The 60,948-nt window shown below is 36.1% G+C and overlaps 2 protein-coding genes across 3 annotated transcripts in view; one reads left to right on the plus strand and one right to left on the minus strand.

Annotated features, from left to right (window-relative positions):
- ANO9 (anoctamin 9) overlaps positions 1-3,662 on the minus strand; it is a 69,333-nt gene extending 65,671 nt beyond the window's left edge. The window contains exon 1 of one of the 2 annotated variants that reach the window (XM_087920896.1): positions 3,374-3,662. In XM_087920896.1, coding sequence (XP_087777022.1) covers positions 3,374-3,379 — 6 coding nt within the window. In that variant the 5' untranslated portion in view covers positions 3,380-3,662. The remainder of the gene's footprint in view (positions 1-3,373) is intronic. The other variant, XM_087920897.1, reaches the window with a different exon arrangement.
- Positions 3,663-18,551: 14,889 nt separating this feature from the next.
- Positions 18,552-55,726, plus strand: PTDSS2 (phosphatidylserine synthase 2). Its single transcript, XM_026706690.2, has 12 exons — positions 18,552-19,023; positions 25,532-25,633; positions 33,456-33,538; positions 35,392-35,459; positions 39,520-39,654; positions 41,424-41,474; positions 44,994-45,107; positions 46,381-46,499; positions 46,958-47,072; positions 48,786-48,931; positions 52,632-52,817; positions 53,733-55,726. Exons 1-12 carry the CDS (start codon positions 18,803-18,805, stop codon positions 53,875-53,877), a joined length of 1,485 nt encoding a protein of 494 aa, XP_026562475.1. The 5' UTR covers positions 18,552-18,802; the 3' UTR covers positions 53,878-55,726.
- The last annotated feature ends 5,222 nt before the right edge of the window (positions 55,727-60,948 follow it).

Raw genomic sequence — 60,948 nt, forward strand, 5'->3', positions numbered from 1 at the left:
ATACAGAGAAACTGAAAATGGAAAGGGCACACTACTTTTTTATTATGCTGTTCTATAAATCACCTGTAATTTGATCAGGCATAATCTGATTTACAATCCATCCTATAGATAAACTGTAAAATAGCTGAGTCAATATTTATCCTTTGCATTTTAGCATTTTTACCCTGGGTGTTAGCATATTACAGGAAGCGATCTGTTATCATTTATAATCCATGGAGGAGAGCAGTTCAACATCCACATAAGCCTCTTTTGGGCTCCTGCATAAATTTAAAAAATGAGAAAGAGTCCTCAAAGAAGTTTAAGAAATACAGTTCTAGAAGATAATCTAAACAAGCAAAATGTGATGACCCGTAGTCTCTCAAAAATAACCCCAAACCTTTCAAAACAAAAGTAGATAATGAGGCAAACAGAAAACCAGAACAAACTGCATTGATGAGAGTTCTGAAGAAAGCCGACATAACTAATCATCAACTCCAGGAAAATAACCGAGAAAAGTCCATGGGAAGAACACCAGCAAAGATAAACCTCTTTCAAGGTAAACACTAATTGACTCCAGCAATTCTAACTGCGCAGTTGCAAACTTATATACATATAAGTAGCTCCTACCTGCAAGCCACGAGGAGAATCATGATAATCTCTTGAGTAGACCTCGCTTTTCCCTGATCCTCTTCTCCCTGCGTGACCTAGGATGGATAGGGGATGGGCCTGGATCCTCCTCTGACTGCTCAGCCGGCCTCTGCCCTTCCCCAATCTTCTCCACCACCTCTGGAGCCACACTCCCACTCCCTGTTGGCTGTTCCTCCTCTTCCTCAGTGTCAGACTCTACCAGGGGCATGACACAAAACCAAACCAAAAGAAAATCATAAATCATGGTCACATGACCATGGAATGCCTTGATGGGTCATAAAGCTGACATGCCCAACATGTGGTTATGGGACTGCAGGGCAGCACAACCATTTATGATGGCCAGAGATGGTTTATGGGTTCTAAAGCACCTGTTCTCTGGCAATAGTAACTTCAAATTATTGTGCCATTAAAGCAAGGAGTACCTGCTGCTGTTTAACTTTGTTGCCATTTATTGAGCACCTGGACTTTTGCAGTGCAGATATGGTACACAGTGCTATTGAGAAGGGCAAACAAGACCTGTCTGATTTATGATCTTGTGAACCCAGTCATTTTGTTCTATTCCATAATTTGGAACTATGTTCCAAATTATGCTGTCAGCGTTCCAGCAAACCTCCATTCCAATCAATAACTCCGAGATGGACATATCTCAAAGGAACTTTTATTTGGATGTGTAAACAGATGTGTAAACAGACTCTAATTTGGGGGGCTTACCTGATACACTGACCTAAAAACTGATCATACTGACCGATTATCATGACTCTCTGCTGAAACATAATTAGGTTTGTGTATGATGCAAATACATCCAGCATCTCTTCCAACAATTACTACTGGAAAACCCTTTTGGCCACTTAAGGTAGTATATCAGTTCTGTGGCTGTATTGGAGTTTAGGCTTGCAAAAGAGCTATAAAATATTGATCAAAGCAGGTCAAGTTAGATTCAATCAAGTTGCTTATTGGTTCTCTTCCTAGAGACTTGAGAACCCTAAGTGGTCTTATTTCCCCTGCAAATTGACTTTGTTGCTTAAAGGGGACATTGCCTTCCACATCTGTTTACAGATGTGTAAACTGGCACATCTGTGGAATCCCGAATCTGAAAGTTTTCGGGCTTCTTTCAATATTCAAACTACAAATCCATCCCCTACTTGGCCGTCATCACATCACATGGCCCAATCACAATCTGTCCTAAAGTCAGATTATTATTTCATTCTGCGCAATACTCAATGACCTTGAACTAACAAAAGAAATTTTTTTTGTCTACTTACAGCTACTCAATTAAAAATCCCCTTCTCCCACTTTCTCAGGCTTGTGGGAGCATCAACTCTCAAAATGACTTCCAAAGCTGATATATGCCTTAGTATGTTGCATAAATACAACGTATAATAATGCTATTTGGTTTCCAATGCTTCTAACAGAAAGATGATTCAGAGAAAATGCACTACTACTCAGACTGGGTTTTGTACACTGATTTCTAGTTATATAAACTTCGGGTTTATTTTCAACCTGCTCCTGCAGCTCTGTATCAAATAAGGATTAGATAACCCAGAATAGAGAGACAGCTTTAGCCTCAGGAACCTGCCTCTGATGTAAACCATCAACTGAGCCTAAAGCGGTATGAAACTCTTGGGAAACTTTAATTGCATGAGTGTATAGGATAACCATCTTTAAGTTCCCAGGTATCAACAGTCACCTTCCCTGAAATCAGGATGTTAGCTAATCAAATAGAGAAACTAATAAACTTTTGTAACACTCACCAAACTCTGAGGAAACATGTGCAAGACTGGGCTGCACAGCTCTTCAATTCAAGTGAAATCTAGCCTCTGTAAACGATGATTGCATTTGTCTTTATAAACATAACTAATAGTTTTTCTCCAAGGAATGATCAATCAATTTTAAATTATAAACCAACTGTATCTTTCTATAAAATCCTATCAAATTTTCTATAAAAATTTCCAGTTGTAATATGAAACCTAAGCAAAAAAATTTCTAAGTAAAAGTGAAATATTTATCATATTTTCAGCCATAACCAGAATATGAATGTTGGGGGGGGGGGGTGTCCAACAGTGCAAACGTTTCACTCTATTTATTTTTTCTTCTTTCTCAGAGATTGCCCATAAACGAGCCCTTGCAGTTTTCTTGGCAAGATTTTTAATTTCATGATCACATTTTCTGTCTTCTTCTTCTATCTTAAGGCTGAAATAAAGTGCCCCCGGCGTGATGCCTTAACCCCGACTCCAAAGTCTGCTTACATATTACTCAGAAGAAAAAAAAGTCTTGAAAAATGTGTAACGGATTCGATCCGACGCAAAGGAAGACCGAAAAAGCCTCGACAAACGCGCCTGCTCTCCGATGTAATTCGGTTCAGTGGGATTTATTAGAGAGGGCGTCGCTTAATTCCCGGTCTCGCAGGTGCCCCCTGGCACGCAACAATCGAAAGATATCTGGAGGTGCACCTGAAAGGGCGGGATGCAGTTCACTTTAGCTGCGGGAGTTCAATATTGATCTCATTCACCACTTCCCTCGGCTCCAAAACGTTCCACAAAAATCACAACTCGGTTGTGGTTCGGCCCCGCGCGCCGCCCCGCTTTGAACCTGTGCGGTCCCCTGCTGGGCCCCGATCTACAGAGGGAGCGAAGGGACCACAACTCGCCCGGTGTAGCGGGAGTCTCCGAAGTGGGCTCGGCTACTTAGGGCTGCCCCTCCGGCTACCTTTGCGCGCCCACTCGACCTGCAAGTTCTGCCCTCTTACCGGCATGGTGGCGGGAGATCTCCGACGCTGCTCTCGCGCAACAGGCCCTGGAGGCGAGCGAGCGCTCCTGGCTTCGGATCTATGACTCCCTCGGTCGCTGACCGAACTTTAGGAGCTGTGGCGGAGGGCCTTTGGGGGCGTCCTTTCAGGCTCCCGGGTCCCTACTTCCAATTCCTACTTCCAGCCTGAGTGCTCCAGGCGGCCGGACTTCCGCGTGTGACTGTTTGGCTGCGATGCGCCTCCCGACAACAGAACCACCACCTGCCGCTGTTGCCTCAGGCAGAGAGAGAGAGAGAGAGAGAGATAAAGAGACTTGCCCTAAACTTCCCGCCCTGCCAGATATAACCGGGATACGAAAAAGCAGCCGGGCAGGGGCGGGGAGAGCCAAGCTCAGAGTCTTGCTCAGAGATGAGTAGGCGCCCCGGGCTTCCCTTTGTTACTATAGCGCGAGCGTTTTCTTCCCGAAAGTGTAATAGAATACTTTATTGGCCAAGTGTGACTGGACACACAAGGAATTTGTCTTGGTGTAAATACTCTCAGTATACATAAAGAAAAGGTACATTCGTTAAGAATCAAGAATCATAAGGTACAACACTTAATGATAGTGTTGAAAGGTGTCAAAACACTTAATGATAGTGTTGAAAGGTGTCAAAATGCCTTTCTTTCGAGGAATCGATTTTCCCGCTGGGAGAGCTCCGGCGCAAGGATAGGACAACTGCTTGAAAGCTGGATCTTTTTATTTTTCAGAAAGGCAGAGAATAGCAAGAAGTCTGCGTTCCTGACTGATAGACACCCTTAGGTAAAGACAACTCCCATGCCTGAGCGTTTGTATCTGTTGTTCTTGCCTAAGAAATAAACAATTGCTTCATTGCCTAATGCTTGATTACAATTACCCAGCAATCAAACATCAATCAAATTATGCCAGAAGAATTACATGTCCTAAGCTATAATTTTCTTAACCATAACTGAATTTTAAAATCACAAGGCTGAGTTACACAATAGCCATAAATCCTGGTTTATAAGTTACAAAGGCTATATTAACAAAACATGCCAAACTAGAATCAAACACACTGCATTATTCAGATAAAGTGATCCAAGTATATAAGATTCAGGCTACATAACCTGTTCGTAAGACATGATTTTATTAATCTAGGTTCACAGAACCTTAGTATATATGAAATGGAAGGAATTTTACAAATCACCTTGTCCAACTCCCCATTTAGTGAAGGACTTCACTAAACCACACATGGCCATCTGAACATTTCCAGTGAGGAGGAAGTCATCTGTTTTTTCAACAGATAGTTTTACAGTTTAACAAGTCTTCTTATTCTTATGATTCTCATAATCAGCCTTAAATCTTTTTTTAAAAATTAACTTAATCAAATAGATGAGTGGCCATTTCTAACAATCCTTCACATATTTGAAGACTTTTATAATAATTTCCTTTAGCCGTTTGCAAGTTAAACTTATATGACTTGGTTTCCAATCTTACTAGTTTTCATCTGAACTTGCTCCAGCATCTCTATATTACTTAAAAGTGCACTGTAAGGTTGCAATGGCCTTTTTGCTATTGTATTACACTGCTTATGTGTAGCTGCTGATGAGTGATATCTCTGTATAATTCTTATATAGTGAAGTCAGATGTCCTGTGCATTTGATTTTTCCTACCAAAATGCAGGTTCCCATACTTTCTACATATATCATAATCTTATAATACTAGATTTTATTCCATTTCTGTACTGTAAAGGTCATTTTAAATTGAGATTCTGTCCTACTAATCACTTATAAAATTGTTGAATAGCACACAGGAAAGGACAGACTGCTGAACCCCAACTGACATTTCCCTTCCCTTGATATAGAACTATTTATGAGCATAATTTGGGTGTTGTTATTCAAGCGATTGCAAATTCTTGGGGTTGTAATATATTTTATATCAATCTTACCTAAAAAGATACTCTATAATGAAAGACTGTCAAATGCTTTTCCTAACCACAGACAACTACAATGATCTAATTCATATCGATTTTACAGAAGACAATGTTGAAAAAGCACTACGCAATCTAAACCATCTCTATCTATTGGACCGGATGGAATATGTGCCTACTTCTTTAAAAAGCTATCCACTGCCATAGCCAAATCTCTAAGCATAATCTTTGAAAACTCTTTCATCACCAGCTCCTTGCCTAACCTATGGTCACAAGACACGGTCATCCCCATCTTCAAAAAGGGAGACCCCAGCCTAGTTGAAAATTACAGACCAATCTCATTATGCTGCATCACCTGTAAAGTCATGGAATCAATTATTAACCAATCCATTATCCTCCACTTAGAGACAAACAACTTACTCTCCAATAAACAATTTGGCTTCAGGAAAAAACTATCCTGTAATCTGCAACTCTTGCACTGCAAAAACATATGGACTACACAACTCGATCAGGGCAAAGCAATAGACGCAATCTACATAGACTTCTGTAAAGCATTTGATTCGGTGGTACACGACAAACTACTACTAAAACTAAAATCTTATGGTATCTCTGGATACCTGCATAACTGGATAGAAGCATTCCTGTCAAACAGACAACAAATGGTCAAAATTGGGAGTGTCCCATCAAATTCTCTACCTGTCAATAGTGGTGTCCCCCAAGGCAGTGTTCTAGGACCAACTCTCTTCATACTCTACATAAATGACCTCTGTGATCATATTAAGAGCAACTGCGTTCTTTTTGCTGATGATGTAAAGCTGTTCAATACCACAGACAATACTATTACTCTTCAAAAAGACCTTGACTATGTATCAGAATGGTCAAACAAATGGCAACTTCAAATCTCAACAAATAAATGCTCTGTCTTACATGTTGGCAAAAAAAAATCCGAAAATAAAATACAAGCTGAATAGTCAAGATCTTGTTGATGATCCAAGCTCTGTAAAGGACCTTGGAATACTCATCTCTAATGATCTAAGTGCTAGAGCCCACTGTAACTACATAGCCAAAAAGGCATTAAGAGTTGTTAACCTAATCCTACGTAGCTTTTTCTCTGGTAATATTACACTACTAACTAGAGCATACAAAACATTTGCTAGACCAATACTCGAATACAGCTCATCAGTCTGGAACCCTCATTACGTATCTGATATTAGCACAGTTGAGAAAGTCCAGAAATATTTCACAAGAAGAGTTCTCCACTCCTCTACTCATTGTAGAATACCTTATGCCACCAGACTTGAAATTCTAGACCTAGAAAACCTTGAATTATGCCATCTTCGGTCTGATCTAAGTATGGTATATAAAATCATACATTGCAATGCCCTACCTGTCAATGAATACTTCGGCTTCAACCATAACAACACAAGAGCACACAATAGATACAAACTCAAGGTTAACCGCACCAAACTTGATTGCAGGAAATACAACTTCAGCAACAGAGTAGTCAATGTCTGGAATACTCTACCTGACTCTGTGGTTTCTTCCCAAAAAACTTTAACCTTAGACTGTCTGCTATTGACCTCACCCCTTTCCTAAGAGGTCTCTAGGGGGCGTGCATAAGCGCACCAACATGCCTCCCGTCCCTGTCCTATTGTTTCTTTTATTTTTCTTATATGTACCCATTTCATGTATTCATAACTATGTATATACTTATACCTATTATCTTGTAAGCGATTGACAAATCAAAATAAATAAATAAATAAACAAATTCCCAATACATTACATTCACAGCAGCAGCCCCTTGGTCTATTAAATTGGTTATTATTATGTACAGGGGTGGGATTCTACCAGTTTGCACCTATTCACTAGAACTGGTTGTTAACATTCTAAGCAGTTTGGAGAACCGGTTAGAAGAAATTACTGGCCTAATCCTGTAAGGAAGGCAGGAAGGAAACATTCTGGTGTTGCTTACAGAAACTGCCTCTCCATTAACCCTTATTACATTCTTGGCAGGACTAAACTTCCTGTCTCTGGAACTTCTCTGGAGGCTTTTTTTCCTCCTTTGCTGGTGCTTTGCTTGTGTGGCATGACCATTCAAAGTTACAATGGCACTGAAAAAAGTGACTTATGACCATTTTTCACACTTACAACTGTTGCAGCATCCCCACAGTCATGAGAGGCCAGGCGAGGAGATGCGTGACTCGATGTGAGTGATATTGAGTTGGCCATGCCCAGCCAATAACATGACCACCAAGCCATGACCACCAACTAAGTCATGGCCACAGAACCAGTTGTTAAAAAATTTGAATCCCACCCCTGGTTATGTATATGTAAATAACAGTTGGGTTGACAATATATAAACTACAAATGTATATGTTTGTTGCTTTAAGGAAAAATACTGTAATATATTATCCTGTATTCTGGGTGGTTAATTATGCTACAAGTTGCCATAAGAGGGAGCTATAAATCATGGTTTAACTCTCTTTTTCTCTTTTTCACTGATGATCTCTCTTTATACTGATATGAACTGACTACGGACCGATACTGACTAACTCTGTTTATTTTGATATTCTGTTGATATCGAAGGTTATCTGTTGTATTATGGTTTGGTATTTGTCTGCTGTAAAAGACGTGAAACCGGTAAGATGACTTTATAACTGGATATTTCTGGACTGTTAAAAATGTGTATGACATAGACTGTTTATTGGACTGTGCTATTTCTTCAAGTAAACATTAATACAACTTGTTTAACTCTATGTGGCTGTATATTTATTCATAACTGTTCTCATAAACCGTTTCTGTGTGCATATCCTTTTTATATAAGGGTTACTCTGCACATATCCTAACAGTTATACTACATGAAATTTTGGGAGAATAAAAGTGAAGAGTCCTTCAGACTGAGCTTAAGTATTGGTAATTTGATGGGCGTATCTATGTAGGGTTCATGAGAATAATATGAACATGATTTGCTTTTGCCTTCCAAGATTTTTTTTTTTCAATTCCCCAGTCCAACCTGTCTATTAATCCAATTTATATAGCCACCCATCTCAGTACTTGACTCAGAAGCAGCTAAAACAACAAAGGAAAACAGCAATTTAAGAAACAGCTAAAAATCATGAGAGTTAGTTTGGTATAGTCAGTGGCGGATTAAGACTCACTGGTGCCCTAAGCACTGACAAATCTTGGTGCCCCCCTCCTTTCTATATACTGTACAAATGAAGCCAAGCTTAGGCCACAAAATAGTTTTTGTGGTGCCCTCTTTGGGTCTGGTGCCCTAAGCACGTGCTTAATGGTTAATACACTACTGGGTGTAGTAGTTAAAGCATCGGGCTAGAATCAGGAGGCTATGACCTCTAGTCTTGCCATTGGCACAAAGCAGCTGGGTGACCTTGGGTGGCCAGTCACTTTCTCTCAGGAAGTCTTAGGAAGGAAGTAATGGCAAATCACTTATGAAAAAAAAATCTAAAAAATCTGCAGGGACTTGTCCAGAGAGTCTTTGAGAAAAAGTCATGATTATAAAACTATATAAAATCTGTTAAGAAAAATACATATCCAGTATAAACATATCCATCCATAATAGTAACACAACCTGTGCACAAGCTCTCCCCTCTCCTGGGTTTCTATGTCCATTGGCGAAACCATATTTTCAGGACCTTGCAAAAAACCAGAAGGGTCAGGGCCAATATAGCTTGTAATGAAATAAAAAAACACGTAAAGAAAGTATTCAGCAGTGTTGCTTTTTTTCTAATTTCCTAAAACTGGAGGTTTTGACACTTTTACATATGAACTCACCATTAAGTAAATCTGAATATATAACTTTTTAAATTAAGACTAGTCCACCATCTGTTGGGGAGGCTTTCATTAGGTTCTTGCACTGATCAGGAGGTTGGTCTCAACCTGCATGGCTGCTTCTCACCGAATCCTATTCTATGAATCTACAACTTCTTGTCATTACTGCAAGGAACATCTAATAGATTGATGTGAGTTTTATGAAATACTCAAAAAACAACAACAACTGTGGTCTTGATTCATTTTGTCACTGGAAACTTCTGGAAGCTATGCTCATGTTTTCTGAAATTCTAAGGCATTTTGCTACTACTTTTGTGAGTTGAATGCCCTGTAGACATAGCATCAGGACCATGAGTGAAGCAATGTGCTTGTTGTTAGAAGGTTTGTCGTCTGATACAGATTAACCATATCTGCAGTGGTTAATGTATACATGTATACTATATATCAATATTTATTGAATACAATACTGCAATATTGTACAATATTTCTTAAATCCATATTCTTTTCTGTCATCTATTTTAAATGATACCGAATCTAAAAAGGCGGCAATATAACCAGCTCAAGCCATACTTAAAAAAAAAAAAGTACAAATGTTCCAGACTCAATCTGTCCTGAAAGAAGAACTTTGTAGAGAATGCCTAATGGTACTATAGGGCTCTTTAGTTTAATATTAAAAATCATTGAGAAAGGAATATTACATATATACATAAATGAACAGAGTGCAGAAAAGTGATAAGAAATAAATTTCATTCCAGTTTTATTGGGATTCAGTATTCCCCATTTAAACTTACTTATATAATTAATTTATATATACTTTCTTAGCAACTTTCAGTCTACAAATTCAGATATCCAATGAATTTTAATTATCTCAAGTACAAATGATTTCTCATACATGTTCTCCAGGTGGGGTGTATAGGCTACATAAGACACAGCAAACTGCAGTACATGTGGATTGCATGACTCAATAGTTTCTTGCTAAACTTTTTAATTCAGATACCTTTTAAAAATAGAAATGCCCATAATAATTCTACAGTTGTCCAAAAGCTGAGACTGAAGTTTGTAGGTTGATACTGTGCATGTTTTTGGACTGAATTATCTTATAGCACCATCTACTGTGATTTTGGCCAAGCTGCAAGCTACAAGAGAATAAATAGTCATCTTCCTTCACATTCAGCATCTTTGAAAGACATTTTCTTTGCTAATCATTTTCTTTTTTTCTTTTCTGTGCTATTTTTCTTTTCTTTTTTAAAATCTGAATTAATTTTTTTATCTTAATTGTATCTTTTAATAAAATTACTATTAAAATAACACAATACTTTGTCAAATGCTTTGCTGAAGCCAAAGTACCCTATGTTCGGCATTCTTTGGATTTACTTTGCAAGTAATTCTGTTTTTTAAAAAAAGTTAATTGGCATGACTTATTTGTGACAAACCAATGCCGACTCTTGTAAATTGTTGTGTTCTTAGCCAAGTGTTCAAAATACACTATTTAAAAAGGAGCTTTTTCCCTTGTTTGAAAATAGGACAATATTTGTACTACATTTGTACTCCTGGAACATTACCAGATTTCCAGAAATTTCCAATGATTAAAATTGGCAGTTTTGAAATCACCTCTATTAGTTTCTTCAGTGCCCTAGGATATACTTCTGTTCTGTAGCCTTCTTGGGACAATCCTTATTTCTGGCAACGGCCTTGTATCATTTTTGGCTATACAGATGAGTCCTTGTCAATATAATCATAATGGGCTTTTGGACAGAATATTCTAGAAAAAAAAAATCAAAATTTCCTGGTTTTAAGTTAGTGACGTCCATAACCAGAGGAAAAAAATAAGTATATTTTAGTATTCTAAGTATTTAATTTATGTTTCCTAAAATGTTAACATTCATTTTTAGAAAAAGCCATTTGCCTCCAGGCAGCTATCACTCTGCAATTCAAAGCATTCTATAGCTTGAACAACCATGATCCCAATATTCACTATTTTCTTTTTGATAAAATTATAGTTGTGTTATTCTGAATTACAAGGAATCTGAAAACCCTGCAATATAAGTATCAAGAGGAGTATATATTCATATTGTGAAAACTCCTAGAGCATCTATGAACTTCCATTTGGCAATGGATCAACTTTTCAATGTACTTAGTATAATGATTAATTCAGTATAGTATTTGACTGTGCACAATTGTGAACCATATCTAGATGCTAAAGCTTTTAAAAAACCAATTCCAAAACCAAAATTTGTGGAGAGACTCTCAATTCAACATGACTTAGATAAGACTGCTAAATGAGAGATGGGTGCCAAGAGACTTCCTGGTGAGGACCAATGTTTATCTTAACTTTGTTATATAGTACTGTATTGTATCCATGGGTGGGATTCAAATTTTTAAACAACTGGTTCTGTGGCGTGGCTTTGTTGGTGGGCGTGGCTAGGTGGTCATGTTATTGGCTGGGCGTTGCCAACTCAATATCACTCACATCAAGGCATGCATCTCCTCACCTGACCGCTCATTGACTGTGGGGATTGCTGCAAGAGTTGTAAGTGTGAAAAATGGTCATAAGTCACTTTTTTCAATGCTATTGTAACTTTGAATGGTCACTCCACACAGGAAAAGTACCAGCAAAGGAGGGGAAAAAAACTCCATAGACGTTCCTGAGACAGGAAGTCTAGTTCTGCCAAGAATGTAACAAGGGTTAACTGAGAGGCAGTTTCTGTAAGCAACACTAGAATGTTTCCTTCCTGCCTTCCTTACAGGATTAGGCCAGTAATTTCTTCTAACTGGTTCTCCAAACTGCTTAGAATGTTAACAACCAGTTCTAGCGAATAGGTGCGAACCGGTAGAATCCCACCCCTGACTGTATCTTTGGAACTGTGATCCATAGCTGAATTCTGTAATTTCAGAATGGATGAACAAAGTAAATATAACAACAATGCATTCTTAGTGAATCTGCAATACATTCTCAAGATAGATTTTTGGAACACAAGAATGATAATAATGATTGCCTTTGGTACATTGGGCAAGTCTTTCAGTTCTGGCAAACAAGCTTTGCATTTAGGTATGTAAGTTGATAAGAATGTGAAATAAAATAGTGCATGTAACCTTAAATATTTACAGGCTAATGTAGAAAGCCAATTCTTAGAAAATGTTCCAGTCTGTTTTTTTTTTTAAGGTGACTATCCTATGAATTAGGAATAGAAAAAATTATTTCTTCCAGCTTATATAATTGTCTGCATTGGTCAAATTGAAGAAGCCATCTTTTTCTTTAGCATTATTTTAAAAAAGTGTTAGTAATGCTTCACACTATACTTCTTGATTCAGTCTAGTGACATGCTCCTACTACTTGTATAGATAGGTTCAGAATTTAGATGAATTTAGCTGAACTGATTAACTCCATCTAAACCAGGGGTACCCAACCCTCAGGCTACGGCCCACTATTGGGTTATGGCCCATTCAGAACATGCAGCTCTATTTGTGTGAGTGTGCAGCTCCAGGTGTGACACGAGCGGCTTCATTTGTTTGAGCAGCAGAAGTGCAAATGCCTGCTGCTTGTGCAAATAGAGTTGTGCACATACATGCGCATGCCACTACTCATGCAGAACCATCCCTCCCCCCCCCCCACTGATCTGCAAAGCCAGAAAGGTTAGAGACTGCTGATCTAAACCTTCCGACAAAAATATAGCACTTGGAGTACTACCTATAAAATAATGTACGTTCAGAAATTTAAGAACCTTTGGTTTACCCTGGAATGATCCTGGGAAGGGAGGACCAATTGTGCTGAAGAATAAACAAAACTCATCCTCAAACCATAATGGAGCAGCTGGCAAAAACAAACTACAATGAAGTACATGGCTATCTTTACACATTGTACTAAGACAGAATATATCGTAACTCATTTGAGGCTTAGCATTATTTATGAGCCAAACCACTGTGACCTAACAAAGCACGATTAATAAAATTGGCGCCTAGCACAATATGTGAAAAAAAGCAAACACAATTGAGCATTGATATTTTATCTTTTTGAAAGTGACTCAGATGGGGTAGTGGAATTAACTTGTGAATTACAAATTCAGTGGGATACTTAGTATTTCATAAGATGTAAATGAAATTCAAATATAATTCAAGTTGATAGAATGGACTTTAAATGAGATAAAATGCAAAATTTTCTGCTTAAAAAGTATTATACAATTAAGATATGAAGGGCTACCTGGCTTAGCAGTGGTTATGTGGCTATTTGTCAGTGTGGAGTGTCAGAGTATATTCATGAACTGGAATAGAGTTTGGTAACAAGGTCAACCAATGAATAGGCATAGCAGCTAAGTAAGCCAATAAGGACTGTTTTGGAAACTGAAACTAGAAGTAGCCTATGCTGGAAACTGAAACTAGAAGTAGATTAGGCATGGCTCTATATCAGGGGTGGGCAAACTACGGCCTGCAGGCCACATCCGGCCTGTTGGTCTTTTTAATCCGGCCTGCCGAAGATTGGTACAGAATTAAGGTTTGATATGAATGATTGAATGATTGCATTCATTTGATTTTGACTTGTAATGACAGGCATTTCGACACCAGGTGGCGGCCCGTCTGTCAAATTTTAAAAGTCAATGAGGCCCCCAAGCCAAAAAGTTTGCCTGCTCTATATTAAGCTCTGCAGCTATGTTAAACTCAGAGTCTGTCTATTGAAAATGAAACTGCTTCTCTCCTCTGCTTGCCTGCTGAACTAAAGTGAAACTGGTATCTGTTTCTGAGCTCCTGAGTTGCTACTGAAGTTACTTGCAACATTTTTCTGTCTGAGTTTGCTCCATGTTGGAGAAATCTACAACTGGTTTGTAAAATCTACTTATGTTTATAAAGATGTTAAATGAAGCATCAGCCATCTGTGTTTATTTTTCTGGTGCTGAATTAACGCTGCAAAACTCTGAATATGGAGCAGGGGTGTCATGCTTGATTTCATTGAGGGCCACATCAGGGTTGACCTTGGGGGCTGGGTGGGCATGGCCAGGGTGGGCATAGCCAGCTCAATGTCACTCGTGTCAGGGTGCCTGTGGTGACGTCAGCTCTCTGCCAGCGAAAACAGAGCTCAGGCTCAGGCTCTGTTTTTGCTGGCAGAGAGTTGCAGGAGGCTGCTGCAGCCTCCCAAGCTCTGTTTTCACTGGCAGAGGCACCATAAGCTGGTCCTTTGCTGCTTCCAGGGTGGCCTTGTGAGCCAGGCCTTGAGTTTGACACCCCTCGTGTGGAGTATTAGCAACCACATAGCTGGAGCTTCTCTAGGATCATTTGTCCCCAACTTGGCCCTTCTTTCAGCTATGTATCTAATACCCTCATTAATCAAATATTTGCATGTGTCCAAAATTGGTAATTTGAGCCTGGTTATTTGTTCCTTGAGTGAGAATTCTGAACTGATTTTTTTTATATATACGTTTTCTTGGTTATCCTTGTTTTTCTCAAGGCTTCTCCAACACCAAGCTCAAAAGCTTTGATCTGCTTTCTATCCTGCTTCTTCAAAGTGCCAATGAAGTTTCTTGAAAATATATTTGATTATCATGATGTACCTATGATGTGTCAAAATCATTTGGCTTTTCCCTGTGAAATAGCAGGATTGGGTGGCAGTGATGGAGGTGGGAGTAGAGGGCTTGACAATGGAACTTAATGAAAAACAAGTCACATGGTAATTTATTTTTGACTGAATATGAACCAGTAATACCTCTGCAAAAACGGCAAATGAAATGTTGGACATTACCAAACATGGCTTCTAAACCACAAAAATTTATTGTTCCACTTTGTTCTTGAATGCTTATGTCCAGTTCTGAGCATATATTAAGGATTCAGAAAAAAACTGGAACTGGTTCAGAACAGAGGCAGCAAGGAGGAACAAGAGAAATCAAGTCCTGTAAAGAGACAGGAGGAACTAAGACTCTTTAGAGATGAAAATAACATTGGAATGCAACAGTATTCATCAAACAATGAAACCATGTTACATTATAACTTTTGTCACCCCATTAGGCAGTATAAGGAATGGCAGGAAAAATGTTCTGAAGAATAAGATTAGTCCCATGATGGATTATGTTAGCAGGGAGGTAGTGATTTTCCATTCATTGGAACTGTATAAATAAATTTCTGTTGTGGTTGTATTCCTGCAAAGAGGAAGAGTCCCAGATCAATCTTGTCTGGGATTGGAAGCAAAGCAGGAACTGAATAATATTTGGGTGGGGGACAACAAGGAAATTCCAGTATTGTAGGCCACCAGACTGAGAAGTCAAAAAGTTTTGGAAGAAGGCAGTGACAACTACCACTGCATGGATCTGTCCATGATGTCAACAGAAATCAAGTCGTAGTCTGAAAGTGACTATCTGCAAAGCAGGGGATTGGACATGACTAACTGATTTTTATTTATTTGATGTTTAAATTATCCCAGTGCTGCAATTCATAATTGTATATGAAAATAAAACATCCATGGGCACTGTAATTAAGGAAAATATAATACATGAATAAACAATCAACCTAACTGGAGCAATAATGTCTTCCAACTGTAAGCCAGCAATGCACATTTACACTGGCTGAAATGCACAAATCATGGACATGACATAGTTAATATTATCCTAACAATATTTTCCTAAAACCTTAACAGTGTTAAAGTAAAACTTATCGCCTTTGTTTCTCACCAAAACTGGCAACCCACAGCAATTTAAAAGAAAAACCACAACTCAAAATACAAAACCTGTACAGATAACAAGTTAACAAAACAGTAGTTGTAACCAATTATATGTTAGAATAAACAAATTACTATAATAGCCACGTGTGCTTTTAGGCATCAGCAGACCTCAGATGAATTTACATGCTATATGATCTAATGCAATCATATGGATATTTGCTCAGAAGTAAATTGTATTGGGATCAATTTGATTTATTTTTACCAAATATTCCTACAGTTACATCCTAAAAATGATAACAGGTATCTGTGGGACAACACTCTAATCTTGCTGGAAAATCAGCAGTGAATATGAACGTTGTCATAATTATACAGCAGGATGTGTTACATATAACCAACCCAGTAAAAAATAGGGGTCTTTATATTTAGCAGGTTTATGCCACAATAAATATATTGGTCTTCAAGATTTCACAGTACTCTGTGCTGGATGTATTGCAGGTGAACAGAAACGGAAACATACACCCCTGGTCTAGTTCAGAAAGAGGCTAAAAAGATAATCATCAGCTGCATTTCTCCATTACAAGGCAGTGAAAGGCAGCGTCATTAGTGCAATTATTCTATTATAGCTTCCAATTCTAAAATAGTTTTGCAAGATTTTTTTGTTTTTACTTTCGCCCAAAGTAAAAATGCCATAGACCTCTTTCTTCCCTCAGCTCAGAGGTTATATAATGAAGAAAAAAAGTAAATTGCTCTTTTCAAAAACCTGAAGTGCTCATTTACAAAGAGTTTTGTTTTAATTAGGCAGGTGACCAATAAAGGCTTGTTTTAAAGGCTGGCTCCTTGGCTACTATTCTTCGACGATAGGAACATACACTCTTCCCCATCTTTCTTTAACTAAGCTGCAATTTTCAGTATACTTTCTGTATTTATTTTATTTATTTTTATTTATTTATTTTTGTCAATTGCTTACAAGATAATAGGTATAAGTAAAAACATAATAATGAATACATGGATACATATAAGAAAAATAAAAAAATAAAAGAGACAATAGGACAGGGACCGTAGGCACGTTGGTGCGCTTATGCACGCCCCCTACAGACCTCTTAGGAAAGGGGTGAGGTCAATATTAGAAAGTCTAAGGTTAAAGTTTTGGGGGTTTGGGGAAGAAACTACAGAGTCAGGTTGAGTATTCCAGACATTGACCACTCTGTTGCTGAAGTCGTATTTCCTGCAATCAAGTTTGGTCCAATTAACCTTGAGTTTGTATCTATTGTGTGCTCTTGTGTTGTTATGGTTGAAGCTGAAGTATTCATTGACAGGTAGGACATTGCAATGTATAATTTTACATACTATACTTAGATTGGACCAAAGGCAGCATAGTTCTAGGTTTTCTAGGTCTAGAATTTCGAGTCTGGTGGCATAAGGTATTCTGCAACGAGTAGAGGCGTGGAGAACTCTTGTGACATATGTCTGGACTTTCTCAGCTGTGTTAATATCAGATACATAATGTGGGTTCCAGACTGATGAGCTGTATTTGAGTATTGGTCTAGCAAATGTTTTGTATGCTGTAGTTATTAGTGTAATATTACCAGAGAAAAAGCTACGTAAGATTACATTAACAGTTCTTAATGCCTTTTTGGCTATGTAGTTACAGTGGGCTCTAGCACTTAGATCATTAGAGATGAGTATTCCAAGGTCCTTTACAGAGCTTTGATCATCAACAAGATCTTGACTATTCAGCTTGTATTTTATTTTCTGATTTTTTTTACCAATATGTAAGACAGAGCATTTATTTGTTGAGATTTGAAGTTGCCATTTGTTTGACCATTCTGATACATAGTCAAGGTCGTTTTGAAGGGTAGCAGTATTGTTTGTGGTGTTGAATAGCTTTACATCATCAGCGAAGAGAACACAGTTGCTCTTAATATGATCACAGAGGTCATTTATGTAGAGTATGAAGAGAGTTGGTCCTAGAACACTGCCTTGGGGGACACCACTGTTGACAGGTACAGAATTTGATAGGACACTCCCAATTTTGACCATTTGTTGTCTGTTTGACAGGAATGCTTCTACCCAGTTATGAAGGTGTCCAGAGATGCCATAAGATTTTAGTTTTAGTAGTAGTTTGTCGTGTACCACTGAATCAAAGGCTTTACAGAAGTCTATGTAGATTGCGTCTATTGCTTTGCCCTGATCGAGTTGTGTAATCCATATGTTTTTGCAGTGTAAGAGTTGCAGATTACAGGATAGTGTTTTCCTGAAACCAAATTGTTTATTAGAGAGTAGGTTGTTTGCCTCTAAGTGGAGGATAATGGATTGGTTAATAATTGATTCCATGACTTTACAGGTGACGCAGCATAAGAAGATTGGTCTGTAATTTTCAACTAGGCTGGGGTCTCCCTTTTTGAAGATGGGGATGACAGTTGCTTGTGACCATAGGTTAAGCAAGGAGCTGGTCCTGAAAGATTTTTCAAAGATTATGCTTAGAGGTTCGGCTATGGCAGTGGATAGCTTTTTAAAGAAGCAGGCACATATTCCGTCCCGTCACAGTAACCCCCTGTATAATGCATTTCCTGCACTTTTATATCTGGATTTACTTAACGCACGTAACCTAAAGTAACCTTACTGAATTCATCAACAAAGCACACAACTATCTAAAAATATTTCGTCAGCCAACCAATCATTAGAAAACGCTCCATCCCGACGTCCTTCTTCTTCTCCGTGTAAAACCTCCCTGCGTTGGCTTGCTGCAATTGAACTTCTATTGTCTACGCTAGAGGCTTGTCCTGCCAAAGCTTTGCTGGACGGTGCCTTCACGAGCCAAGTCATAGAGGGTGGGAGGAAGAGAGAGGAAGGGGGGGTTCGGTGCGCGCATGCGCCCCGCAGGCCTTAGCCGCTCACGTCTCCTCCGAGGAGTCCCGCCCCTCAACCTCGCAGGGTCACGAGCGAGTGCTGGAAAGGCGCTTGAAGAAGAGCTGTTGTGTTGGTTTTTCGGGGCTTCGCATGGGGCGCGCGGAGGGGTCGGCAGGGCGCGCGCCGAGCATCGCTTAAGCCTCGCGAGTCGCGGTCGCTCTCGTGATGAGGGAGCGGAGGGGTCACGGAGGCGCCTCCGGCAAAGCGGCGCTGGAAGAAGGGCAGCCGCCGCCGCCCCCCAACGGCGCTTCTCTGCCGGTTGGAGAGGGGCCGCGCGGGGACTCGCCGCCAGTGGCAGCAGCGCCAGACGCCGCTTTCGTCACTCATGGCGACCGGCGCAGCACTGAGTCGGAGGTGTACGACGACGGGACCAACACCTTCTTCTGGTGAGAGGGGCGACCGTGCTGCCCGAGCTCCTCTTCTGCCTGCCTGCCGGGTCACTCTGAAAGCAGAACGAGCGCTTATGTGGACCCTGTGCATAAAAATAAGGGCGCCCAGAGGGTGCCTGAATCTGGAGGGGAAGGGGTGCTGGGCGCTGATGCTGAAGGTGACAGCAGCAGCAGCAGCAGCAGCCGAGGCGAGGCTTGGATAGGGATTTAGAGCTACCACTCGCTTCTGGTTAGATCTAGGCTGATCTTTGATAACTGTGGGTTTGTGTGTCATCTGAAAGGGATGGTACAGCACGTTCTTAGTTTCAGGACAGACCTTTCCAAATTGCTCCTCCCCTGCTCTTTGTGCTGACTTGGCTTCGTGGCTATTGCTGTCTCGGATGCGATTTTTCATCACTTGCTGTCACAGATGTAAACAAGCTTACAGTTACTAACTAGGCAAGGGTCATCTTGGAGATATTTCCTTAGCAGATTCTCCAATGCCTTCGACAATGGCAGAGCTGCTAATCTAAGATAATGGAAAAGTTCTTAAACGTCCAGAGAGATATTCAGAGATGGATCTGCTTTGAAAGTAGCCCATTTCAAACTATGTAGCATTTAAGCATCAGAAGCTGAACACGGGAAATATTTTATGATGTGGTATTATGCCACAAGATGCTTCATGATAATTTTTTATGTCATATAATGTTTTATAAAGTTTGCCAAAGTTGAATTCCAGGGGAATCATGTGTCCCAGATTTTGGATGTATTCTGGAAGTTAGCCCATTTGTGAGGTATCCTGGTTGAAAAAAATGATGTACAATTTCACCCAGTTAAAAGTTATGGAGCCAAAGGATATATAGTATGTATTTCCTGTGATTGAACTTAACTCTGCTGAAGACCGAGTCATCAGTTTAATCAGGAAAACTGATTAAGATAGACGATTTCCACAATTTTTCATCCTCTTTTTATCTGATGCCTGGCCCCTGAATCTGTTAAGACTATCATTAGAAATCAGTGGAGATAGTGGGTCAACATCAGTAACTGAGTTTAAACATGCTTGGGATAAACACATGCTATTTTTGTCATCTGACAAAAATAGAAAATAAAACAATAAAATAAAAGTAATAAAAATAATGAATAAAGAAAAAAGAAAACAAAAAACAAACTCGAAAGGCAGACTTGATGGACCACTAAGTCTTTTTTCTGTGGTCATTTTTTTGTTTCTGTTCAGTTTCTAAGTGGATATTGCAAAATATAATAAAAACTTGAGTTAGGGTTAATTTAAATCTGCATCAAAGAGGCTCTTGGACTGCGTTCCTTAACTATATTTAAGATTGTGCTTAAATTCATGCTTTTCTTTTTTCAGAATACTGGTAGTCCTTGATTTACGAATGGTCATTTTGTGTCTGTTTAAAATTACAATGCCCCCCCCATGGTACTGGTTCCAAAGTTCTGATATCTGTCCTCCAGTCTGTAGTCACGTGACTTCATTTCAGGTATATGGCAACTGACCCAAATTTATGGCTGTTTGCAGATCCCGCAGTTATGTTGCCACAGTTTACAATATTTTTGCTGAAAACTGGCACTTCCAATTTTCGCCAAACATACCCCATGGTGAACAATTAGTTGACTTGACTGTGATGATTTGCTTACTGACCACCACAAAAATGGTCATAAAATCAGATTGGTCATGTGGGTGACCTGCTTTATGATTAAGACAACTTATAACCATAATGGGCAAACTCAATTGTGGTCATAAATTAAGGGCTACCTATATTTTATTGGATTGTTAGGGAAAAGGAAATATATTCTTAAATATATTCTTATTTATTTTGTATATTCTTCGTCCTTTTTAAATAGTTTCTGTTCTCCAAATTCTTTCATATTATTCTGGCACTTACCCAGTTTGTACAGATTTTCTACATTAAATGTCTATTTTTAGAAAGCAATGGGAGAAGATTGTAAAATCATTTTGTACTTTAGCAGCATTGGGAAGTGAATTGTTTAGAATGCTTATTGCTGATAGAGCATGCAAAGAAATGGAACTGTATCAAAAGAAAAGATTGACAAAGGAACGTTATTATTTTACAATAATCCCTGAAGAAAGTGCATAAGAACACTACATGAGATAATAACAGCTGAGTGAGCCATAGTAAATTTCTGCTATTTTTTTCCTTATAGCTTTTACTTTAGCTGATGTTTTAAAATCCTTGCTGCCCATAAGAAAAATGACATTAGTAATATCTCCGTTGGTTAAAAATAGTGTTTACAACTGCACTTTTAGGTCCTTAAGTAAAATATGGATTGCATCCAGAATATTCTTCCTCTAATTAAAAGGGCAGAAATTGGTGTGCTTTTTGCTGTCGTGCTATATTTCCCACCTAACTGTCTTTACCTATCTGTGCGATTGACAGAGAAGAAAACAAAATAGTTGTAAACTAAAACAAATGTTTGACATTGCAGGGGGCACAGTTCTCTAGCTCTGAAAAAAAACCTTGGCAAAGAGAAAAACGTGAACTGGCTTTGTATGACTTGAACTTTGTGAACTTGGCAGCAAGAGTGATACATTGATACTCAGCAACAAACTTAGAGCCAAGCTAGCAGCTTCCTAGAAGTTGTTGCATTCCAACAGAGTACCTGAGAATTCACTGCCCCAGTATTCAGTGCTCTGCAATTTAGGGAACACCATATTTCATCATAGGTCCAGGGAGAACTTTAGAGAGTACATTAAGAACAAACTGTGTGGTGTAAAAATAGTGATCTAGTAACTGGATATTAATGACATTTTGGGTTATGTCATGTTTTAAATGGAGAGTGAGGGTAAATTGCAGGTTCCTCCCCAATAGCACTCAGTTTATAAACTTCTGCTGGGTTTTTTTTTGTAACCCAACCCAATTTCAAAATATTGTAATTATTCATCTTGGAAATAAGTGTACGTCGTGTTACATTTTTTCCCCTGTAGGTTAAGTACTATTTCAAAGAAGTTTCCATTTGTGTCTCTTATATTTGATGTTCCTATTTATTCTTAGTTATTCTTATATTTGGCTGAACATTTAAAAATAAAAATTGATGTCCTTACATTTTTAGTAGTTAGAGTTATGGTCATTATGGAAAAAGCAAGTACAGTAGTAATGACCTAATTTACTTCATGCTAGTAAACTGGAGTACTTTAGTAGAATAATTTATTAATTGTAATTAAAATACCTTTATGTAAGTGTTGCCATAAACTAGCAAAAGCTCCCTTAATTTTTTTGTTAATTTTTATAGCTGATGCAATTAATTAATTCTATTTACCAGCAAATCACCACAGATCCTTAGCAGTTTACAAAACCTGTCCGTGGTATCAAAATGGTTGGAGATAGCTGCCAGTACTTAACAAAAGTGATATATGAACAAAAGCTTCTCCTGGGAAGAATGTAGTAGATGGGCTTATTCAGACTGGAGAAAGTAGTCCCAAGCTAATTTATAATACTGATTACTGATATATAATTACAGATGTAAAGCATGACTTTCAGAAAATATGTAGATATTAATGTTTATTGAAATAAAAAGGAGAAACTCTTTAAAGGCTAATAATAGATACAGTTGAAATAAACTCCAGTTCATGAAATACACTCTAATAGCAATAGCACTTAGGCTTATACTGCTTCACAGTGCTTTTACAGCCCTCTCTAAGCAGTTTACAGAGTCAGCATATTGCCCCCAATAATCTCATTTTACCAACCTTGGAAGGATGGAAGGCTGAGTCAACCTTGAGCCTGGTCAGACTCGAACTGCCAAATTGGAGGCAGCCGGCAGGCAGCGGAAGTAGCCTGCAGTACTGCATCCTAATTACTGTTCCACCACAGCTCATAATTAATATATATCATATATAATTATAATGCTATCTTCCATTTCAAGGGGGAAAAGTAAATATTTGATCTAAATGTCCATGGAATAGAAGAGGCTGTCTTCATATTGTATTTATATTGAAAGAAGGAGCAAGACTATGCCTATTGTCCCCTCTGTGAAGTATTGTCATGAAATATCAGGAATGAAAGACTATGTTTTTACCTGAATGCATAGCATTTTCCCTTTTCTGCTTAGTTTGTAGACCCAGGTGATAATATTAATGCAGGTGCTGCAATCTACTTTCCATTATCTCTCATAGAATATATACACTAAGGGTTTCTTTTAAAGAGGCTTTTCATCTATAATATTCAGATAGATACAGAATTAAACTCAATAACTGTTCACAGTGGTAGTTATCAGCAAAAATACAACTTTCCAGAGGTAAAGTAATGCCTCTACTAGAAGAAGAAAACATCATTTTATTTGAACATTAAATACATAAAATAATCACTTAGTCAACAATTTCATATTGGAGTCTTTGACATTTTTGTCGAATTGCAATTCACAAGCCATCAGTCTTTGGTCTAGGACAGTGTTTCTTAAAGTGTGGTCTGTACTGAAGTGGCTAAGGCCCTGAGAGTCCTAGCTGATTGGAGGACTTGAATGCCGAGTTGATGGTGGCAGTAGGAGCAAGAGTCAGCAATTGTCCTGAGGGAGAACTGATGACTCCTGTAGCTACCAAGTGGCCAGGTACATGGTCCAGCAACAATCTTGGCAGTTTCTTCTCTCTGTGTAAGACACAGGACTTGAACGTACTAATTCGATTTGATTATGATAGCTGATGGCCTGAAGGCATGAGTTAGACTAGCAAGGATATTGAGGGGTTTGTATCATTTTGTTGGAGGGGGCTGGAGGGGGCTAGTCATGCCTCCTGCCCCTGGGTGAGAGGCAGTGGCAGGAATGAGGCCCAGCCTATTGGATGTGATGTTCTGTAGAGACCAGGTGAGAATGGGGTGGCTAAGAGGGAGGATTGAATAGGTGTGATGGTGTGGGTGAGGAATAGGAGGCACTGCTCAGGTTAGGCACTAAGTGTCTAATTCATCCCCAGTTATTTGTTGCTGGGTAGGGTAGGCATCTTTAGCTTAGGAATGGGAAGAGTTGGGAAGGATATGACAGGAGTCCAGTTCTGGGTGTTACACATTTGCCCAAATTACACCACTATGATATAAATCTTTTAAACAAATATCCTACAAGTGCATCAATTTTAATTTTTAATATGGTGAATATTGATACATATAGCCCATTCATATAACCTTATAGGTTGTTCATTAAAGCTGCCAACATATTTCTAAGGCTTTATCAGAGGCTCTTGGCTGCTATGTGGGTCTTCTGTTAGTCTTTCAAGTTTTCCTCTGAGGGAAAGAATGAATAATCATTTTCCATCAGCTGAAATGTCAGAAAACATTTTCTCAGTTATCAGTTTGAAATTTAACATTCATGGTTGGACAATGAATGTATTGGGATCAGCTAAAATAAAAGAAAGGAAGGTGTAAGGGGTTTCATTGTAAAAGGCAGGGGATGTAGAAAAAGCAATGTGTTCAAAAATTAGATTGAATGTTACTGCTTCAAAGTTTTTGGTTTTTGTTATTTAGGCTTGTTTTTGTTATTTAGGCTCAGTTTTAAGGTCATATTTATAGGCACTGAGTGTTTTACTAGGTGGAAAGTTGCTGATCAAATTGTTGAAATACTGTTTAATGAACAGAGAAGAAAGAATCTTTTATAATTCCTCTTAAGTCGTCTCTGAATATAGAGAGATTTCACTGTGTTTGGTTGGATGGTTTGCAAAAAAAAAGCAATAAAAAGTTAAAGTAAAATCTAAAAAATATAAAAGTCCTATTGCATCTCTGAAGGCTTTGAGAGCATTTTGATCGGGCTTGATTCCTAGAAAACAGTTAGTGACAATCCCTACCTTTTTTATCAGTATGTCAGATTCTAAAGTTTTTTTTTTGTTCAGAAGAATTTTACTGTAGGTCCACCCCCACCCCCACCCTGTTTTTACCTCAATGATCAGCAGTTGTTTTATCAACTACTTTTGAAGATTTCTTTAAACTTCAGCTTATATAAAATGTGCAACTCCAAATGCACGAAGTGAGTGAGTGAAAATGTATTTTTGATGCAGTTGCTGGTATTTCTCTTGTGAGCCTAGTTTAAGGTGGTGTTATTCTTTTCCGTGTTTGAGACTATTATCCCATACATTTTTCTGCTACAGCTGTTGTTCAGGGTTAATTAGTCTCATTAAGTGAGTTGACATAGCCAACAAAACTATTATAACAACTTTTTCAGTATTTGCAAGCTCTGAACAGTTCTCCCCATGAAAACTAGCATTTTCTTCAAGATCTTTCAAAAAAGGCGTAAAAAACGTGACTCCTCTAAACTTGTATATGTAACTAGTGAACTTGTATTGCTTTGCCTTTAAAATTCTGTATTAATGCATTTTACATTACAGGTGTATGTGTACTTTGCCTTTTAAATGCTATATTAATATATTTAATATGAGGGCTGTATGCTTATGTAAATACAAACATATATACATATTTGCACACATAAAGCTTTAATTTCTGCTGGTGAAAATAATAAGCCAACTATAAACAGTGTGTCAAAAAAAGATGATATTTTTTTCCCTTGTCAACAGGCAAGCTCACACCTTAACAGTCTTGTTTATCCTTACTTGCACCCTGGGCTATGTGACTTTGCTTGAAGAAACGCCACAGGACACAACCTATAACACTAAGAGGTAAATAACTTTTACAGATTATGAATGTAATGCTGTCCACTTATTACCTATTGTAGTTTGTTGGAATGCCAAATTTTCAACTGCAGTTCTTTTATGCAGATAGTCTTTGACTTACAACCATCCATGTAATGACTATTTGAAGTTACAGCAACATTGAAAAAAGTGACTTATGCCAAGTCTTCTTGCACTTATGACCATCATAGCATCTGCATGGTCATGTGATCAAAAATTGGGCTCTTGGCAAGCAGCATGTATTTATGATGCTTGAAATGTCCCAGAGTCATGTGATTGCAATTTGCAGCCTTCCCAGCTAGCTTTCAAAAAGTAAAGAGAATGGGAGGAGCCAAATTCACTTAACAGCCTTGTGATTTACTTAACAAATGCAGTGATTCATTGAACGACCATGGCAAAAAGGTGTAAAATTAGAAACAATTCGCTTCACACTGCCTTGCTTAGTGATGGAAATTCTGGTCCCAATTGTGTTCATAAGTTGAGGACTACCAGTATTTGGGTTTGTTTTCTGAAACAGTTTGTAGCACATTGAGTAGTTATTTCCTAGTTTCATTTGAAAACTAATGCATAGTACATGATAAAAATATAAATTAAATGTTGCATATTGATGAATCTGCTTTTAAGGGTTTCTCTTTATTAAATCACAGGGTAATTTGATAATTCCAAAATCATTCCAAATTGAAAATGTTTTCTTAATATTTCTCTATCTGATGAAAGTCTCATTGAACTTACAAAGATTGGTATCTAAGTAGCAGAGGTTTATTCGAATGCCTCATGAATCAAATAGCATCTTTTAATATATCCTAGAGCAAGTGTTTTGTTAAATTAGATTTGAAAATTAATGTATTCATACAAAATCAGGATTCATTCTAGATATGGTCTTAAACTTATGAGCAGTTGTTTAATGACTGTTCAAAGTTCAAAGAATTGAAAAAAGTTACTTAAGACTTATCCTCAAAATTACGACTGCCTTGCAGTCATATAATCACATTTCAGATGATTAGCAACTAGATAGGCATTTACCAGATTTGGACTTACAACCATGTAATTAGCTTAACAACCACATGATTTTACTTAATGACTATGGTGACTTGCTTAACAAGTATCATAAAAATGGTTGTAAGATCAAGTATGGCCGTATGATGTTTCAACTTATGATCACAATGACTTACCACAAAATCCTGGACTCAGTTGAGGCCATACTTTGATGATTACCTGTATTTTGCTTTCAGTGAAACAAATTATTGGACTGCAGCTTATTTCTTTCTGTAATCTCAAAACTACTGAATGCCAGAGTATAACATAATGGAAAAAAAAAACCCTGCAATTTGTGAATCTGATAGTTGTGAGTAGTAGGGTATTGTAAAGTTGAAATGGAATATAAACAAACAGAAAGATTAATTATTTCATCGTTGAACACCACTGTAGTATAGTCACTCCTTTGCTCTTTTCTCCCAGGGCTATATTAGGGCCATAAATATTTGTGAAAAGGTGGAAGGGGTATTTTGTGAATTCCTTTTTGAAAGGTAGTACATATACATTGAGTAGGTGACAAATTAGTTATATAAGACATACACTTTGAGATTGAACTTTCCATCTACTCGTTTACGTGGCAATTCATTGGAATAGCCTGCCAACTGAATTATTGCTAGATTTTTGATTAGTGTAATTCTGGAGACAAAAGTGTACTAAAATATTTATAGGTATCTTATATCTGACTGACTCATTAGCACTGATAACAATTAGAGTTCATAGCTTAGTTTGAATTACCATATCGGTTTAATGTACCTGAATATGACTTTTGCCCTATTGTTTCTCCTACTGTGACACAAGTTATCTGTAAAACAGTCACTAGTTTTGGAATAAAATAGAATATTAAACCCAGTGAGTGATGTTGCATTAATCAGTTTCTTAGCCAAATTTATCTCATGGGTTGTTATTTAGGAAAGTTAAAGGATGATATATAAGTTAAAATTAAAGTTAAAATTAAAGGATACAATGCCATGTGTGTAGATTTGAGTTCCTCGAAAAAAGGCAAGATATGAATGTAGTAAATAATAATAATTCATCAAGTAATCATTTGACTACTGTGATGTACATTGTTCTGCTGAGGAATCATAGGGTGAAGAAAGTTTTATATATCTCTGAGAACTAATAGGATTTTTGGATGAAAACAATCCCTAATGCTGAACTTTGGAATGTAATCAAATATATCTACCTATTAATTAACTTAAAGTGATACTGTTATAATTTCTTGGTCTTTCAATTTGTTTGTTATTCTGTTTTAAAAAATTAATATCCATAAAATCCCTGTTTAGGGAAAGAATAAATTAGAGAGCCAGTTTGGTCTAGTGATTAAGGCATCAGGTTAGAAACCAGGAAGACTGTCAATTCTAATCCTGCTTTAGCATGAAAAGCATCTGCATGATTTTGAGCCAGTCACTCTCTCAACCCAACTCACCTCATAGGATTATTGTTGTGGAGAAAATAGGGAAAGGAAGGAATATTAGGCATGTTCGCCCTTCTGACTTATTTATTAAAATAATAATGGTAAAATATAAATAAGACTTGAATCAGGCAAGTGTTTGTAAGTTTTTTTCATGGCTGCTGGATTTTTATCATCATTATTTCAGTCAGCACAAACAATAAGCCGTTTTGTGTCTATGCTGCTTTCTAAATCATCTAAATTTGATTTTGATCTGTGTGCACAATAATTCAAATTCACAGATATTAATCAAAAGGTAATCCCATTGGAAAACTAAAGATAGCAAGGATTTATGGCAAGTTACATGAGCTACAGATCACTTTCACATATTATATCTAACAAACATTAAACAGGGTGCCTGCAAACACAGTAGCTTTTTGCCTTCTGATTAATTAATTCTACTATATATAAAATTATTGAGTGTCCCAACTTCCAATAGGTGGGGTGGGGGTGAGGCTGAGGGCTGAGATCATTTCTGTCTCTCTGTTGAACTATCCATGAGATTGGGGATGAGATTTTGTCCTTTTCTCAGATCTGGAAAGGGAGAAAATGTTAAATGTTATTTTTTGCGGACAGCATGTAACCTCAGTGAAATTCAGTAATCCATTGTCAAAATATCAAGGGGCAGCTTTATATAGTCATGCTTAAATGTAGAGAATATACATTTTTATTGATCCAATAAAACAAAAATTAAAATATGAAAATAGTTTTATTGCTTTTAGAAAGAGAAACCAGTTGTTCTGAATACTTCAAGAGTTAATATCTTAAAAGCAGTCCAACTTATCTTAAAGATTGTCAGGTTGGTATATTGTCTGTAAGTCTTTATTTCAACTTTTCTTAAAGAGCTGAACTAAATTGTGACCTTTCTCATGGGACCGGGTTTTTTTTTTAGAAGCTTCTCCTTACTCTGAGCTTTTAAATAGTCATTAAACTTAAACAAATATGAGAAAAAATAGCCTCATCTATTGCTTAGATGAGACATTAGTTTGGTCCACTTCAGAACACACTGTGGGGTTATTACAGCTTAGTTATTTTGGGTATAATTTTTATTTGGGAATTGGCATGGAGAATGAGACTCTTTGGGTGTTTTCAGTATCACAGTGACCATGATTTCTTTCTAGATGACCTGAATGTTCTGGGAAAAGGAAGCACAATCTTGCAGTTCTATGTCTTAGGTAATTGCAAATGGTGTCCCTTGGCTATAGTTGCGTCTTAAAATGAGAGCTGTTAATATATTGTCCCCCAGGGCTCCATTTTGTCGCCAGTGCTTTTTAATATCTGTGTGATAGAAAAAAGCATCAGGAAACGTAAAGCTGGATTTTATCAGTTGTACTGAATCTGCTAATCTTTCCTTGAATCAGTAGCTGCATGATCTGGGGCCACATCTGAAGTAGAATCTCTGATATCCAATTTGAGGTAATAGCCAAGACCACCCTTTATCAGGTTTGCTTGTGTCAATTGTATTCCTTCTGGAAGACACTATTTCACTGTTTAAATTATTGTGCATGTACCAGTAACCTCAAGTCTTCAGTATTGCAACATGGTCTACATAGGGATATCTATATTTGTAGTATGGAATATTCCATTGATATAGAAGAAGTCAAAGAGGCTATGTTACACCCGCACTAAGTCATTCAAGGAAGTACAAATCACTTAGTACTGTTGCAACTTCAAAAGTCATTGAATGAGGACTATCTGTAATGCAAATTTGGCTTGTGCTATTGTGCTTAGAAGATGCTAACAAGGAACCACAAGAAATGAACATTTTTAAAGCATTTACTGTATCATATACTGTTTAAATAGAGCTTTGTCCTGGAACAATGGACTAGCACTTGAGACACAAGTCTTTGTCTTAATACGACCATTTTCTGACTCCATCGGGATAACCTAATATCTTTAAGTTATGTGAATTCTGTGAAGTATTTACTTTTTAGATCATAATTAAACTGTACATTCATCATCACCACTGCAACCCAGTCACTGCGGTCTAAGCTTCTATGGTCATTTTGGCTGGGGTTGTGAGAGAGACTGAAAATCTACGCCTTGGGAGGGTGGGGTATAGAATATTGATATTATGGAAAACTGAATACAGGTCTTCCAGGATGTTAATATTCTTATGTCTAAACAAAATAAACCTAAAAAATATTTTCCCTTAAAAGGGTCATGAAGGTCTTATGAGGCAATCCCCATTCTCCAGTATGTACAACTGCTTAGTGTTATTGTGAAATTGATAGTAGCACAATGCAGCAGTTGAATTTGTAATGGCAATATTGAGCTCGTCTAGGAAATCAAGATGCTAATATTTCCATGGGTTGAAATGAAAAAACAGCCACTTGCTTTCCAGTCTCTGGAAAAGGAAACATGGCTATTCTAGGAGCAGAGCATGCTAGTTCAGGTTGGCAGTGTCTCAACACTCAGAACTACTTTTTCCCATTCAAGCCTTGGCAGAGAAGAAGATGCATTAGGAAGCAGATCCTCTGCATCTTTCCCCGACTGAACCTTGGGTAAGGAAAACACATATAGAGAAGCAGGTTGCCTGGTCCCCAGGTTTCTATCCTTAGACCGCGGCCTTCTCTCAATTGTTAAATTGAAGTCATCCAACTGGTGGCCTTTCAGTCAGAATGACTTTATTTACTTTTTTGTCCCCTTAATCCCTGAGCCGAATGTGGGAGACTTCAAAGAGAAGAATGGGCTACTGCTTCAAAGAGAAGAATGGGCTATTGCTTTTTAGCAGTATCTTATCACAAATCTTCCTGAATCTAGAGAGGGGAAAATTCCTTCTTCAAAGATAAAAGCGCTTTTCTCCACTGCCATGTTTTTTGTTTGCTTGTTAGATTTTTTAAAGCTACCCAATGTAATTAGTATGTTCTCCTCCTATCTTAAAAAAAATAGGTCAGTACTAACAGCATTGCCCCCAGCTTCCTAGATTGCAAAATCAAAAGTTTGAATAATGCTTCTGTTCTAACATGTTTTTCAGGAAACTGTAATTTTAAAACAGGAAAGGTGACTTACATCCATTCTTGGTTATTTAATTTGCCTTGGTTGAAATTAGCACATTTTCCTGCTCAGTAACTATAGTTGTATTTGGGAGTTCTATCTGGTATATTTAACTCAAAGATTATCTCCTCCCCACCCATCATCTAGACCAGGAGTGTCAAACTGGGTATCATCACATGATGTATTGTGACTTTTTCCCACTTGCTGAACTGGGCATGGCTGGTGGGTAACACATCTGGCACATAGGCTGCGAGTTTGACATCCCTGATCTAGACTATCTTATTTTGTGAATAAAGTCTGAGGGACACAAGTAAACTTCTTAAATAAATAAAATCCTAATAAACTTTCTCTACTTTAGATCCCTATTTCTGTATAGTAATCTGCACAAGAGAGTTAGTTCAAGTTAGCGGAATTTCTTTGCATATATTGTTAAAGTAATTCTCACATAGACTCACACTCATATATCTTGCTGATATATGCTGTTATAATGATGGATTCATATATCATGCTAGGTTATTTATTTGTATGCTGTCCATTCCCAAAGATTGAGACAGATGCAGGATTTAAATTGGAATAAGGGAAGGAAGTCATGGAGAATATTTTTGTGGTTGCTAAGAATTGAAAATGACTTGATGGCATATAATTAATCAGTAAATCAATCAAGACAGACAGTATTGCCACTCTAGGTATTTAAGAAGTGAGTGCAGATTGTGCAAGCTAATGCCTTTTAATAAAATGTGTTAGTTGGAAATGATGTTCTCAGACTTCTGAATTTCTGCAAATATCTCTAAGAAAATTCCCCTCTTACTGATATGGGTAGCCTAGAAACAAAAGCCATCAGACTAATTACTTGAAGTATCCACTCTTAAATTGAATGTGTAAGATTTGGCCCTCTTTCTCCCGTTTTTGAAAAGTCTGCTTTGTATAAAACAATTACTTTGGATTTAACAGAGTAAGAGTTATATTTTAATTTGGTTAAATTGAATTATTTATTGGTTAGATTTATTGGTTATTTCCGGGCATCAAAATTTCATTCTGAAAGATATTTTAAATTGGCAGTTTGTCAGATTATTATGATGGACAGAAGCTAGATAGATCAGAGTCTGTTGGTAGATTTCTTGGTCATCTGTATTAGTTTGTCAAGGATTTCCAAATTCTAATAGAACTAATGCAAAGACTTTTCTCCCTGTGTATGAAATAATGCTTATTTGGTCAAGTCTATAAATAGTTATGTAGCTATCAAATCCAGTCACTGCTAAATACAAAACATTGCAAAGTAAGGTTTGCCAGTGTCATAACCAAACTTCATGATACTTCTTCAAGATTGGGCTGCCTTAACGGTTTCATTCGTTCAATAATAAATTTTATCATGGTTCAAAAATGCCCACAATATTAAGTCTAAGACAAATAGAAAACAAAAATAATACTGACATATTGACTATATCAAGAATGCATGTAACCAAACTCACTAATTCTATAAAAATTAGAAAGAGCCCTCTGGTCAATTGGTCTGTCTGTCTGTCTTTCTTTTGGTGAACATATCCAACACATCTTCTCTTATTTTCCCCACAACAACAACAAACTGGGAGGTGGGTTGGGGTGAGAGACAGTGACTGGCCTAAACTCACCCAGCTGACTTTCATGTCAGGCTTTAAATGCTGCTGTTCAGAATTTGACTGTTATGTGTAGAGTATGATGTATATTTATAGTAAGATGACACAGTAATTGTGTGGACAACCTGAAAGATTTTATTTTAAAAAACTGAACTAACTTACTCTGCATGTTTTTGTAATATTCTTAATAAATAAGATGTAGCTAGATATTTTGTTTGCACCTGACTCACATGGTATGCTTCTTCCTCATAGGAAATCTTAATAAATTAGTCATCTACCAAGACAGATGGCAATACCATATATTAAAGGGAAACTAAGAGAGGCCTCTGCAATATCTAAAGTAATTCCAAAATAGCAAGACATCTATTTGTGAGACTTAATGTCACTGGAAAAGAAAAACATATAATCTATGTCCATAACTCGTTTAAGAATCTCTATAGATCATTTAAATTTAATTAACACCAGAAATACATACGTAATAGCAATTAGTCCAATGAGGCTTTCTTCCAGTCCAACTGATCTTTAATATGATTCATTTAAGTAACCAAGCCTGCTAGGCAAAACCTCCATTTTACTCCAATCACTAGCCAAGATAAAATTAATAATCATTATCTTGTAATTTTATATTATATGAACAGTCAACATGTTAAATTGGCTGTAAGCAAGTTATTGTTACAATATACTGAGGACTGTTTTGTTCTTGATTTTTTTCCAGAGGTATTGTAGCCAGCATTTTAGTTTTTCTGTGTTTTGGAGTTACTCAAGCAAAAGATGGTCCATTTTCAAGACCTCATCCAGGTAATCCAAATATAGTATTAAAATAGACTGAAAAAGTAATCTTATGTAAATTTTGAAAATTGTCAAGATTTCCTTAACAAAATCTGTCATAGCATTTTGAAAGTCCTAATCTGATCTCTGTCCAGACTAACCATGTATTTATTTGTATAGATTCTGTGTGCTTAACATGCTGCTGTATATTGATGCAAATTTTCCAATTTCCGGCTTAGTTTTATAACATATTTAGAAGAATATATAATGTTTAAAATAAAAATCATATCAAAAATATAGAGATGTATCTAATATTATACATTACCCATATGTTTATGAAAGCTTCTTACCATGCTTAATAAAAATAACAGAATAGATGATACATGAGGAAATGGTTGTTGCAAATAAATGAGTGTTGGGCACTATAGTGAATGTTGTAAAGGTGACCTGAGTTTGTCAGTGTGTCATGAAACTGCTAAGAGAAGATATACTACATGTTTCATGAGTGATTCATACGAACACTTATAAGGTACTTTTGGGGGTGTGAAGTCTCTTCATTGCTTGTCAGCTTTCACATGTTGAAGAGACAGTGAGCAGTCCAGTTTTTTGAGGAGTTTTTTCCCCACTACAGTACACGCATTACTATTCTAATCAGGGAAGGATGTTTCAATTAAGTGTGTGTCCATTCTAATACTAGTAGAAGTGTTCATATTTCAAAAAACTATTTTATATACGTATTTGTCTGTAGCTAAAGAGCATCAAGAACATCTTCATAATGGGAGGTATAAAATCAGAACAATAATTTAAAAATGCAACATATCTAATTAGAATTAATTTTAATGACAAGAAGAAAGTAGGTTTTTTATAATTCTTAGATACTATGAAGTACCTTTTCTCTTTACAGTCGTCTGTGCCAGTAATCTACTCATGAAATAACAGATTAATTAAAATAATAAATACATCATTTGAACTCTGTTATTTTGAATGGAACTTCTGAAACTCACATCTATAAACTGCTGTTCCTTAAAGTACTTCCAAATTCTAATTTATCAATGTGAATAGTTTTTAGTAATTCTGGGGCCACCTTCTTTTAGCTTGGTTCAGCCCTTTCTTTATTTTGATCAATGTGAGCAACAAATCAGTCTTACGTGTCTAAATAAGATGTGTTTTCTTGATAGTAAAATAGGATAAATGAAGTAAATTCAGCACAGAGTGCTGCTTGTTTAATTTCTGGTATTTTCAGAATTCCCTTTTATTAATTCTTTGAATGTTTATTTGCTAACACTACCCTCATTTGACTTTAAACTTTAAACCTTTCCATTTTCCATTTTGAAATGATGATGTGATATGAAACAGAATAAGTGAGATGTGCCACATAGATGAAGTCAGATTTACTTTCACTACAATTCACAGCTGTTTTATAAGATATAATTTGTAATGTAGGAATGCAATGTTCTGTGTGTATTACCCAAGTTGCAAGAGTATTTTGACCTACTTTGAATCTTGTTTCATTTTTATTAATAATTTTAAAAATAAATACAATTGGATATAGAACAAAAAGCTAAGGCAAGGAGCCCATTAAAATTTAATTCATAAGAATAGATCAAAGTACTCCACAGTATTTTGCTGCCTCAAATCTCTTTTTGGGAATGAGTGGATTGTAAATCCCCAAAATATGGATGAATTTTCTCAGTAATTGATTTAGCTAACCTTTTCCAGTTAGTCATTTGGGCCTTCTGCATTTTTATTTTTAACTTTGTATACTTCCTTCAAAGCACATACAATTCCATACAAACAAAGCTTCTTGTTCCTAAAGATTCTATATGTACTAGTTCAGCCTTATGCCCAGCTATAATATATTTACATTTGTTAATTTGTTCTAGCTTACTGGAGGTTTTGGCTATGCGTCAGTGTTGTCTATGAGCTTTTTCTCATCTTCATACTTTTTCAGGTAAGAAATGTAAAGTTTATATAGTATTTTAAAGAAAACCTTAAGAGATAAAAAGTAGAGATCATAACCATTGGCTTCTCTTCTTACCATGACAGCATATTGCATACAAATGCATAAGTGACATCATTCCAATAGTCCATCTGACTATTATTATTATAATATCCCCTCCCATTTTTAATATATTTTGGTTAACCAAGGCAGTAAGCATACCTAATACTCTTTTCTCCTATTTTCCCACAACATACCGAGTGACTGGCCCCAAAGTCACTGAGCCAGCTTTCATGCCTAAGGCAGGCTTAGAACTGCCTTAGCAATCTCCTGATTTTGAGGCCAGCACTTTCACCATTGCACCAAACTGGCTTTCTAGTATTACAGTACATTATATAATGCAGCTTTCCCCAATCTGAGCATCTTGCGGATTTCAACTTCCAGAATTCTCACCAGTGAATTTGATTTAATCTGTTTGGCACTAACTCTGCAGGATCTTGGGTTGAGGTATTTCTCATTATATCTACTAATTTTTCTGTGACTGAAGATTCCACGGATTTAATCTGGACCCGCTACTAAAAAAAAATATGGTCCCGACTCCCTTCCTGTTTACAGTGGAAGAATCAAAATTTCCTTTTAACTCATTTGTTTTAGACATGTATGTAAACATTCAAGCAACACTTCTATTTTTCTTTGGAAAGTTTAAGATTGTTTACTTTCTGTACTGGGACAAACCTTTTAGCCAGTAGGACAATGGCTCTGTTGAAAATTTTTAGCCCTTTTTCCAGGTTTCAATTTATCCTCAGAAGAAAAAAATTAGATCAATCTCAAATGGATAACAGTTAGTTTCATTCTCTTTTTTAAGCAGAAACAATGGTAATGTTCATATAACTGGGTCATGGATCAAGTTAATTTGTCATATGAATATCAAACCCAAGTCAAGATCAAGGAGGGTCATTTTAATTATGATACAGCTAATGTTAATTTTTAGTGAAAGAATTATTCTTAGAACATTTGGAAAAGCAAAAGGCATGTTTTCTTAAGGATGGCCATAATTTGTAGAAAACTGATTGATAAAAAATCTTTGATTAAAAAAATATTTATAAGAACTAAATAGGCCTTAATGACATGCTTGAAGCAGAAAAATGTTTGAAATGAAATACTTAGAATGGCCCTTTAAAACATGGATGTTCTAAATCAGGGGTGTCAAATTTGTGTCGTCACAGAGGTATCATGTGATGTATTGGGACTTTTTTCCCCTTCGCTAAACCAGATGTGGGTGTGGCCAGTGTGTGATGCATCCGGCCCGTAGGCTAGGAGTTTGACAGCCTGTTTTAAATGATTTTGGTCCAGAAGAATAAAATTTGAAACATTTTACATGTTCCTTCATAAAGAATAACAGAATGATCTTATTCGCTTCTCTCTTTCCAGCATTCATCCCACAATTGCAAAAGTCGATTGTATGGTAGTTCATGATGAATGCTACTTGGCACCCAAAGACAAGACAATTTTACATTGATCTTAAATATAATAAATAATGTTTTTTAGTATTTACAAACATCCTTTCAGATAAAGAAAAAAACAATTAAGCATACTTTCTGCAATAAGTATCACAGCCAAAAAGCATTTCCCAACAAAGAAAGAACAAAAGTAATCCACAGAAAAGTTCCAAATATACACTTCTCCAGTTGTAATTTTTTCCTAATGCTTATGTGAAGTACACTCATATATTTGGCAGTCTAATAAAGGAGAATATTTGTAGCTCAGGGTTGACATAAGAGGTCCTTGGTGCTCTCTGAGCTTGCTTGTTTTATTGCAGATGTTTCATAATCCAAATTAGGTAACATATCAGTGCTGCTATCCCCATTTGACAACCTGCTAGACAAGCTCAGCCCATAAAAAATACCATGTTTGCATTTGCTACCTATGCATAGTATAATTGAAGAAATCTCTGAAAATGAGATAATAATATATCTCATAACAAAGTGTAAAACATACTTAAACTTACAGTGCATTCAGAAAGTATTCAGACCCTTTCACTTTTGTCAATTCTGTTATGCTGCAGCCTGATTCTACAGTTGTTGAAATTCATTTTTTTCTTATTACATTCAGACCCTATAATGACAAAGCGAAAACAGAATTTTAGAAATGTCTGTAAATATATTAAAAAGAAAAAATTGAAATATCACATTGGCATAAGTATTCAAACCCTGTGCAACAACACTTGAATTTTAGCTCAGGTGCCTCCCAGTTCTCTTGATAGTTACTGACATGTTTCTACACCTAGAATGGAGTCAGTTTGTGGTAAATTAAATTGATTGGACATGATTTGGAAAAGCATACACCTCTATAGAAGACATCATAGCTGACAATGCAAAAGCCATGAGGGCAAAGGAATTGCCTGCAGAGCTCAGAAACAGGATAATTGCAAGACACAGTTCTAGGGAAGGATACAGTAAAATTTTTGCTTCACTGAAGATTCCTAAGAGCATAGTGGCCTCCATGATTCTCAAATGGAAGGAGTTTGGCACAACCAGGACTCTTCCAAGAGCTGGTTGCTCAGTCAAACTGAGCAATTGGGGGAGAAGAACCTTAATAAGAGAGGTGACCAAGAACCCAATGGTCACTGACTGAACTCCAGAGATCCTGTGTAGAGAAGGGATAGAGTTCCAGAAGGACAACTATCGCTGCAACCCTCCATCGATCTGGGCTTTATGACAGAGTGGCTAGATGGAAGCCTCTCCTCAGTGCAAAACACATGAAAGCTTGTTTGGAGTTTGCAAAAAAAGCACTTGAAGGACTCTCAGACTGTGAGGAACAAGATTCTCTGGTCTGATGAAAGCAAGATTGAATTGCTTGGCCTCAATTCTAAGTGTTGTATCAGACACCGCTCATCATCTGCCCAATATCATCCCAACAGTGAAGCGTGGTGCATCATGCTGTGGGGGTATTTTTTTTAGCAGCAGGGACTAGGAATGGGGTTGAGGGAAAGTTGAATGAAACAAAGTACAGGGATATCCTTTATGAAAACCTGTTCCACAACATTCAGGACCTCAGACTGGGCTGAAGGTTCACTTTCCAACATGACAACAATCGTAAGCACACAACTAAGACAACACAGGAGTGGCCTAGGGACAGCCCCTTGAATGTCCTAGAGTGGCTCAGCCCTGACTTGAACCCTATTGAACATCTCTGAAAGGACCTGAAAATGGCTGTCCACTGACGGTCGTCATCCAACCTGAATGAGCATGAGAGGATTTGCAAGGTAGAATGGCAGAAGATTCCCCAATCCAGGTATGCAAAGCTTGTTGCATCATATACCAGACTCGAGGCTGTAATGGCTGCCAAAGGTGCAATTCAATTCAAAGGAGTGAAGGATCTGAATATTTATGCCAATGTGATATTTCAGTTTTTTCTTTTTAATAAATTTACAGACATTTCTAAAATTCTATTTTCACTTTGTCATTATGGGGTACTGAGTGTAGATTAAGAAGGAAAAAATGAATTTCCACAACTGTAGAATCAGGCTGCAACATAACAAAACTGACAAAAGTGAATACTTTCTGAATACATTGTAATTATTTGACAGGCAGTGCTCTTTTTTTGCATATCTAAGTATTTGATTGTCCTTCAGCTGTACTCTCCTTCTGTTAGCAGATAGCCCTAGCCAGTATCAGCAGAGATTGAACCAACATGTATTGTTTAATTGGCTGATGCAGTCTTTAATTTTTTGTATTTCTTTAAACAAGCCATTTGCAGGAATATGAGGTAGTTTGAAAGGGTCGAATGAAATAAGCCTAAAACAATTATCCAGAATGATGGTATCTGGTTCCTAATTCCACACAAAATGTGGCTGTTCCAAACTTGAAATGTTGTGTATGCTTTTTTCTAGTTATCTAAATTTCTTTCTTCAGTTCTTTTTAGGGTCTGGGTAGCCATTATATATATATATATATATATTTGGGGGGGGGGTGGTTATTATATATGTATATACTTTTTGTATTGCCAATTTAACAAATATAACTTTTTAAAAGAAATGTTGATGTTCTTGAACATGTATTTAATTTTGCAGACTGTACATGATGGAAGACAGTTTATGAAATTTATTGATCCTAATTTAGGAGTCCCTTTGCCAGAAAGAGACTATGGTGGGAATTGCCTTATGTATGACCCCAATAATAGAACAGATGCCTTTCACAATATTTGGGTAAGATACTAAATGGAGATATTGTATTCATTTAATATCGTTATGTCCTAGGACAGGGGTGTCAGACTCACATCATGGCGGTGTCATGTGATGTATCGGGACTTATTTCCCCTTTGCTAAACTGGGTGTGGGCATGGCCAGTGCGTGATACATCTGGCTTGCAGAAGTTTGACAGCCCTGTCCTAGGATTTTGTACTTCTTTGATTACCATGGATGCCTGATAATTGTTGATAATTGTTTCAACAAGTGATGTCGTTATGAAATAACTTCAGTTGTTTCATAACAGAGTCTGCCTTCAACAATTCCACAGATGAGTTCCAATGCATCTTTCTGAGAATTTCAGGCTTCATTTCTTTCAAAGCAAATTTTAACTCGGTAGACAGACTGCAGGTAGTCCTTGTTTAGTGACTGCAGTTGGTTCAACACCCTGGACATTAAACAAAGTGATTGCTAAGTGAACACCTCTCTCAGAAAGCGATGCTGTGAGGATCACTGATTGTTGCTGTCTCATTTAGATAAAGTTATCTCGCATAATGTCCTGTACCTGATTCATCCCCCCACCTTTTTTTTTTTTGTTCTACTGCAAGGTGGAGAAATTGTTTAAACAGTTTCTTCTTGAGCTGCTTCTCAGTGCAGGATTTCCTTAAAAAGAGTTAACGAGTTAACAAGGTCACTATGACCTTTATTAATTATTAAAAGACTCCAGACCTCATAACTGCTGAATGAAACTGACCAGGGCTTAATCTGTTTCACATTAAAGACCTTTTTTGTCATAAATGCTCAGAGTGGAAAGCATTTATTACCATTGTATTTGTGAATGGTTTCTATCCAAGGTGGTTGCTAAATGAGGATTATCTGTAGTAAAATTTTGAAACCCATAAAAGTCATTTTCTATGCATGGGAGCTAAGACATTACTGCCTTGCATATGGCTTTGGTTTTTTTTGTTGTTGTTGTCCTTTTTTTCTTAACTAACCAAATGCAGAACAAAGGTAAAGATGTTTTCTAATTTTATACATTTATGTATAAATTATGTTATATTAAATGTGGATTTTTTCGTAATGCAAAATGTATGCATGTTCCTGTAACTATCTTCTAATCTCTCCATTCCTCCATAATTGTATCTTAAGAGTTGACTTAAATTATGTAATTACTTCCACACTTGTAAAGTAAATTAAAGGAAATCTATATCTATTATCTACTGTTGAAAATCCATCTTTGTAAACTACAGTGTGTTGGCTGCTGAATCTATAAAAATGTAATATTTTAGTAAAGCTTTTCCTTTTTATGGAATAAAAAGCTGATCCAAAACATTGATTGCTCAGTTTTAAAGAACAGATTGGGACCCATGCTGTATTTCTAGATTCGTGGCTCAAAGGTACAAAGGTTCATTTTTTGAAAGTTAAGACAATCATGTTTGCCTGAGGTTTTCTGTATACACAACAGAGAATTTAAAATCTCAAGAACATTACATAGTCAGCTATTGTATTATCTAAGATAATACAATTACAAATACACCCATTTTTCATCTTCTGGATAGTTTATAAAAATTGAAAAAGGAACATTAATCTATTAGAAAAAAATTTACATTAGATGTGAGATGTAAAAAAATTTTTTTAACCATTTAACAAATACTTTGAAAACATTGCGAAGATGTTTCATGTTGCATATGGAAATACAGTATATGCTTCAGTCATCATTGTCATCATTTATGTTGATTCCTTTTATTACATAGAAAATAACTAATCTGTATAATCTACATGAATTACAGGATAAACTAGATGGATTTGTTCCTGCTCATTTCCTTGGTTGGTACTTAAAGGTGAGAATTAGCCCTTTCCTTGCTTAATTTCTTACTATAGTTCTGAGGTCCCATTGGTTGTCAGTACTACAAGTGTTTCTTATTCTTTATTATTATCGCTGGTCATCTAAATTATTTTTTAAATAAATTTCTGACAGTAAAATTCTGTTTTACTGTTGAATATCTTTAAATCTTAATCAATTAAGGTATTAAGATATTTTAATACAAGACTTAAAACAGCTAGCTATGTTAAGATTAAACTAATGGACACATAAATGTGTCACTATTTCCCTCTTAATATACAAAGTATATTAAACAGAGAAATGAAGCAGTCCTGCTTTATAATTATTGCTGAGAAGTTGATTATGTTTTCATAGCTAAGAAACAATCTTTTATCTTCATAATTATTCAAATTTATTTTAAGCCTTAAACTTCTAGTCATCATTGACTATAACTTTGTAATACATCTATGAAGGCTACTCTTTTTGCTATCATAATAACAAAGCTGACCTCCTCTATATTGTGATGGTGCACGCTGACAGAAAACCAGTTCAGGTATACAGGTAGTTCTTTACTTACTACCATTCATTTAGTGACTCTTTGAAGTTACAATGGCACTGAAAATGTGACTTATGACTGGTTTTCACACTTAACCATCATTGCAAGCATCCCCATGGTCACATGTTCAAAAATTGGGCTCTTGGCAGCTGTCATGTATTTATGACAGATCCACTGTCCTAGGGTCATGTGATCACTGTTTGAGACCTTCAGAGCCAGCTTCTTTTTTAAAAATAAATTTTATTGATTTTACAATTAAAACAAACCAACAACACATACATAAATGAAAGAGAGAAAAAGAAGGGAGAAGAAAATAGAAAGAAAAAAAAGAAAACAATTAAAAACATTCTCATCTTCAACAGTTTGTAAGACATCTTTTTTACCCTTATTTTATGCCATATACACACACCTAATCCTTACATATATCTGTGTATCACTACTATGGATTTATCCTATCCTCTTTTGCCTTTTAGTGTGAAGTCTATCTTTGGTCTATCCATTTGTACCAGCAGTTCCAGCTGTTGTAGTATATTGAAGTGTCTTTATTTTTTAATGCCAAAGTTAATTTGTCCATTTCTGCACAACTTGCAATTTTTTGAATGATCATCTCCTCTGATGGAACATGAGGCTGCTTCCAACATTGTGCAAAAGCCAATCTGGCCGCTGTCAAAATGTGTATTATTATATATTTCATTTTTTGATATTTGTTTATCAAAGATCCCTAACAGAAAGGACTCGGGTTTGAATTCGATCTGTTCTCTTGTCATTTCTTCCAGCCAATTTCTAATTTTCTGCCAATATTTTTGAGCTTCTGTACAGGACCACCACATATGGAAAAAAGTTCCCTTTTTTTTTTGCATTTCCAGCAATTCGGACTCATATTGGGGTGCATCTTCGCTAACTTGAAGGAGGAAGGTGCCATCTATAAAACATTTTGTAGGCGTTTTCTTTGTATGCTACTGATTTTGTAATTTTATTATTTCTACCCCAGACCTTTTCCCGTTCTGTTATGGTGATGCTACGTCCTATATTCCTACTCCAGGCTATCATGTTCCCTTTTACAATTTCTTCTTCTAATTCTACTTCTAATAAATAATTATAAAATTTTGTTATATTTTTTTTGCCTGATCCTAATAAAATTTTATCTAATTGCTGGAGTTTATTGTTAATTCCAAATTCTTTCTTGTCCTGTTTATATCTACTTTGAATTTGAAGATATGCCCACTGATCAATTTTTAGTCCCCGCTCTTGAAGTTCTTGCTGCGATTTCAAATTTCCTTGTGTATCCAATAGGTCCTTATATTTAATCATTTTAGTGGTATCCAGATTATTTGGGTGAATTATAGGCCGATTTCACTGTTAAATACCAATTTCAAAATATTCACTTCTATTATAGCAGAGCCAGCTTCTAACAAGCAAAGTTAATAGGAAGAGCCAGATTTGCTTAATAACCAAATGATTCACTTAACAACTGCCATGATTCACTTAACAGCTGTGGCAAGAAAGGTTATAAAATGGGACAAAACTCACTTAACTATTTTGCTTAGCAACAAACATTTTGGGCTCAATTGTGTTCATAATTCAAGGACTACCTATATGTGTCTAGCTGTCAGTTCAATTGTGTACATTCCTGTGGAGATGAATTTTAAGAACACTATTATACCTTCTTTCACTGCCTTAACTTTTAAAGATAGTGATTACACATACGATAAATACTGAGAAAGTAACCTTTGTTCTGCTTTACAATTGGAATTGATATTACCTGAGGCCAATTTTAAAGTCATAATTCTTCCCATGGGTTTTCTAGAATGTAATTGAAATACATCATTTTGATAGATACTTGAAGCAAACATTTTTCACCTTTAGTTAGCTAATAATTTCAGGCATTTATGAAGTTGGAAAATGTATATGGAATGTTAGTTTGAGAATGTTGGCACAAGAAGACAATTTTCTACTTTTAAGCTAACATTTTATGCTACTATTTGAAAGTACTACGTTGTAGTGTGTATTCTGCAGTAAAAATTTACATATTCCTATTGCCCTATATTCTGCTTGTCAATAATTGTCATCAGAAATTATATCTTAAGTATTTAATTTCAGCATCATTCTGGAAAGTTCTTGTTTAGTAATAACTCTGCATGAGTAAAGTTCAAAGGTTATGTTCAGCATGCATATAATTTGTGTACAGATGTCCACAGTTCATTGATTTGAATGCTTGCATAATTCTGTTTTTCCCAATATCAAATATCATTCCTTCACCTAAAGTATCATTTATCAGAATACAAGAAACTTTATATTACATCCTCATTATTCCAACTCCTTCATTATTAAATTGCTTTTGGTATTAGAAATGCTACTGTTGTTGTACTGTCGTAACATACTATTTTATTGGACTGGTATAACAGTCAGCTCTTTGGAAAATTTGCACTTCTACCTAAATCATTAAGAATAAATGCAATCCAAGTAGAAAGTATTCATTGACAAAGATTTACATAAGTAGAGATGGAAGAAAGTAATCAGACAGTTCAGAAAAATATACACTTCCGAGGAGTACTGGCGTTCTATCTACAATATATTATAAACAAAGCTGGAGAAAAAAATAATTTGATTCACATTTTTAACACCAACTTTCTTAATTTATGTTTTTTTCACTTAATACATGAATAGAATACTATTATCCTTTGAACTTTGCAATCAAACCTGTGCATATAAAATGCAAATAATTAGGGAACATAGCATTCAAGAAACATTGGCAAGTAAATTGCTTAGTAAGTAATGATACGTTGCATTGCACATGAGAATGAATATTGATGTTTATTTTAAAATATCATAAATTAGTGCAGATATATAATGCTTGAAAACAGTGGTAAGCATTTACCACTCCTATTCACAAGTTAAATGTCAGAATTTTTTTCTTCAGTATTAAATAATGCAAATTTCGACTGATCTGTAAATAACTTTCTTCTTTCATAATTTGCTTAGACACTAATGATTCGGGATTGGTGGATGTGCATGATTATCAGTGTAATGTTTGAGTTTCTGGAGTACAGTCTAGAACATCAGCTTCCAAATTTCAGTGAATGTTGGTGGGATCATGTAAGTATTAAGTACTTTCTTTAAAAAATTATTTACTTTCTTTTTAAAAATTATTTCATATAGTGATGCAAATTCATTTTTCAAAAAGTCATTTCACAGGGTTTAGTTACTAATTAAATATGAGTAACTTTGGCAAGAGTAATTTTTATAGACTCTTTTTCTAGAGATCATCTAGCATTGAACTCTGATGTCCTCGGATTCATGAAAATGATCAGCAGTTTCTTTTATTTATAATGTTATATTAAATACAGATACACATGAACCTGAGAGCCAGTTTGGGTAGTCCTGAACTTAAGATCACAAGTGGGACCATAATTTCAGTCACATCTATGTCATCACATAACCAAATCTGATTTGATAACTGTTTTTTTTTAAATGGTGATTAAGTTAATCACCATGCTTGTTAAAAAATTATCTGGTCATGAAATAAATCATGCAATTGTTAAGTGAATCCAGTTTCCCCCATTGATTTTGCTTGTTGGAAACCAGCTGGGAAGGTTTGTAAATCATGATAACCTGACCATATAGGTGATGCAATGGTTGTAATTTCAAGGACCAGTCATAAATCACCTTTTTTGAGCACTGTTGTAATTTTGAACTATCATTAAACAAATGATTATAAGATCATAGGACTACTGTAGTGGTTATGGCATCTGTGAGTTCTAGTCCCTCCTTAGGCACAAAACCATTTGGAGATCTTGTGCTAGTCATAGAGTGAGAGGGAGGGAGGAAAGATTAGTAATAATGACATTTATAAATAAAAGTTTTATTTTCATTAAATGATGCATTCTGAACTGAACAAAAAATCAGGAAAGAATCAAAAGATGAAGTGAAATGTGCAAGTCTAGGGAGAGAACAAATTATATGTTTTGATAAAAAGAAATATCAGAAAAAAGTATCAGACTAACCCAAATTTGACAACTAAAATTTGAGGATATATATCTAAGCTGGTTAATATAGACAATAACAAACTGAATAATGGATGGAAAACTGAAAAATGAGTAGGATAGAATTATTTTTATCATTTTCTGTTGAGAAGATAACATGATAATTCTGTAGAAATCATTTTATGGGCTTAGAAGCTATCTGCTTTGCCAAAATATTGGTTATATATAATTGCTATTTTAAAGTACTATTTAGTATTTTATAAGGGCAGTGTGTTTGTGTGTGTGTGTGTTATGCATATTATGTGTAGAAATTGCAGTACCATTATTGCTATAGTCACAAGTTATGTAGACATTGTGATGAATCATTAAATCATTATTATTTGTAGTGGATTATGGATGTAATCTTATGCAACGGACTTGGCATTTACTGTGGAATGAAGACACTGGGGTGGCTTTCTTTGAAAACATATAAATGGCAAGGACTTTGGAATATTCCCACATATAAGTATGTTCAGTTACAAATTTTTATACTTAAAGCAGAAAAATGCAAATCTAATAACTTTATCACCTTTATACTAATGAATCCTAAACTAAGATTGAATAGTTTTAATCTGGGATAAATAAATAATTATAAGTTTCATAAATATTATGAAATGGTATGTTTGTGAAATAAATTAAATAATATGTTAATGATGGATTATTACCATTTATACAAATTTCTTTTTAGGTAGAAATGTTGAACATAGTTGTATAAAGTATTATTTTATGTTTTAAATTACAAAAATACTTCTATATATTCCCAAACCTTTTTGTTTTGTTTTGTTTTTGATTTTAGTTTCTGCATTACTTCTGAGTTTCTGAGTTTATGCTATTTTAACATTTTCAGTGTTTTTGTTCATCACATTTTATTTAATAGGAAGTTTTTAAAAAATTAACATGAGATATTTTTAATTTCCCCTCCAGAGGTAAAATGAAGAGAATTGCCTTTCAATTCACACCATACAGTTGGGTTAAATTTGAGTGGAAGCCAGCATCCAGCCTTCGCAGATGGCTAGCAGTGTGTGGTATTATTTTTATTGTAAGGCTAATTTCTTTCAATGAACTAATATAAGTATTTCAAATAGTTTTTTATTTTTTAAAATACTGTAAAAAGATTTCTTGCTTTTCCCCCCAGACTCCCTAAGTTTGACATAATACAAATACAGTTTATCTCCCAGAATTCCTGCTTTCGTGCTAAGAGCAAAATAAAGAAAAGGAAGGAAGAGGCCACGATGGTCCCATTTAATTTAGAAGACTATATAAATGCTAAATGATATATAAATTGTATAGGCTAAGGGATGAATTTTCACATACAAGAAACATTTTATTTCAGTATTTATTATACTGTAAGTCAGGGGTGGGATTCAAAAATCCCAGCAACCGGTTCTCTGCCTGGTTGCTGGATGGGTGTGGGTATGGCCTACCGGAACTTCCAGGAGGCTCGTTTTTCGCCTTCCCCAGACTCTGGAAGCTTTCCTTGAGTCTCTGGGAGGGTGAAAATGGCCACCCTCGGGCTCTGCAGGCCCTCGAGAAGCAGGAAACAGGCCTGTTTCCGGACTTCCGGAACTTCCGGGAGGCCCATTTTTCGTCCTCCCAGAGCCTCCATGAGGATCCTGCACTTACCTGCATCCAAAATGGGCCACATGGAGACTCCTGGGAGGGGAGGGGCAGGGTGGGTGGGGCCAGCCAGTCAGTTCAATTACTGGTTCAGCGAACCAGATATAAATTTAACATCCAGTTTGCCCAAATCGATCCGAACAGGCTGAATACCACCCCTGACTTTAAGTAAATGATTTCCTGGTAATAAAGGCCACGGGAAGGAGAAACATGCACATAATTGGTAGAACTTAAATAGGACAACTGGTAGGGAAGAAAAGGTAATTATGATTCCATAATTAGAGACAAGAATGTGCTTGTGTTCTCTGTTTAATAAAATACAAACATTTATCTGGGAGAAAAGAAAGGAAGTAAAGAACATTTTTCCTGCATTTGTCATAATTAGTCACGCAGTGGCTCACATGGTAAGACGCTGGGCCTGCGCACCACTGAGGTTGGTGGCTCAATTTCCGTGAGCGAATAAACCACATAGGGACAAGAAAGGAGCCTCCCCTGATTGCCTACCAGCTTTCAGGCATCCCTCGGGTAAAGGTAACATTGCCCGAAAAAATTCCTTTCACAGAGGTAGCCAGCCACCTTGGTGATCCCTGGCTAACATGTGCCATAAGCTAAAAAAAAAAAAAAAGTCATCTTGAATATTGATCTATTGTTTGAGTACACTTGTTTAAAAGTTTGATTTTTTTGAATCTATGTGAAAGAAGTAGCCATCTTAAAATAGTATGATTAGGAGGTTAGAATCACTGTGAGGTTTTGAGTTTGTAACTTTGTACTGAATAATTACATTTTTTCTTAACAATTCATTTCCATAATTTTGAATACAGAATGTCAGTAGTTGCTGCACGGACAACCACATTCTCATTTAGACATTAAAATACCTGGTTATTTTATCAAATTTCCATTCTATACTAGATGAGAATAGGGAAATAGCAGCATCCAAGAAGATCTAGGTGATAATGATTAAAAATACAGCTTTATTTTTTAACATTGTTTTATGGAAACCCTACCTTGTTAACTTTAATAGTATTTCTTTGGCAAGACGTTTCATACATTCAAATTCATATACTTTGAAGAATTGTGACATATTTTAGGTTTGAATAACAGGAAATCTTCTAAGTCATTGAATGGTCTGTGTCAGTTTTTATTGGCAGAGTTGAACACATTTTACTTGAAATTTGTCCTGTGGATGCCTCCGGAACACTACTTGGTCCTGCTGCGACTTGTCTTTTATGTGAATGTGGGAGGAGTAGCCATGAGAGAGATCTATGATTTCATGGACGATCCGTAAGTTATTTCTTTTATTTAAACCCAGTTGCTTTGTTTTTAGAACTGGGGGTGTTTCCTGCAAATTGTTGAGAAACATTGTTCACCAACATAAAGAATGAATACATCTGTTATTTCAAGGAAAATATACCATATTTTTTGCAGGCCTCAGACATATAATGCTTGACAAACTAACATTTCTGCTCTACTACGTTACTTTGCTGCATGCCATTTTCAAATGTATAACAGTGCACAATAGTTTGAATGAGGAGGCTTATGATTCAGACTAATTGGAATGCAATTAGTTTTTGCATAGGAAAATTTCAGAGAATGTTTTAAAAGCAATGTCTTAGCCTGTGGGTGTTGTTAAACCTGGATTTACCTTAGAGGTACTCTAGGTTTTCTGACATTATAAATGCACTTTACAGTATTCAAATTTTGCAGCAGTATGGCCTCACTGAGCAATGCATGAAGTAAACACCTGCCTGCTTATTGTTTGTTATTTCTGTTATCAAATGCTAGAACACAGATCCATCTAATTGATTTTTGTTTTGTTGTAATTTTGTTTTAAGTTTAGTGATAATGAAGCAAACTGGTTAACCCCACAACTTTTCAGCATACTGTTTTATCTCTGAGGATCAGATAAATATTTGTGCTTAGGATCTAGGATTCCAATGTTTTATGAAGATCACTTGTTGGTCTTTGATTCCCAGAGCAGGGAAGAATGGCTAAAGATGATTACTTTAGTTGGATTTCAGGATATTGAGCAATGACATTCAGACCTTTCCCTGACCCCTCATTTTGAACCTACTGATACGGAATATACTTTCTGCTTCAGAGAAAAGGTTTCACTTCTCTCAGTATTCTGGGCCATTTTTCAGTCCTTGTGTTTGAGTTGAAAAAGAATATATCTTTGATTCTTTTGCCCTCTGTTCAACCACATGGCATAACATTGGAAAAAGGAAGTTTTATCAGTCACCAACGCCTCATTACCAATTCACTGTATTCTGTGCCAATAGAAGAAATGGAATCAAAGGAAAAGATCCCAAAAAATGAAGCCACATGTAGCAATTTCCTACCTTTCTTAACTTTTATTATGGAGAAAGTGACTACTGTTAGTATTTCCCAATTCCGCTAAAGTTTCAATTTCTGCACAAACATAAGAATCTCCTCAGTCCTACACTTCTTAGTAGGAGGAAGTTAAAAGCAAACTGTCTACAGAACTATTCCTTTATAAAATATGCATAAAGACATATTTCTGTTTCTGAGTATTTTCAAAGATTAATGAAGATTTTCCCCCCTTCTATTCTAGCACACCATTCTGTTAGGCAGCTAACAGATTTATGTAACTTCTATAAAATAAAAGACTACTTTCAGATGCTAAATTGCTCATTGAACGCTCTTCAAATTTTCAGACATTCAGATAGAGAGTTTTCAATTCTTACATTTGTCACCCCTCGTAACAAGGCTTCTTTAGACATTGCCTTGAAAAAGAATCCAAACTCGTCAGCATTAAAAATGTTGTCATCTTTACTGCCGGATCAAAGTAAAAGACTGTATTCTTTGACATTCTTCTCGAAAAAAATTCATTGTTACCAATTCTGCATTTCACTTATGTTGCCCTTGGTGCAGATTGGACTCAACCAGTCAAGTTATAGAGAGTAAATTAATACTGTGTGTAAAGCTCCAAGTGGTCAAAAAACAACTTACAGGGGTGGTCAATATAGAGAAGTTGGCTTTCTATTGTGTACATATAGTGTGTGTCCGGTCTATGAAAAGTAGGTTAGTGGTCAGGGTAGGGAGGTGGTCAACTCTGGAGGTTTTACTGTATTTGGTTTGGTGATACCGAATACAAGGTTATAGTTGGAGAGGTGTAACAATCCAGTTTAGCAGGATTCTTTGCGCTAGGAAATAGATTTAAAAGCTATAGGATATTCCTTGCTGTAGCAGTTGCTATTGTTTCCAGCATTCCCTCATGTAGATTTTTCCAGGGTGTTGGTTTAAAGCAGCAGAAATTAGATACGGTATGGAAAAACTACTAGGTACTAGATTTAAAAACAGGCACTGAACATTTTAAGAATTTTGTTAGAGATGTCACTTCAGAATTCAGTCATAGTGTCATAAGTCTGCTTTGTAGGTATATTAAAATGATCTGCCAAAATTCTTTATTTATAATTAACTATGCAAAATTGCTATACTTTCTCTTCTTTATTAAAAATAAATAAATTATTAATGTAATAATATTACAGTGAACACAGTGGTACCTTCATACTAAACAACTTTGGAACTCATCAAATTTGGTACTCAACCCATTTTGACATGAAAAGTCTGTCTGAAAAGCAGTTGTTTCTGAAGCCATGCTTCCTGGGTATGCTACTCAACACACAGTCTAGAACTTGTTAGTGTCGGCTCCCTTGTGACACACTACATTATTCTTTAACACATCATTTGTTTGGTACTCATTGCACTTCCTGGAACCTATTAATGATGAGTATTTATGTACCATTGTGTAGTACTGTTCAAGAGGGAGCGTCTGTGGAACCTGGCTGTTCTTAAATCCTCACCTACTCTATGCCTTGCCTTGCCCTTCCTTCCTTCCTTCCTTCCTTCCTTCCTTCCTTCCTTCCTTCCTTCCTTTTTCTCCCATTAATCATGCCTTTCTATTCAAAGTTCTGAGCATCTTCCCAGCCTCCCGATCTTTAAGCTGCTGCACCAGCATACTGTCCACTCAGCTAATAGATCTCCCCTCCCTGATTCCTTCCTTCACCAACATCCCTGGTATAAAGTATGCACTAATCTGCTCAATCTTCCTAGCATTGTCACTCTTTGTCCCAGAACTCAACCATGAAACCACACAGAAACATACAAATTTTGTAGAGCAGGGGTCTTCAACCCCCCCAGGCCGCGGCCCACTACCAGGCCATGGCCTCCTTGGAACCAGGCCACGCAAGTGGTGGGCGAAGACATGCACAACTCCACTTGCAGAAGCAGCGGATAATCGCGCTTGTGTGCAAAGCTCATTTGTGTGAGCAGTATGTGTGGCTGCTGCTTTGGCAATTGGAGCTGCATGTGGTCACGCACACTCCCCCACTCACAGGGAGCCATCTCCTCTCCCTCCCCCTGCCAGACCACCAAGCTGGAAATGTTGGAGACTGCTGTTGTAGAGGAAGCCATAACGGCTGTCCAGACATCTTGCCCAAGTAACAGTTTGTCTTGTTTGCTTGTTGTTTTGGAATGCTTTGGGGAATGAAATATCAAATGTCTATTGTAACTAAACCACTAGAACATGGCTGGTTAATATACCATATGTATATGAAATGTAGTTTTATCAATGTAGAAATTTGGGTTACCATGCTGATCAATATTTGTATGATAGACATTTGCTGTTATTTATGGGATAATGTTTTGTGGACTGTAATCCACTTCATCAAAACTTTTACAAGGATATAGACTATTCCCAAAGATCACCTAGTTCAGCCTCTGATTTTGGGGCACACAAGAACCTGTCCAAAAAGCAGTTGCTTCTGAAGCCATGCTTCCTGAGTATGGTATAGAGAAGCATCTCAAGATAACATTTTTATAATAATCGATATTAACTGGAGTAATTCAATTTAACCAGCAAATTTTCAAGATAATACATGTTCTGGATTTGCCTTGTGAGTAATATTTTGGGTACAGATGGGTCTTGTACCTACATGCTACTGCTTTTGTTTTATTGCAGGAAATTCCATAAGAAGTTGGGTCAGCAAGCTTGGCTGGTTGCTGCTATCACAGCTACAGAGTTCCTTATAGTGATAAAATACGACCCATACACTTTAACACTGTCACTCCCTTTCTACATTACTCAATGTTGGATCCTTGGAATCATGCTTGTGCTTGCGTGGACAGTTTGGCGCTTTTTCATTCAGTAAGCAAAATGTGATTCTTGACTGTCTAGCTAGGTTGTAATATTTAGGTTGTATGGGAATTTTAAAATACTATGATAAAAGTTATTAAACACATGAACAAACATCCATATTTTCAAGACAGCAAAGTTGGGAGACTCACTAATAGAAATTCTTGTTGATTGTCAGGTAACCCATCGATTAGAGACCTTTAACAAAGCCTTAATTATAACACTAATTGCCCTATAATTCTGAAAGAAGCATGCTGTCTGTTCCCATTAGATTATTTATTTATTTATTTATTTATTAAATGTATATTCCACCCATCTCATCAATAAGGCGATTCTAGATCAAAGGAAGAGGAGAAAGACTAATCCCCCAAATGAAATTTCTTACCTAAAAGATTTCTTGCTCTTTCTTATCAAAATAGAAAAATGGGACAGAAAGATATCCCATAGCATACCCTAGGACAGGTTGTGAGGTTCTGTTTGCAGAGTGTATGCCATCTGGCTAGGCCATCTTATGTTCCCCATCTCTGAGAAAGGAGGGCTGCAGGATAACTTGCTTTGGATTCAGTTTCAAGGTGCCAAATAAACATGTTTTGGGGATCATAATCCTTTTACTGGGATCATGTAGTGGCGCTGGATTCCAGGAAAAGATATAGTTGCTTAAAGGTATTCGCATTAATTCTTCCACATGCCCTGAAATACTTTTTGCAGATCAGCTCTGAAGTGCTGCCCATACATTTCTTCTTTGTGTTAAGTTTCCAAAGGGGCGGGGTGGGGTTGAGAGTGGATCATCTCCCAGTTGGTTTATTTGGAAGGCTGATTAAAACTTACAGCTCTTTTCCAATTGTTTTAGAGAAAGGAGTTACAGGGGTTTATTGCTTTTTTTAAAAAAAAGAAAAAGAAACATTTTTTCTTTTTTGTTTGTTTCAGTGACATCACCTTACGGTATAAAGAGATAAGAAGGCAAAAGCAAGAACATAAATTTGGAAAGGATAAGTATTTAAGCAATGGTGATGGACAATCTGTACTGGTAAATGAATACCTGAAGAATAAACTAAGAGAGAAAAAACTTTGATCCTGAGTAATCAATGAAGGGCTAAGAGGGTTGATTTTCTTGATTTGCAAGTTTAACCCTCCCTCATTTTGTAATTTTCAATGTTTTCTCATGTGTGAGAATCCTTTTGAAAAGATGCCACTTAATCTCTTTTGAGGGAAGTGTTTACAACTAACTGTAGAAGTAGTGCTCCTTCCACAGGGGAACCTCAAACCAAGTGTGGTAAATGTGGGTGCCACCTCACAAAGAGGAGGATTGGGGAGGCTTTAACTGATACAAAGGCAGCCTCCCCATTCTGGAAAACTGTTACCTTTTGGGTCATCATGAACATGTTTTATGAAATAAATGGGTGCACTGTGAAAAGCAGTTTGATGTTTTCTGCTGAAACTAGTTTAAGCTATAGTGATAATATTCATGTTCTTATGATTCATTTAACAATACAAAAAAGAGGGATGCAACTGAAATATGAGAACAAACTGCAAAATTTGCACAGTACACTACTGCAGCCAGCCTTTGAAAGTCCTGAATTAGCTGCCTGGATCTCAAAGCAAAGGTGCTTTACTTTGAACAACTGGCTAGTACATTACACTCTCAAATACCTCTTTGTCGACTGTCTCTTTAGGAAAGGCGTCTCTTTAGAAAGGATGCTGATTAGCCAAATAGTGAAAATGAAGGCAAAAGCAGGTAGAAATGTGTCCTAGTCTTAGTCATATGAATCAAAGTGAACCTTAGTTTTATTCTTCTGCAAATGAGAGACTTATTATTCTTGCCAGGACTGTGTTTGGGTGTTGCTCCTCTTTCAAATAAACCAAAATATATGACATGGATGTTCAGAATCATTTTTTTTTAAACTTCTACAATAGGTATGGGCCCAAGTGTCCTTTCAGATATTATCAAACAGTTCTCTACAGTCCAGCTACCATGGCTACCTGTGCTGGATGATGGGAGTTGCCCATCTCTGTTGTAGAAATTAAGGCAGGAAGATTTATGGGCAAGTGATACGGGCATAATCAGCCACTAAATGCTGATAGGAAGTATATTATCATCTCTCAAGTCTCTAGACCAAGAGCAGCAACTGTGTTGCTTGTCACATTCTCTCAAAATAATGTTTGTTTCATGAACATCCTGAATTGTTTTCATATTTTTAAAACAGCTAGGTCGATTTAACTTACAGGTAACTGATCTTTATCTTAACACCGTAATTGGATCTCAAATAATTAGACTTGGGGGAATTTATTTTGAAATGTTTTATTCTTTGGACATGCATATAAGCTAAAATGCTGTATTTCTACTTGCCTCTTCTCCCTGTACGATCTCAAAGTGCCGCTACTTAAAGCACAGTGCATAGATATTGGCTCCCTTTTATGATAATACTTGAACTGCAAAATAAGTCTGTCCTTGCCTTGTTTCCATGATACCACTAATATTCTCCTCTTAAACAAAGGACGCTTTCAGGAAAAGAAAAAAAATCCATATAAATGAATGTTGAAAAGCTCACCAGAAGCCACAGGTTGAAATTCTTCATTGAGTACCTAGTACATTTCAATTTAAGATTTACATAGTCTCTATCTGTTTTGTACTAGTAGATTCTACCCCTCTTTGTAATTTTGTATTGTAAAGTCTTTCATGTAATTCTGGTGGTAACAAGTGCAATGGGGAAAAACTTGAAAATAATTTTGTTTTGTTTATTTGTTGAGGAAGTAATTGTGTAAAAACTGAAGTATGTGAAAAATGCTACTTTTGTTTTCAAAATTGAAGTTGATTTACTCTCAAACCATTACTTTCATACTGATCTTTATGTTAATGCAAACAGTCTTAAAATTATAGTATGGCAAATTGAACAAATGTAATAAAAGAGTATTTGCTGGTATGCTTCTGAGTTACAAACTTTATTTGGGAAGGGAAGTGGCTCTCATGTCCCATGTGGATAGTTTTACATACATACATAACCATCAGGTCAGATTTGCATTGCTTTTTCTACTACCTCACCACCACCAATTCAGTCATTGTATTTGTTTTTTAAATGTCCCAGTTTTCTTTTTCAGAATCTCAATCTGTCTTATTTCCTGTTTAACACCAAACCACTTTTAAGCACTTTATTATTCTCATGCATACTTTTTATACACTGTATATCATACTATTATAGAAGGCTCTACTATATTCAACAACCAGCTGTCACTTCATATTTGTGCAAAGTATTCTATAATTCAAACCTATTTATTTTATTGTATGCGCTCCCTAAATACTCAAATCTGTGGTAAATGTTTCTTACATTCATACATTTCTCAATGATCTGCTAGAGAAGGGAATCTTCTATGCATATTCTTCCTGGACATAAGCTATACTATACTTATATAAAGCTATACTGCACTTACTAGATTTTTTGTATTTTGCCATTCTCTATTCATGTTGGGAGAACAATCTTTTTGTTAATACTTTTCCAAGTTGGATGTGTACTTTCTCTTCCTTTGTTCAACTTTTACTTCTTTTTGTTTCATGCCCATTATTTCCTGGGATCCATTCTTGAGGTTAGCTAATATAATCCACCCCACATTCACAATTTTTCATTACGCTTATAGCCTTCACTGATTCTCTCAGTCTTTAAACATAATCAGTCAATACTTTTCATTTTATTCTTTTTCATATACATAATATGCATATACTTATTTTTATTTTTCTCCTGAACACATATTCATTGCCATTCTTATTCATTTAGAATTTCTGAACAATCCAGTCACTTTTTATTTACTTTCTTGCCTTATTCCCACACATTCATTCAGGTCTTTCGACAAAATTAGATTATTCCCTTGAGTTGTTTTCATGCAGAATACTATACAGTTTCTCCCAAAATCCATATTGATTCTCCATTATCAGCTGAATAATATTATGCAGCTGCAACCAAGTATGACCCATTCTGCTAGAGAGGAATTCCCTGAGGATGGGCTCCAGCATAAGTCCAAAAGCTCACAAGACTAAACCTCTGGTCCTGTGACTGACCCAGATTGGATCCTGCAATTTATGACTTCCTACTTTCATGTAACCCGTGGCCTTGTAGATGAGGCCATACTTCCTGAACCTCTTAGCCTTTTCCTTCATACTTAATCCACTTCAGTTCACATGATGAAACCATCTTCATTCAGGACTGATACTTAGATTCATATTTTCTTTCATTTCTTAAATAATTCTCTCTATATTCATTCTCCTTACATTCTAGTTAAGTCTTCTATATACTATATACTCTACAGACCAATACATTGTGCCTAATACTGTCCATCTGTCCAAACAATGAAGGCTTTTACATAACACTTCTTAGTAAGATAGAGAAGATGTTGACTGAATTACCAACCACAGTTCTACCTATACTACATGCTACATTCCTACTATGGAATATGTTACTGGTGTGGGCAAAAATGTAATGGACTATTTGAGCACATTTTGGCCAGTATGCCTCAAGTGTAATTAGAGCCCAGCTTTTACCTCTAGAATCCTGTGTAAGCAAAGATCACTAATTTAGTTTACCAAGCATCCCACCAAGCCAGTAGAATTTGTAATAAACTATCCAAATAGATTTAGGTAGGCTCATAAACCTTTTGTAACTCTGCTCCCGCCCCCATGTGTATAGTTTTACTGTGATTGCCAAAAAGAAAATATTTCCATATTTATAAAATGTTAAGTATAGTTAAGTATGAGAGTAGAGGGAGGCAAAGGGTTGTAATGATGGTTCATCCATGGTTCCTCGGCCCCCTTCCCAGAGGTGCAACAGGGCAGAACCTGGAGTAAATCACACAAGTTGTTGTCAGTTATAACACTGTACATCACCTACTATGTTACCTCATTTTTTAAAATTCCATTGTTTACTTCTATTCTGCTTTCATTTTTTTTGTCTGTAATGTACCAAATACAGAAAAAGATGGAAGTAGGAAAATGGAATCAAATGAATGAAATTCTACTTTTACAACAAAGTTCATCTGAGATATTCAAATCACTTTGTTTTGGAGGAGTTATCTATACAACAAATGAAACATACTACTATAAAAAAGAAGAACACCAAATATCCATTAATAAAGTGTGGCTTCATTCTGAATGGACACACAAAACCACCTAAAATATTTAGGGACTGTATTCAAATTAAAATGATGTACCATACATGAGTGTTCAATATTTTACCTCTTTAGGAAATGTCCCTAAGTCAAAATATTTGCATATACAATTTTAGCATGGACTTTCATGCAAATGGATTTAATACATATTTAATTTCTAGATAAAATACCGGGAGCGAATAATGACACCCCCCCAAACATCGTCATGATCTTCTTTCACAGAATACATTATTGGAAACATGATTCAAAGTTATTCCAACAAAATAGGCAATAGTGCCTGCAATATTAATTTTGTTTGAAAAAAATGACATTTACAACAAAATTAACCAAAAAATAAAGAGGTCTGTTTCAAAGTTCCTTTTTTTTAATTGTATACTGGTTTCTAATAAACTTACAATTTTCATCTCATTCAATTCACAAACATGTTCACTTTACTAGATAATGGTATATTTTGGGTTAGGCACTTGGCCAAAGCAGCTCCCTCTAAATCAGTTAGGTACTTTTTCCAAAGAACTGGATTAAACCAGGTGCTGAATCCTATGGATCATGTGTATTCCTTGTGTAAAATTATCCAAATATATCTAATTTTCTATGGAAGTCAAGCCAATTATTTCTTGAACCAAAGTTCCTGACTCAAAAGTGTTGATTGGAAATCACTGGGCTAATTTATTCTTTAAAATACTTTTTTAAAGGGAAGTACCACTGGCTTTTCTGCAATGATGAAATAATAAGACTAACATATTTCAGTGAGATTTTACAGAGGAGTAATTCTAATTTCTGTTTGAGTCTGTGTTAGCAGCCTTCATATTCCCCCTAGAACAGGGGTGTCAAACTCACATTGTCACAGCGACATCATGTGACATATTACGACTTTCCCTCCCTTTGCTAAACTGGGCATGGACGTGGCCAGTGCATGACACATCTGGCCCATGGGTTTGACAGCCCTGCCCAAGAATAATATTTATTATTTATTTATTATTTTATTTTATTATTTATTATTAAGTACTTGCTTGATAGAATATCTTTTATTATTTATATCTCGCCTTTATTTATTTTTTACAAACAACTCAAGGCAGAGAACATAACTAATATTCCTTCCTCCTATTTTCCCAACAACCTTGAGAAGTATATTGAATTGAGAGAGTGATTGAGCTGGGTTTTATGGCTAAGGCAGGACTAGAACTCACAGTCTCCCAGTTTCTAATGTGGTGTCTTAAGCATCAAACCAAACTCCTTCTAATAATACTTGGGCATTACTAGATATTATATACTATATACTATGTGTGGGGGTGTGGGGGTACGCACACGCATGTGCACGGAGAGAGAGAATAGAGGATTACTAGCTGGAATATTAGTAATACTGGCATATAGATATATATACACATACGTGACATATATAGACATACATACATTTCCGTGTTCCTGCATTACTAATTTCATTCTTCAATTACTTCATTCTTGGCTTTTTTATAAGAAAAACTAAGTAAACTACATATGAAAAAGAACAGTGCTAGAAGGATGAAATGTTTTCTTACAGTACAAATCTATGACATATAAAAATCATAAATTATTAATAATACATTCTAAATTTCTTAACTGAAAAGAATGGCATATTGCTCAGTTGCTTATTTCTAAACCACATTAATACACTTTTCATATAGTCTAGTATATTAGGTAGATAATTCCTTTATACTACATTCATCAGACTTAACACCCAACCCAGAATTGTGGCCACTGTGGATATCCATGATCACTTGATACCGTACAGCTTTAGAGTGTCTACAATTTGACCTGGATGATCTGTTCCGGCAGTCAATGCTCTTGAGAGTTAAGGGTTGAATTGGAATTAGGTTGTCATGCCATATACCAGGGAATAGGTATCAAGAACATGAATGCAGCTGTCTTACTATTTAACTAATATTAATTATTGTAGAGTTTAATTTAGACACTTGAATCTGTTTGTAGAAAAAGAAAATCTGTTTGTAACCATAATCTTTATGGTTCAGAAATCATGAATGCATGCCAGATTGTTGTCAATATGAAACAATAAATTTCAATTCCTCACCTATCTAGTTTAAAGAAAAAAGAACTTCTGTGGATACGTGGAGGTAAATTCTTGTTTAGTATTTGCTCTTTGGAAAAGATTTCTTAAGAATTTCACAGAAGAGAGGAAGAGATATATACAGAAATATGCTCTTTCCGTTATAATTGATTTTAATTAAAATTTGATTTGGAAAAGCAGCTTTTCCTTCATAAATGTAAATTTCCAAATAGAAAAATGGAAAATAGTAAAAATTATGGCTCATTAGATAGCTTCCAATTCTCTCAAAACAAGACTTGTGTTATTGACATGTTTGCATCTGAGTAAACAGCACATTTGAAGACATACATTAAAATGAACAAATATTGCTGTTATTTCTTACACTATCCTATATTTTATGCCAGTACGATTAATATGGATTAAGAATCCATATTAAGTAGATCCCATTATAAATTAGAAAACTGAAGTGGAGATGATAATTTTATCAGTGTATCTTGGAAAACTCCTGGTTAAAGGCCATTTCTGCATCTAAGAAAATATTTTTCATTATGTTGCTGCAAATATTCCAAAATGTCCAACATATTTCTAAAATTGTCTTTTAACAGTCTTTTAGATTAAAAAACACACAAGAATAATTTCTTGTAAAATTATTTTCCATCTATTAGAATTGTTGTGAACAAATTTTGTGTTCCACCCAGAGTCCACTTTTGGTGAGATGGGCAACTATACAAATGTTATAAATAAACAACCTGTCATTATTCACATTGATACTGCCTATAGTTGCTTATTAAAGTCAAATCTTCTCTCTCCTTAAGCATTAATACTATTTTGGCTCTCTAACACTGTCATCTTTCTTCCCTGTAGGATATATTTCATTGTGTTTTGTAAGTTTATAAAAGTTCGTCCTCAAAACATTTTAAAGAAAAAACTGATAATCCATCTGATTCAGGT

Source organism: Pseudonaja textilis, chromosome 1, assembly GCF_049901715.1.
Source record: "Pseudonaja textilis isolate UNSWEBS1 chromosome 1, rPseTex1.2, whole genome shotgun sequence".
Taxonomy (NCBI): Eukaryota; Metazoa; Chordata; class Lepidosauria; order Squamata; family Elapidae; genus Pseudonaja; species Pseudonaja textilis.

Coding starts and splice junctions, on each gene's coding strand:
- PTDSS2 (XM_026706690.2), top strand. CDS start 18,803: ATGAGGGAGCGGAGGGGTCACGGAGGCGCCTCCGGCAAAGCGGCGCTG. Junction 35,460..39,519: donor TCATCTTCATACTTTTTCAG/GTAAGAAATGTA, acceptor TTAATTTTGCAG/ACTGTACATGATGGAAGACA. Junction 41,475..44,993: donor TCCTTGGTTGGTACTTAAAG/GTGAGAATTAGC, acceptor TAATTTGCTTAG/ACACTAATGATTCGGGATTG.